The sequence below is a fragment of the Podarcis bocagei genome (assembly GCF_964188305.1).
Source record: "Podarcis bocagei genome assembly, chromosome: 17".
Lineage (NCBI taxonomy): Eukaryota > Metazoa > Chordata > Lepidosauria > Squamata > Lacertidae > Podarcis > Podarcis bocagei.
In genome coordinates this window covers 31,481,653-31,537,890 of record NC_138143.1, presented here as the reverse complement: position 1 = coordinate 31,537,890, position 56,238 = coordinate 31,481,653, and the positions used below count along the sequence as shown (strand labels likewise).

Here is a 56,238-nt window from a genome sequence, read left to right as displayed (position 1 = left end):
TGATGACTTCCCCTGTTGTCTGGAATTGCCCAGGTGTGTGCCTTTATGTTTGTTAAATTGGATTGTTTTTATTTTAACCAAGTTTTTCATCCCTGTTTAGAGACAGAAATCTTGTTTGGGGCAATTAGTTTGAGGAATGAGGGTACAATCTTAGCTAGAAACCAGGTGATTTCAAGGTTTTACTTCCAGGCTTGGAGGAGAATTTATGGCTTAAGTTTGATAAAGACAACTGGAAAACTCAGAGTTGCAGAAAGAAAGAAAGAAAGAAAGAAAGAAAGAAAGAAAGAAAGAAAGAAAGAAAGAAAGAAAGAAAGAACATACAGAATATTGGGGAAAGGGCTGTTTTTTTTAAATGGGAAGATTATTTAGGGGTGTAATGAGAGATAGCCAATCCAATTTGAATTGAGAGGGTTTTATTACATCTGAAGGCAGCCCTGTTTAGGGAAGTTTTTAATATTTAATGCTATATGGGTGGGGTAATAATAATAATAATAATAATAATAATAATAATAATAATAATAATAAAGTCCACCCCAATATTATTTCATCTCATTTACATTTCACAAACTAGGGCTAGGTGTCACCAGCATACTGGTGGCCCCTTCTCACCTATCTTCTAAAGACTGCCCCCAGAGGCTTCATGTAACTGTTAAGTGGCCTTGAGGACTCAGTCATATCGCCCTGCCTATCCACTGCAGGGGTTGAATCACAGTCACCCAATACTATTTTGTGAAACCAACCACATAAGTAGAAGTGAAACTGGCTTAGAGCTTTCCCTTGGAGTCTTTGTGAGCTGAAGAGCTGGAGCTCCAGACAAAGTCTGGTCTTCACAGGATCACAGAACTGGAGAGTTGGAAGGGAACCTGAGGCTCACCTAGTCCAACGCTCCACAAAGCAGGAATATGCAGCTGTCCCATACAGGGACCAAACCTGCAACCTTGGCGTTATCAGCGCCATGCTGTAACCAGCTGAGCTATCCAGGCTTCCTTCTTTTAGACACTGGCAGAGGAAGAGGAGTGTGGGGGGAGCACACCGCCCCTGGCAGTGCGATCCCAGTGGGGTCTGGGCACCACGCCCCCAGGACACATGCCCTGCCCCACCTGCTCTCCACCTCCCAGTGCTGGAGCATGAAGCTCCGCCACTGCTTTTAGAGGCAAGCAATCTCTGCAGTGAATGTATTTCTAGCCCAGACTTTGTCTGCCAGTGGAAGATCCAGAGAAATAGTTCTTTGGGGCTTTGAAATGGAAATACGTTTCCATCCTAAAATAGTTTGCTTTCATATTCTCCTTGCAAAGGCTGCGTTTCAGATTCCATGCATGTCCGAGAAGGGGCAATTCATTTAAAAAGAAGTAAAGATCGCACAGGATTGGGGAGCGCTTTGATCTTTCCAATCAATACTGATTAGCCTGGGGAAACGTTTGAACAAATATTAATTACAAAAAGACCAGGAGCTGCCATGAGCAACCTAAAGTATTAGCAAATTACCCAGCTGATGTCTCCTGCGTACCCAATACGTATAAGTGGCTTCTGAAGAGACCAGATGGGGCGTTTGAGCAAACAGGGAAGCCCGGTTAGCATTGCAAAGTGTTCAGAGCCACTTACATTCCAGCTGCACAAACCATTTTAAATGGGCGACAGTTCATAAATTGCAATAATGTGCAGGTACCTCGTGCCTTCGTTGTAAGGAGGGAGTTCCGGAAGAGGGGTTGAAATGACAAAGGAGTAAACGGGGAAGAGAAGAAAGGGAGAGAAGTGGAGGAGCAAAGACTTGTGGAGAGACAGGCAGTAGTTAGGTGTCTCAGCAGTTGGTTGGAAGAAAGTCTCAAACAGCAACAGAGCAGGATGGCTGCTTAAACAACCGGTGATCTATCACAAGTCACACAGTCTACTGAGATATATGGTGAGCCAGCTGTGGAGCTGCATGACTCTTGCTGCTTGCCTAAGACTGCAAAAGCTGGGGAAAGTTTGTCATGCACCTGGAGGGCTGCAGTACAAGGCCAATGAACTAGAAGCATACAGAACTGCCTTACACCATAAGTCCATCTAGCTCAGGGTTTCCGAAACCTGTGTCTCCAGCTGTTTTGGGACTACAATTCCCATCATCCCTGACCACTGGTCCTGCTAGCTAGGGATGATGGGAGCTATAGTCCCAAAACAGCTGGAGACCCAAGGTTGGGACACCTTAATCTAGTCCAATATTGTCTCCAGACACTCTCAGGCTCTGGGGGTCTTTCACAGGCCTGACACCTTAGATAGTTTTCGCTGGACAGCCTAGGGATTTCACCTTGCAGGAGCTTCACAACTCCCCTGTTTTTTGAAGGGTGTGAAAGCTTCTCCCAGACATGCTTTGTTCTCAGGTTAACAGATCTCAGGAAAACAGAAATAGCACACAGGTTGTGCTACAATTGCTGGCATTTTAGTGGGGGTTTTCTGCAACAAATCACCAGGGCTGTGTAAGCTTCTGCAGCAAGAAATAGTATGTGTGTAGAAATAGTAACTGGGTAAACAGACACACTGTGGTTGGTGAGTCTGTGAGAGAGAATGCTCTTGTCATGATTCATGACCTTGCAGTGTTCGGCAGAAAACTCTGGCACGGATTCAGGCTACTTCCTCTGGGTGGGGTATGGGAGCATCCCGTTGCCTCTCCATGGCCTCTCCTTGGCCGCCACCACTAGCCTCCTCTCTTGGGCAGCTCGTAGTGGCTTCTGGAGAGCAGGCCAGGAGGGGGAGACATTGAGGTCCAGCCCCACATGACATGTCAGCTCTAAAATATGTACCACCCTCGGTAGTGGCGCCTGCCCTGTGGAACGCCCTCCCATCAGATGTCAAGGAAATAAGCAACTATCTTACTTTTAAAAGACATTTGAAGGCAGCCCTGTATTGGGAGATTTTTAATATTTAATGCTGTATTGTGTTTTTAACAGAGTGGCTGGGGAAACTCAACCAGATGGGCGGAGTATAAATAATAAATTTATTTATATATATATATATATATATATATATATATATATATATATATATATAGAGTGCAGGCAGAGGGTAGGGCTGCCCTGGGTGGGAAGAAAGGAGGAGCGGAGCAGAGTGCAAAGGAGTCTTGATATTTTTAAAATATGCTTTGTGCGTCAGTGTCTCATCTTGCTCCTTTCTAAAAATTATTTATTGGTGTGTGTTTTTCTTTTTGTAAATCTACCAAATAATAAAATAAAACTGGGATTAATGGGTTTTCTTGGGATTACTGCAAGAAGAATGATAATCAGACAAAACTAGGAGGTGGGAAGAGGCTCCACCAATAACAGAGTAGCTATTAAAGCTCTAGTTTGGATTTCAAACTATATTAGATTTTGTTAAACTCGAGCAACGTTTGTTATGTGTAGTGGTTTGGAGTTCATCATGCGTAAACTGTCCCCGTTTGGGAGCTTAACTGCCTGGGTTAAACCGTCTTGACTGCACAGCCCATCTCAGCGTGGCTGCCTCAGTCGCTAGCAGAATCTGTCTGTGGGCGTTTCTTAAACCTTTTCCAGCATAAAAGCTGTTTGACACCCAATCGTCTCTGCCTCTCATTGCGTGGGAGTCTTCTGCGCAGGGAGGGCATGGGTAGTGGAGGACCAGTGCTCTCCTCACTGACTTCCAAGGAAGAATCCCGGAGCCCTTCCACCTCCTCTGCCATTTGCTCTCCTGGATCCTTGGTGTTACACTGATTTCCTTCCCCCTCTATCAACCTGCGTCTCCCCCTGTTGCTGGTACCTTCCCCTGCAGAATCGGAGAGCCTCTTCTTCTCCTGTTGCTCTGATGTCAGTTTCCTGACATTATGATACTCTTGTTATCTAATGAACCTCTGCTTGTGCAACAGGGTTTTCCCCTTGTGTCCCTAAAATTGGGGTGTGTGCATGAGGAAACCCCAGAACAGGACATGGGGACGAGGGGAGCTCGTTCCATCTGGCAAGCTGTTACATTTGCTCAGGCGTAATATTTGTAATAGTGTGACAAACATTTCCAAGCAACCATAAAGAAGAAATAACCAGAACAAGCTTCATATTGTGAATGGAAAATTTTCTCATTCCCTTTAATATGATTAAAACCTTCAGCTGGAATAGCGCACTAAATTCAAGCCCAATCACATGCCTCTGAAAAGATATTTATTGACTTATTGTTTATTATGCATTGCCGCCAGAAATTACTATCAGATGCAATATGGCACAATGAGGAAAGGGACATTTGTGGCACACTGTTCACCAAGTCATGTCAAATCGTGAAATATAATGAATATGTTCTTTGATGGACAGTCTCTCATTATCCGATATCTTCGGCAGGATACATTTATCCCCCATGAATTTATAATTTGCTGGTTTTTTGGCTTTGTATCATATAAGAAAGTGGAAGAAGCATTGTTACAAGTCTTATCCCTAGCAGGCAGGAACTGGCATATGGCCCCTGCAGACTTAGTTGAGGACAAAAACAGCACAGAGGACATCATACACCCACTTTTGTACTTTAAATGGCACCCTTTTACATGTGATTTGGGCGGTTCCTGCGTTTAAAAACTCAGGTCTTCTGCCCACATGTGTAATTTGGCCATTAATCATTTATCACAATAGCCGCTCAGTATATGGAACTTGATTGCAGGCTACGGATCTAGGCTTCCAGTGAATTATTGCACAGTGTCTGGAAAAGGGAAAAGGGAGATTCTGGTTGCCCTTCCTAAATGGAACTTCTGCATGTGAAGATTCCTCCCTGTATATACAAGAGAATCTTTATGAAAAAGGATCTCACTGTAAAGAGGCATGAAACTAAATAAAAAGAATCTCACGATAATCTTTCTTAAAATATTTATCACCCAACTCAACCCCTCGTCATTAAGATCTAGAGCCGGAATTAAAAGCTGCTAAGCATTGTTATAAGGCTGTTAAAAGAGTATTTCCCTTTCTGGAATGGGAATTTCCAAATTTTCCAACTAGTAAGGCTGTATCCAACCAAGACCCACTAAAGTTGAGGGGCCTAAGTTACTCGTGTCCATTAATGTCATTGGGTCTCCTCTAAGCAGGATTAATGTTAGATACAATCCATAATGATTATTATTTTTTCAAAAAACAAAAAATCCTCCAACCACCCCTAGCGCAAATTTCAACTCAGTTACACATGTTAGCATCTGCATACAAAAACAATACACAGAAGTCATGATAATTGAGAGGTCTCCCTTTATGGTTCTTTCAATGGCTTACTTGCCACAGTGCTTAATGGCACGTAGCTGTCTCCTCTCACATGTGACCGAGACAGATTGTGCTGCTGCTTCCCATTATTGTCCTTATCAAGTCTTACGAGAGACGTAGGTGGTTCCCGGAGTTCACTCGGCTCCATATTCATGCCAGCAGTTGGTTCGGCAAACACACCATTCGTCACAGGGCCTGGCTGTCTGAAGCCCGAGGGGGTTGGGTATAACCCGCTTGCAACCTCACTCAGACCATCACTTGCTGTTGGAGAAATCTTCTGGATGGCTGCTGCTGTGCCCTCTGGAAATGGTAGGTTGCCCGGATTAGAACCAGCCTGGTTTGCTGGAAGAAGATCTTCTTGACCTTCAGGAAGGGCCTGGCCCAAAGGGAAGAATCCTCCTCCAGGGACTAGAACCCCAACGATCTGCGACTGTGGTGGCTACAAAGGGAGAAGAAAAGCAATAGAACACTTGTCAGGATGTTTGACGACAAACATCAACGTCACAGAGAGCCTCTTTGGACATTAGAGAGAGAGAGAGGAAGGAGGAGGAGGAGGAGGAGGAGGAGGAGGAGGAGGAGGAGGAGGAGGAATGTAGTGCACCTGCTTATCCACAGTGCTTGAGTTGGAACTTCAGCATCTCCCTAAACCCCATGGTGAGATGGGAGAATACCAAATTCTGCTCCAAGAAAGTTGGATTCGGTGATGGGTATACTGTCACGCACATGAACCTTTTTTGTTTTGGCAAGCCTACCCACACATCAATCCTTATTAGTTATTATTAGGCCAGATCCAACTAACAGAAGCCCCTTTACATTGCAGCGGTGGGTGTAAAGGTAAAGGTAAAGGGACCCCTGACCATTAGGTCCAGTCGTGACCGACTGTGGGGTTGCGGTGCTCATCTCGCTTTACTGGCCAAGGGAGCCGGCATACAGCTTCCGGGTCATGTGGCCAGCATGACTAAGCCGCTTCTGGTGAACCAGAGCAGCGCACGGAAACACCATTTACCTTCCTGCCGGAGTGGTACCTATTTATCTACTTGCACTTTGACGTGCTTTTGAACTGCTAGGTTGGCAGGAGCATGGTCCGAGCAACGGGAGCTCACCCCGTCACAGGGATTCAAACCACCGACCTTCTGATCAGAAAGTCCTAGTCTCTGTGGTTTAACCCACAGCGCCACCTGCATCCCTAGTGGTGGGTGTGGTCAGAGCCAAAAGAGGGCGAGGCCAGAGGGTGAGGATGTGACCAGAGGGGGTAGTCACACAAACCCACAATCAGGAAGCTGGCTAGGGTGTGTTGTGCCTAGAGCATCATCAGGTGTGGATAGAGGGGAGGCCAGGGGAGAGTTCCAAGGTGTCCAGTTTTGGCCCTCAGCCCAGAGTTTTCATATACCTTGACTAAAGGCTTCCTCACATTCAAAACAAAAACTAAAATACTCAGGGGTACTGAGTCCTGAAACCAAGACTAAATTCTGACATATCCTCCCCCTCCTTGACACAGGATCTTGGAATGGGTGCTTCGTTGTTCTCCTATGTAGTGGAGGCCACAGAAGTGAGGGGGCTACACTAACAGGGTGAGCTTGAAACAGCTCGGTGGTGATTGCTGACCAACTATTTTGAGAAAAGAATATAAGAAATTATGGAGCGAGCTACTTACCATTTCTTCAGAACTGAGCACTGCACCCTAGAGCCCCAAAAAGGAGAGGGGTGAGGTAAGTAATAGCTAAATTTGCAGAGATTATATATATATATATATATATATATATATATATATATATATATATATATATATGATATCTTTAAGAAGGTACACAACATACTAACACAAGCAGGCTTTGTGGTTGTTGTTTATTTCATTTAGGAGTAGTTTGCCATGAGGCATCCCAAAAGAAATTTACAATATGCTAATAACAGATATGAAACTATTCAGTATATCAAAACAATAGAAATGGTGTGTGGGTGTGGGTGTACACACACACACACACACACACACACACAAAAGTCTAATCAATTTCAATGCCAACTGGGTAATATTGGTAGTAATCGTAGCCTAGTAGTCTTATGAGGCAAATTACTATATGGCAGAGGCAACGTATGAAATGGACTTCCATGTTCACAGCTCGGTCTGTCAACAAACGTAGCCACTATGCAACACCACCAGTTCCTAGCTCTTTAGCACGCATCTACGCCATCTGGCATCTGCCTGTGTGTGATTCTGTGCAGGTTTCATTGGAATTAAAACACCCTGCCAGATCCAGGACAGAGAAGTAAGGTAATCCCCATGCATTCCACTTGTGCGTTTCTTTCGAGAGCAGAACGTGGGAAGGAAGCTGCCTCACATTGAGCCAGACTGTTGAGGTCAGTATTTTGTATCTTTCCCAACCCTACCCAGAGATTCTGTGGGAATGAACATGCAGCCCTCTGCTTGCGAGGAAAATGCTCTGTGACTAAGCTACATCTCCCCTTGCTATGAGAATGAGCATCTCTAATAAGCTAGAGCCATATTCCCTCACGCAATTAACAATAATGTCAGATTCTAGGAGAATGAGGGAGGTGTTCATGGTGAGTTCCAGCTCCTCTTTTTCTAGAAAAACAGCATCGGACGTCCCTATTTTTCCCACAAAATGTTGGAGGGTGGGCAGGGAAAGCGAGGCCATGGCCATCAGCCCCCCCCCCTTTGCTGCCATACCCCCTGCCAGGCCATGGGGGAGCTAAATCATGCAGGGAGCCTATATGTGTAGTACAGGTTCACCAGACCTTCCACCAGCACGTGGAGAGTGGATATGGCAGGGAATGTGAGGTCACTCCTTTCCCTCACCCAACTGCTAACTAGGTGCAATGAGAGAACAGGGCAGTGATGGGGACCCTGTGGCACTTCAGATGTTGTTGGACTACAACTCCCATCAGCACCAGCAAGCATTGTCAATGGTCAGCAGTGATGGGAACTGTAGCTCAGTAATATCTGACAGGCGTCCACCCCTCATTTTTCAGGCAAAAAGAAAAAAAGAAAGGGACAACAATATTTCAAGACCCCAAGAGATTCAGAGTGGATGCCAGATGGACGGGGTATAAATATTATTATTATTATTATTATTATTATTATTATTATTATTATTATTATTATTATTAAAATAGTTTTGTCTAACTTCTTACCTGTGGCCCCATTTGCGCAACTATAATTGGAAGCATCTGTAAGAAAAGTTGTCATAATTGGCACCTCCTTGACAAATTTAAAATACGCACCATATTTTTAAAGTACATTTCCTACACAAGGATCCTGGAAGCTGTAGACCCTTACAAAGCTACAAGTAATCACAGAAGTTATGGGGACATTATTCTCATTTGCATTCCAGTTTCCAGTCTCGAGCTGTGCTGTCTTATCTAGAAGGGTGAGTGTGTGTTTTTTAGTGTTGCACCAGTATCTCTTCACTAGCACCAAAATAAATTCCCAAATGGTGAAGGGTGAATAGTGTAGACACTATTAGCCGCCATCCTTTGCTCACTTTGGAGCAGACTTATATAGACTTGCACCATTAGTATGTTTACAGTGCCATCCTATAAGTGCATGGTCAGAGTTCAGTGGGATTTACTGCCAGGTAATCAGAGCTATGGTTTTCTCAGTAGTGATATATGGAAGTGAGAGCTGGACCATAAAGAAGGCTGATCGCCGAAGAATTTATGCTTTTGAATTATGGTGCTGGAGGAGACTCTTGAGAGTCCCATGGACTGCAAGAAGATCCAACCTCTCCATTCTTAAGGAAATCAGCCCTGAGTGCTCACTGGAAGGACAGATCGTGAAGCTGAGGCTCCAATACTTTGGCCACCTCATGAGAAGAGAAGACTCCCTGGAAAAGACCCTGATGTTGGGAAAGATGGAGGGCACAAGGAAAAGGGGACGACAGAGGATGAGATGGTTGGACAGTGTTCTCGAAGCTACTAACATGAGTTTGACCAAACTGTGGGAGGCAGTGGAAGACAGGAGTGCCTGGCGTGCTCTGGTCCATGGGGTCACGAAGAGTCGGACACGACTAAACGACCAAACAACAAATCAGGTATGAGATTGCATCCTCAAAGTGCTATAAAATACTTACCGATTGGGGTGGCAGCAGCTGTTGTGGCATAGTTGTTCCAACACCCGCTACAGGCAGCGTCTGAGGAAGTGTCAATGCCCCCAACAGGATAGCAAGCTATGTGAAAAGAAATAACGGTTTGAAACTATCAGGGACAAATACAGAAAGAGAATAAATGCTCCATTTGAAATTAATTATGTAAAATCTGATTAAAATTTCTCAGAACCATAAATATTTTAATTCTAAACACAGCAGATGACAGAGACATGAGCTTTGTTGTCATAGCAGAGGCCTTCAGCCCAGGCCAGCTCATGATGGGTAAGCAGGGCAGCCACAATGTTGCCAAGACAATGTTGAGTCAGTTTGAACAATGTCGTTGTTTGCATCATTTGACAGGCAGCGTGCAGACCTTCCAAGTGTCCCTATTTTCCAGGGACAGTCCTGTATTTACAGAAGCCAACCCAGTTTCTGATTTGATCCCAGAATGTCCCACTTTTCCTTAGGACATCCCTATTTTCATCAGCGGAATATGGAGTTATTCATATTTCATCAGCGAAATATGGAGTTATCTAAGCCAAGGAGATATGTAAAAATATAACCTTTAGAAGAGATCTGAAAACAGCCTTGTATAGGGAAGGGTTTCTTCTTCTTCTAGTGTTTAATGTTTTATTATGTTTTTAAACATGTTAGATGCTGCCCAGAGTGGCTGGGGCAACCCAGTCATATGGGCATGGTATAATGAATGAAATTATTATTATGGAATAGGATGTTCCTATTTTCATCGGAGAAATGTTGGAGGGTATGAGTGTGTGGCCTCAACGTGAAGCCCTGAGAATTGGGCATCAGCTTTTTTTACTCACAGCACCAAGCACAGTTTGGAACAGGGAACTACAGCAGACAGAAACCTCTGAGAAAAAGGTGTCAGTTTGAGGAGCAGACCACCATGGGACATTGGAAGCCCTTTTTGTTGTTCTGTTGCACCTGTGCCTCTTCCACTTGCCTGCTAAACGGGGGCACACAGGGCCAAACACCATTTTACTTTATCTGCAGCGTTTTAAAAAGTGTGCTGGATTAGGGCTGTTTCCCCTCAAAATACATTCTCCAGCAGTTCAGTTCAAGAAAGAAAAAAAGAAAAATTCACCACATTTATCAGAAAATTGTTTTCAGAGAAATTTCATTCCAGCTTGAATCTGACCATGAGGTCAGTGGGTGTGCAGAGCCAGCACACTAGTTTCCTGGCAGATGAGTCACTGCCGCTTACTGGGACAGCGGTAGGGGGGTTGTGGGAGAACTGGATTGGCTCATCTGGCCCATTCGCACTGCACCCAGGTCTCTGGCACCTTGCCCCTCCCCTGCCCCTCTATGTAAGTAACAGCACCTGCTGCTACAGGGTTGGGAGATATTGTGTGTGTGTGTGTGTGTGTGTGTGTGTGTGTATTTCTTAGAACCCCAAAGAGCAACAACTTTAACAATTCAAAAAAGAAAAGGAAGTCATTGACAGTGGTTTGAAAGAGAGATGTACCAGAAAATTGGGACACATCGTGCTTATTACATTATATTTTGACTCTTTTAGATAAATAGAAGTTCTGTAATAGGAGCAGCAATAATGGTGTCTCCTTACGTCAGAATACCTTCAGATATAACAAAACTTCCTATAAAGCAAAACCAAAATGATTTCTTCATTTCTTTTTGTTAAAAAAATAATAACCTTGCAGTGATGAAACCAAATATAGAACATGGCATGCTTAGGAAGAAAAATAACTTACAGAATTAAGGTCCAATGGGAGCATCTGGGTCAACGGTAGTACATTATAGCCAGGAAAGTTCTGTAACACAAAAATGACTGAGCTTTTTAAAAGTGATTTATGCAAAAACATTGAAAGTCATAGCATATAACACATTTAATAGGCAGGATATTACTTTGTATTCTAATGTTCAAAGAGTATTCTGGATATCAGGTGATGCAACAGAGCAGTGTTTGCTGCTCTGGGAACTTTTCTTGGCTGAGGAGTAGGAGAAATCATTCAAATCAATAATAGCAGCTCTAGAATATTTGCTTAGCCCTTAAAGATCAAACCATTTGAAATCTCATTTTTAAAACTTACTGTTGAGTGACTTCACAATGAATGTTTCACAACAGTGAAGAACTGATGGCCTGTTTCACATACCACGTTAAGTGAAACCATGGCCTAGCATGGCTGTACTAACATGGGGACTCCTGCTGCTGATATTCTCCTCTACAGTTGTTTTGCTGCTGAGCTGCACTGCGCTGCAAATAAACCATAGCTTGGCTTATCATGTCATCCAGATATGGGCTTGTGGTTTAGCCCTCTACAGACTAACTATGAGCTTTAAGGTTTGTCCTGTGGTTTATGGCTTGTGGAGAGAGTCTGGGAGAGCTACATCATGAGCACAGGTTCAGAAGACATCTTAAGCCAAACCATGGCTTAGCTCAGCACAACAGGAGAATGGAACAAAGTGGCTTAGACCTCAACACACATGTGCTTAGCCATGGTTGGCTGATTGTGATGTGTCAACCAGGCCAATGTATCCTTCAGTTTTATTTAAAAAACACTGGAAAAGGTAAAACAAGGTCCTAGAAGAAGGTAATAGGAGGGGGACCTCCAAATGTTCCATCAGCCCCAGTAAACATAGCCTATGGTCAGGGATGGTGGGAGCTGGAGTTGAACAATATCTGGACTATATGCTGAAATAAAATAATTCCTGGACTACATGGAGAAATAAAATAAAATAACACTCAAATCTCTGTTACAAGTTAGAAAAGCACAATGCATTTATGATCTGCTTTTAAGACGGCACATAATCCTTTAAGAAGCTTCCTTACTTGCATGTTTGGCCCTCCCAGCTCTGATGGGTTTTGTGGGAAATTGGAAGTAACTGGGAAATTTGCAAACGTCCATTCAAGTGGAGCAACCTGCTAAAGGGTGACAAAGAATCACATTGATCAACGTGCATTTAATAAGTATAACCTGGAAAGCTGGTTATGGTGGAACAGATGGACAGTGCAGTCCACTCACAATTCAATAGGACTTGACTCCATTGTGTATAGAATTTTAGCCAGAGTAAATAATATGTATAAGCATAGTTTGAATCAAGGTATTGGGCGTGAGATATGCCAAATTTATCTCCCATATTCTTAGTTGAAATCTGAGCCACAGTCAAGCTGTGGTGAAAAGAGTTTGTATGTAATCCCAAACACATTTCTTCAGAAGTAGGTTCAGTGGAAATAGGTGAGACTAAGGAAATGACTTCAAAACAAGGGTATTTAGCTCTGAAACACGCAAGGACATTTGGGACTCTCGAGGTCCATTAGTCCCAGCTCTGATTCTGAATAGGATTGACCCACCTGTCCTACACTTGCTGCTGCAGGAATGTGAACTAGTTTTGCCACGGACCCAGAATCATCATTATTCTTGTCAGTCCATAGACTGACCCCTTCTTGTGCAGTAAGGAGGGACCTAGCTGGAACCACTAACTTGGGCTTAAGAAAATGTATTTCTAACCACCTCACTTCCTCTCTGCACAGTCAATTTAGTAGCACAAATAACACCAGCAGTAAGAGAGAAATGTCTTCCCATTCAACGCCCAGATCTCTTTGTCTTGAACCACACAGAGCAGATGTATATGCAGCCTTCCATAACAGTAACAGAAGCCTCATCTGTGAAGGCAGTCAGGCACCAGACTCCCTCTAGAATGTGAGCCATTATATCAGATCTGCCTGCTGCAAACTTTTCTCATTTTTGCCCTCAAAGCATAAGGCCTGGGACTTCTAAGCTCCTTGCTTTCAGCCCACCTACAGCATCTTGTTTAATGGACCTAGCCAGACCAGTTCCACTGGGTCATTCCCCCATGAGCCAGAAGGCCTGCAATTTGGAGTCGAGCAGCTGGCATTGATTTCTCTGTCTGCACTTCTAAAATAGCGGTACCCACTACCATGGAAACGCATCACACAACACTGACTTGTGAGATGAATTCTTTCCAGCTTACCTCATTGGGCACCTGGTTTACTGATGGATTCTGATCTGGAACCAGCTTTGCTGGAGGCAATCCAGGCCCCAATCTTGGCCTTTGCTACCATCAAGGAGGGAACACAAATTAAGGATGAAGTATGCAATTTGAACGTTGTTTTTATTTTATTTTATTTTATTTTAAGGATCAGGTTTATGTTTGCTTATTGCTTCAGCTCTAAAAGAGAGATGGCCTCTGTTCGAAATAAAGAAAAGCACTCCCAAAGTGTTGCTACTGCTCCAAGATTTTCTCTTTCTAATGATGAAATTAATTCTATATTGCATTGAGGTTGTACTAGTTAGCCACTATTACCTATTGGAAGATCCAGTATGGATTGCCTTTGGTTGAGTATATGTCTTCCTTCCTCTTTCCTTCCTATCCATTGCTGTTCTGGGCTCGTGTTTCGTTAACTTTGTTATCGGTTAGTTTTGTGGTCTTTTATGATTTTAATATAAATTGCACCTGTTTTTATTGTGATATTTTTGTAACTTGCCCTGGACCATTTGGTGAAGAGCAAGCTATTACTACCTATCATCTACAGTATCTATCATCTATCTATCTATCTATCTATCTATCTATCTATCTATCTCTATCTATCTATCTATCTATCTATCTATCTATCATCTATCATCTATCATCTATCTATCTATCATCTATCTGTCTATCTATCATCTATCGTCTATCATCTATCGTTTATCATCTATCGTCTATCATATTTGGGTGGGAAGTGTATCAGAATGTTTGCAGTTCAGTATCTGTGGATATGTGAAGGACAGCAATGCTGTCAGTTTGGCTGGGGTTAAAACCACACATCAGCTTCTAGGGACAGAAATAGCTTTACTGGGGATGCTGAAGAGTGGGAGGAAGTCTCATAAAGTAGAGAGAGAGGAAGAGGCTCAAATATAAGGATATTGACAGAAGTCTATTTGAGTAGTGGTGTCCCTTTGAGGCAAGAATAGACTCCATTAGTTCTCCTGGATTATAACATGTGCAGACACTCTCCTATTTGTCTCAAAAACCACCTGGGTTTTTGGAAGCATTCCTACTGTGTACTCAGAAACCTTTACATGTTCACAATAAATGCTAGCAAAACTCAGAATATAGACACCCTCCTTCATTACTCCCCTCCTTATTAGTTCTGTACCTCCCTTACTGAGCAGAACCTAGCCTTGGTTGCCATATGCAGCTGAGGATTGTGGGTCTTGTACTCAGTCTCCAGCTGCAAAGATTAGAGGTGTTGTCCAAGTCCAAATCTAAGTTAGGAGAAGCTTAAAGTGAGCTTTGAGCAACTTGAAGTGGGACAGCCTTGTCTGACAAGGAATTGTTGGCATTCCAAGCTCCCTGTTCTCCATTTCTCATCCCACTGCCATTTGATGCTTCTACTGAGCCATCAAATTAGCCTTGAAATTTCAATGATGGTAATATTCAGTGGTAAAGCCAGCACACAGGAATACAGAACTAAACTTATGACCTAATTCTGCAGCAGTTAAAGATTATCTTGAGAAGTCACATTCACAAGAACAATGCAGTTAAAACTTAATTTTTCTTTTCCAACTTGTTGCACCTCAATTACTTTCCTTTTAAGGTACCTGTGTTTGCTGCGGATTGTTCCCCATGGCTTTGTATCTTTGCATCAGTCGTAGTATCTGAGGATTGAATTACAGAACAGTTTCTTGCAAGTGATAAATCTGAATTATTCATCATTGGAGAAGTGATGTAGACTATTCATATACTATGATATATAGTAATTTGCTGACTTTCCCTTGTACTGCGGATGTTTTCCTATACACACATGTGCTTAAGCTTGGGAGGCAGTTTATTTTGACTGAAAACAATTCAAAGTGTCTACAGCGGTAAAACAAAACAGAATGTTTTGATGAAGACTTTTGGGAGATGTTCGGGTTGGCACAAAAGGAAGAAAAGAACAAAAACGGCACAATAACACCCACAGCTTCACCAGCCCTTATAGAACATTTGTCACCAGGGTTGATAGTACATCAGAGAAGCCAAATATTTGCAGGAAACACAAAACTTCTGAACAGAGGTACCAGCTTGCGAGGGCAATTGAGGGGGGCAACATCACAACTGCAAGTACACAGAGTAAAGTTATGCATTCTTTTAACTTTAAATGAGAGTGCCTTGCATTGTTTCTATATGAGGGAAGAGAGAATGAAAGGGCCAGATAACCCAGGTCTGTCTTCCACATACTCTGCAAATAGGAACCACAGTCTAATTCCCACAGAGATCATCTGTTCAGCTTCCTCTACTGAGCATTCACCCTCAAATTCACCCCAAAGTGCACTCTGGCTTAGTGCTGAACAGTGCCAAACCTTGAGAAACAGCCCCTCCTCTGCCTTTTGCTTTGGCCAGAACCAATAGTTGGGGGGGGGAGGCTGAGGCTGAGGAGCTGCCAAGGGAACCCAGCAACTCACAATATGTATATAGGGGGAAGAATCTGCGCCAGTCTCCAGCATCACTGCCATCTTGATAAGCATTTGTCTAGCTAATTATCCAGCTTGTAAAAGCGACAAGGAAATACATAGCTTGGAAAAACGCTTTCCTAACATTACAAAGCATGCACACAAGCACACTGCTTACCTCTCTGCTGTTGCTTGTAGCAAGGATTCTGCCCATTTGGTTCACCTAAGGAGGAAGCAAATGCATTCCAGATGAAGTACACCAAAATGGATTGGCGTTGCACAGCGGTGGAGCAAGCTGATGGGGTGCCTGGGGTAGCGCGCATGCCCTGTGCTCAGAGCAGGGCCAGCCACCCACTGGGCAGAGCGAGCCGGGGCAGGATGCTCCGTGGGGCCTCCAGAGTCTGCCTGCCACCTCCCACTCAGCCGCCCTACAGCTGAGGGGGAGGCAGCGGGCTGACCACTTGGGGCAGCGTGGAGCCTGAGGGTGCCCAAGCCACCACCTCACTCCCAGGAGAGACATGTGGCTCAGGCGTGCTGCAGGCCCCGCAGTGAGTGCTGCCCTGCATTTTGTCACCCCCCTCAGTGGCGACACCCGGGGCAGCCCGCCCCCACCCCCTTCCTCTGCCACTGGTGTTGCGTCTCATTCGCTTTTCCTATAACAATTACCTAGTTCATGTTCCAGCATCATCAGTGGCGTAGCGTGGGGGGCGCAGGGGGGGCCGGCCGCACCGGGCGCAACATCTGGGGGTTAGGGTTAGGGGGCGCAAATCCACGGGTTAGGGGGCGCAAATTACTTGCCTTGCCCCGGATGCTGACAACCCACGCTACGCCACTGAGCATCATTGCAACCTACTAAAATGAAATAATAGTAATGCAGTAGTTCCTGAATGCTTATGTCTGATAGGTCATGTCGCACCAACTGCTTGGGCAGTGCACCGTTTACCGTTTACTGCATCAGGGTAGCAACATCTCCCCAGCATCACAACTTTCGGAAGTCTACAGAAGTTTCAGAAGTCTACAGAAACAGAACACAGAACTTTCTGTGCAATGAGATGGGCAGAGATCAAGCATCAGCAGAGCTTTGTGAGTTGCAGCATTATATTTATGGCATAAATTATCACATAAAATTCACTACTCTGTGTTTGCCAGGTGCATCTGCACTGAGCTGCTGATGAACTTTTTAGTGTTGGATTTACATGTGTAAATATTGTTACTCTAAGGGAATATACATGGAACTGCTTATTCTTTCTTGGGTATTGTTTCCAAGCATTTGAAAATCTCTCCAAGGCCTCTGGTAAAGGTTTCACAACCTCTGCTACCCAGTCCTGCTTTAAACTGGAGACATTCAGGGGTTGAACCTGGCACATAGCAGAATGATCTATCCTTGGAGGACTAGGGTTGCCATATTTCAAACCATGAAAAAGCAGACAAAAAAGTTGTTGAGCTTTTTTTTTAACCAAAACTGCAAACAAAATTAACGTTTCTGACTCTTCTCAGAAACGTTAATTTTGTTTGCAGTTTTGGTAATAAAAAAAAAGGAGTCGGTGGAAGAAGATTGGAAGAAATTTAAAGACTATTTACAGAAATATTGTAAAATTAATGAATGTTAGAACGACGTTGGATAGAAACTAAGGGGTTTTTAGCTGCAATACTATAAGGGAATATGAAAAATGGATTACTAATAGGTAAAGATTTAATGTTATAATATTTTAAGATTAAAGATTAGGATAAACAAAGAGGGGAAGGATTTGCTGAACCAACAAACTGAACTGGAATACAAAAAAGGGAAGCGTGAGGAGGTCCGGGAAACAAGCTAATGAAAAATAAGTAATGGAAAGATTGAGTTGTTTTTAATTATTTTTATTTTGTATTTTTCTTTTTTTTCTATTTTTCTTTTGTAATATAATATTTTGAAAATTTTAATAAATATCTTATAAAAAAACAAAATTAACGTTTCTGAACTATTTTTTATGGGAAATCAGTAAAAACGACACACTGCTGACATCGGTTGCCAGGTGTCTGGATTTTCCCAGACATTTCAACAATTTTTGCCCAGACACTGCTGCTGACCACGGTCTTTCAAATATCTCTGGGAAAGTCTGGACATGCAATCCCAGGTAAGACTCACACAGGACACAGATGCCTCAAAAAGCAAGGTTGAGGGCACTTCTGTGTGCGGGTAGCTCTTTCTCATACATAAAAGTAAGCTTTTAGAATTTCCTTTGAAACCGATGCATGTCCCTAATGTTAATTCAGGATTTACTTATTATTATTATTTTTTAAAAGCCAAATGTGTGTCAGCTATCAGAAGCTTGGGAAACACAGAAATGGCACAATCAATGCACATAGTGCTTTGCAAAATAACATGAGCAATGAAAGGCAAGCAGCTGCCTTTACACAAAGGAAACCTTCCACCTCAGGCAGCTGATTTGGGACACCAGGAAAGGGCAGCAAACTGTTAGTTATTTAAATTGTTGTTGTTGTTATGCCTAGCCTTGAATTAAGCAAGCCGGCAATCTCTCCTCTGCATATAAACCTTTCTAAACCTTCTCATTTTCATTCTCTGAAAATGTACACATATACCCCTTACTGTCTGCTTGGCTCACTTGAGAAATGAAAATGAGTATTTCTCAGTGAGCTAGAGCTCTGAAAATGGGCACACGTAAAGTTCAGTGCACCCCAATTACTACACACACACCACTGAAAGCAGGACGTTTCTATGTCTCACCTTCAAATTGGAGTGTGTGTGTTATAAATTGCAACCCATGTGGTTAAGGTATTTTGCCACACAGAAAGCACACACCTAGTCTGGGACTAGTTAGCAGAAAAAGGCTGAAAAGAAAGACATTGACAGGCCTGCCCCCAGAAACATTATACCGCCGCTGCTGAAAATACTTTCAGAAAGCTAGCATGTAGCATAGGCAAAGCCCATTGCAGTCCCCTGATTACTAGCACAGTGTGAAATTGAGACATTTGTAAGTCTCTCCCTAGGAAATGGGGGGGGGAGGAGATAAGGATACACACCCACCCACCCAAAAAATACTACTTTCAACCAGCTGAAATTTGGTACAGTATGTGCAAATGCTGATTACAAAATAAAGTCTGAAAATGAACATTTTCACACCTAAGCGTCAATATTTGGAGCATGAAGTTGCCTCCTGTTTGGGAAAGCATTGCAGCACAGAGGAAGCCAAGTTACATGTGGAATGGTGAGTTTCACTGCCCCTGCAGGCTTGGATTTAGGGAGAAGCATGTTGAACCATTATCAGCTAGAAGCCCAGAGCTATGCCGTGCATGAAGTGTACCTTGCTGTAGCTTGCTAGGTATGTATGTGTCTTACCAAAACAGCCAAGCTTGAGTAGATTAAAAGCTACTTACTGGTAAAGAGATTGCCAGCCCCAGAAGAGAAAGGAGTAGAATTACAATCTTCATATTTCAAATTGGTACCTGCATGAAAGAATCAGAAATGAGTTTTTTCCCCCCACCGTCTTTCATTATTCACATTGCAAATTTCAACCTTGGCATTACAAGGAATTCTTACCACGTGCTTGTATGGCAATTTCAGAAGAAATAATGGCTTGGTCCTCCTGCTGCTTTGTTGAAGCTCTTTCCCCGGCTGCTGAAGTCTTTTTGGGATGTACCCATCTCCTGCATGGAATTTAAACTCTCTTCCAAGTGGGCAGTGATCAAAGCCGAACCCACACACAGTCATTTGTGTTTCACGCAATGCCCAACATCTTATTAGCAGCAAGTATCATTATGTCACAGAAAGTCTGTGGTTATTGAGGGAAGTCTTTTCTCACTGAGGTGGAACACACATGGAATGAGCTAAACCAAACCAGACCCACTTCTCTGAGGGGTGGAACCCAGCTGCCTCAGAGAGAAGGCAATTAACCACCATCACCCCACCTTCAGATCACATGTGATTATTCCTCAGGAGCCCCCATGTTGTTGTTTGTTGTTGTTTAGTCGTTTAGTCGTGTCCGACTCTTCGTGACCCCCTGGACCAGAGCACGCCAGGCACTTCTGTCTTCCAATGACTCCCGCAGTTTGGTCAAACTCATGCTGGTAGCTTCGACAACACTATCCAACCATCTTGTCCTCTGTCGTCCCCTTCTCCTTGTGCCCTCCATCTTTCCCAACATCAGGGTCTTTTCCAGGGAGTCTTCTCTTCTCATGAGGTGGCCAAAGTATGGGAGCCTCAGCTTCACGATCTGTCCTTCCAGTGAGCACTCAGGGCTGATTTCCTTAAGAATGGATAGGTTTGATCTTCTTGCAGTCCATGGGACTCTCAAGAGTCTCCTCCAGCACCATAATTCAATTCACCATAATTCAATCCTCCAGCACCATAATTCATAATTCAGGAGCACCCATATCCAGGGCCAACTCGCCGGTTCTTCAGACTGATGCCCAACTTACAGAGGGAACATGTACAATCAGAAAGTGCTTCTGCACAAACTTTGCTAGGCTGTGCACACAACAAATATTCAGAACACATTTAAAGCACATCCTGGGCATTGTAGTTAAGGGTGCATCAAATTGTAGCTTTTTGCATCCTGAGAACTGTAGCTTACCTCTCACAGAGCTAAAGTCCCCAGCAGCCTTAATGAACCACAGTTCTCTGGATTCTTGGAGAGGGCAGGAATGTGCTTTACATGCATGGTGTGTGTGCAGCCCTAGCTGGGTGACAGATTACATGTGTTCTGCAAATGTGGTCCCTCTTCTGATTCATTCTCTGAGTCTGCATCCATATAGCCCCATCAAAGCCTCTGTTGTGGCACCTGAAAGCATCACTACATCCCTCCTCACCATGTGCCCATTAGGCTCGCTCCTTTTTTTTTTAATAATATTTTATTAGGTTTTATCAATAGAAAAGTTTAGAAAAATACAAAAACGAAAAAGATACAAAATTACAAAATACAAAAATACAGACATTAAACACAAAGAAAGAAAAAGAAAAGACACATATAAAAGAAAACAAAAATTCCCTCTTTCTTAATTTCTCCTCTTTAGTTAACTTATTTTCCTGACTTCCTCATGTCTCCCATTTTTGTATCCCTTTTAAAAATTGGTTCAGCAAATTCATGTCCTATTAGTTTATCTATTATTAATCCCATCTTACATTTTACATTGTTGCTAGAACCCCTTCAATTCATTTCAATGTCATCAGCATTCAAAAATTTTACAATATTTCTGCAAATAAGTTTTAAATTTCCTCCAATCTTCTTCCACCAACTCTTCTCCCTGGTCTCGGATTCTGCCAGTCATTTCCGCCATCTCCATATAGTCTATTAGTTGCATCTGCCATTCTTCCAAGGTGGGTAGGTCTTGTGTCTTCCAATGCTTTGCGATGAGAATTCTTGCTGCTGCTGTAGCATACATAAAAAAAGTTCTATCCTTCTTTAACACCGATTGGCCAACTATGCCCAGGAGAAAGGCCTCTGGTTTCTTCGGGAAAGTATATTTAAATACCTTTTTCAGTTCATTATATATCATTTCCCAGAAAGCCTTGATCTCCCATTAGGCTCGCTCCTGCCCTTTGTTCTCTTCCTAACATTTGCAGGGAGAGGTCAGGTCCCCCCCCCCCAGTGTATGTATGTGTTTTCCCTGGGGGGATCACAAAGGCAGCTGTGCTATTGGTCCTGGGTGGTGGTGGTTGGGAGATGAATGGGAGAAATGAGGTATAAGCTGTGTGTCTTTGCTTCCTATTTGGTTCAGGAAGGAAGTAGAGGAACAACAGAAGATGCATCGCTGCAGTTACTAAGAAAAGGCTGTGAGTGGGAGGACCAAAGGAATAGGAAGCCCAAGAGATGGGTAGTAGCTGGAGTGGGCTTAACAAAGGCCTCCTTGGAGGGTTTATTTGGGGTGGGCTTTGCCCTTTTCTCTGGATTCTATGACACTACACTCCAAATCTCTGGACAACTTATCCAGAACTTTCATGCAAATATTAAACAGCTTGGGGACAAGGTGGAAGCCTAAGGGGTCTCATAAACCAGGAGTGGGGAACTGGATTTGCCTGGTGGACTGGATGCTAATCTCTCCCCTCCCCATGAGTCCCTTTGACAGCTCAGTGTGGCCATCAGAGATCCAGCAAGAGGATGCAAGCCCCCCTGTCCAATTCCAATTTCAGTCTCAAAACCAGGCTGAGAGCCATAATAGAAATAGATCCAAAAAATTAGTGTCTTCCAGGAGCACCTGAAGTTGGGGTGTCAAGCATCTGATACAGATGGAATGTATAGGCCAGAAGTCATTAAAAATGGTGGGGTCTAAAAAAAAGAAAAATAGTTCCTTCTGTAATAGTCTTGCCATGCTTTTCTTCCAAACCTTTGGCAACTTGCTTTCCTATAAAGAAGCGTTGATTGTCTTGCCCACCCAGCAGAACATGCTACCTCTGGTTACTTTAATCAGCTAGGCAAATGCCCTTACAACTCCGGACATTCATCCTTAGGCTGAACAAACTGAACAGTAACCACAGAAACAGAGGTGCATCCAGATACTCAACCATATATAGGGTCCGGTTCAGATGAAATGCAAAGTGTTTTGCAAATTGGACACAGCCTAACCCCTACATATGTTTGGGTGGAAGTTAATGTCACTAAACTTAGTGGGAAGTGCCCAGAATAATAAATATATTTAGGACTGGGCCTAAAACTCCTATTTTTAGGTCATTCTCTTTTGAAATTCATTGTTTTACACGAGCAAAACATTTTTAAAAATACATACGTTAACTCACCCACTTTTTCTGATCACCTCTTGATTTCATGCTTTCCTCCTTCCCCACCTCTCTCTTAATTACACAAAAAGGAAACAAAAAGAATATTTATAACAAGTTACTTCTTGCACCAAACCTACACCTAATTCTGGAATTGGGTAACCTGACCATCATACCATAATTAATGGTTTAGACAAGGCAAAAATGTCCTCAAGATTATCTGTAGTAGAGATGAACACAGCATCAGCAAAACAGAAATGATGGTTAATTAGATTGTGATAATATAGATGAAAATGACAGATCGACTGGTGGTATATAATTTTACTTCCCCGACTTTTCTCTAGAGTATGAAGAAACTAATGTTTCCCATTTAGGTTAAGAATTACATGTAATAAATGGGCTATTTTCAAAGTGTGCAGTAAGCAAAAATGTGATTCATAATAGACTTAGCATAAGTAGACATAATGAGCAAGAACCAATGCACACATTTGATTCAAAAGGTGCTCCTAATCCCATACTGATCTCCAAAAATAGCTTTGGATTTGTGCTGCCAATTAAGGGCTTCCTGGTTGTCTGGTGACTAGTAATGTAACACCAAACTCACCTTGACTCACAACACTGAAATTGCCAAATATCAAAATCAGTTGGGCTGTTTGATATGCAATAAGTTGCATATCAAAATCAGTTGGGCTGGCAGTGCAACATATTGAAAGGACACAACCCACACTTGCTCTTTATTCCTGGGTGTCTAAGGAGAATGAAATCCCCCTGCAGAACACTCCTAAAGAGAAAAAGGCCTCCTCTTTTCTCAAGATAAAGCAGAGGTAGGTTCCAAAACAGGGAGAGCCTACAGAACCCCCATTCTCTTATTCACATTTGCTGCTCCACATAAAGGAACCATTGATTCAACTCATCCTTTGCACGTCTGTGCTCTAAAAATTTTATCTCTCCGTCCCTCTTCTATAGGGTTTGTTTCTCGTGGGGCTTGGCAACCTGGGAAGGAAGCCCATCTAGGAGGAGGAAAGCTCTGGTCCTAAACCTCTGCTGCCTTGTGGGACATCTTCAGGAGAAGAACAGGCTAAGAAGTAAACCCTACCCCAATCCGGAATGGAGTCCCTGAGATGGTTGGTTGGTGCCTTAAATGTCTCCTTCTAGCAACTTCTGCAGCTGAGCTGGTACCAAATGTATTGGTCTGCTTTCCTTTGGACCACATCTGTGAGGTCGAGGGGGAGGTCTTGTCGCCTGGGCAGCCCAGGACCTCCATACATACTACCCAGGCTTGCACCTCAGAGAGGTCACTTTGGTGCTGTAGTTTGACTTCACCCCTGGAGGCACACTCCATTGTCTCTTCAGACAGATGAGTGCCAACAAAAACAACATTCCTGCTCCAACCCTAACCTCCTAGCTAGGCTGCTTCTATACCTCCATCTCCTAAGCCAGGCCTTTGGCCCTCCAGATTTGCTGAACTACAATGATCATCAGGCCCTGCCAGCGTGGCCAATGGCCAGGGATTATGACAACTGCAGTTCATCAACATCTGGAGGGCCAAAGGTTCCCCCCATACCTGTCCCAAGTGTTTACCTAGGGTTTTAAGGCCTGATTTTAAGGCTAAAGTGGTGCCCCTCCAATGTTTTGGATTACAATTCTCATCATGTTCTACCACCAGTCAAGCTGGCTGGAATGATTGGAGTCGGAGGCCAAAACCTCTGGAGGATACCACATCAACAATCCTGATTCATCCCTGTCCTCTGCACAAGGTGACACCACTATGCCACAGTAAGGATGTGCTGGTCCCGGGGGCGTTACCAGGCGGCGTGGTCCGAGTCCAGTCCGAGGTTGAGGGTGTGGTATGGAGGCTGTCCGTCAAAGCTGAAGCAGGGTCCAAGGCAGGGAGTCAGGTGTGGTCAGGAACTCTGGCAGAAGAGCAGGACAAGGTGCCGGCAGGAACAGGTTACCAACAATGCTGCTCCCAAAACCTGGGACTGGGCTGGCTAGCTTTTATTTGCCCCGAGGCATAGGGCGGTCCCGGTTCACAGGTCACTCGCCTCTCCTGGCCTGGAGGCGAGCACTCCTCCTGCGGGAACTTAGTTCCCTCCGCCTCTCTGCCCTGAGCCTCTGCAGCTCATGAGAGGCTGGAGGGTTACTGGACCCAGAGGCAACCTCACCTTCCCCTGACGGGGCTGATAGTGGAGCACCTGTAGGCAATGGGTCCTCGATCACCTCTGGAGCCAGAGCAGATTCAGCTGGTGTCTGCTCCTGAGGATCCGGCACAGGTGAGGGCCCTTCAGGTTCAAGCCCCTGCCCCAGCTCAGCCGGCCCTGGAGGCAGGGACTCCTGTGCAGGCTGGGATTCCTCAGATTCAGCCTCTGAATCCGATTCCCAGGCCATCACATAGGATTTCAGAACAGTTCTATGATAAAGGGCCACTGGCAGAGAAAGGGGATGCGGTGGAGGTGGGCCGCCCTGGGTGTCATCCCAGGGGGGGATGAAATCGCCGTAACCCCCCCCCCAGGAAGCTCGCCCCCGCTGCTAGCCCCGCACACCTAGCTCCGCCTCTGTAAAGGGCCTGCTTGCACCTGGTGTCAGGGCTATTGCAGGTCAGCAAAGGGATTCAGAGATGAGCAGTAAAGTTGATTCTTTATTCAGGGAAACAGAATACAAACAGAGAAACCTATGGGCAAGACTGGCCCCGGCAAAGCAGTTGCCAGGACTGACGATCTGTGGCTCCCCCTTCCCCCGAAGTCTTCTCCACTGTGCTGCTGTTTTCCCAGCAGTGTTAAACTCCATTGGAGAGCCCCACCCCCCACATTCTCTGCTCTGCTACATGCAAAACTCTCCATGCTCTTGGAGACGAGGAAGGAGGGGAGCTGAATACAGCAGGATCTGTAGGCTCCAGGGAATCTGTTCCAGCCTAAGCCCCCTCAGCCCCAACCTCCTCCTCAGCTGTCTGTCCTATGTCTGCAGTACTTTCTGCTTCTTCCTCTCTCTCACTCAAGCCTGTTGGTTGTTCAGCACCCAACCATTTTGCCTACCCCACTTATCCACTGACCTGTCTTCAGTGTCCCACCACTTGGCTCTGAGCAGGGCTTTTTGTTCAGCTGGACTCAGCTGGAACAGTGTTCTGGCACCTCTCAGCTGGTCCATGGAAGTGTGGGGAGAGACCTGACCAGCCTCAGCAAAGCCTGGCTGTGCCTCCAGCTCATGAGGAGACCCTCCCTGGAGCCTGAAGGGAACATCCTCTACGCGCTCTGGGGAGGGTCTCCTCGTGAGCTGGAGGCACAGTTGAGCTTTCCTGAGGCTCTTCAGCCCCCCAGCCCAGCTAACAGGTGATGCAAGGGGGAGCCACACCTCAGCTAAGCAAACCCCCGTGCTGCTCCGGCTCATGCGAACTGGAGATGTAGGGGGGATATTAAGGTGTTCAGCTGAGGTGTGGAAGCATGTATGTTTTAGATACAAATCTCTGTTGAATTTTGAAATTCGGCTCAAACCCTAGACCTATTTGGGGGGGATCATTTTAATTTAGCCCAGTCAGATGGGCATGGTACAAATAAAATTATTTCTTCAACACTTAATATGTTAAAATATCTCTAAGCTGTGTGCCAAAACAAAAACCAAAAACACCTGGAGAAATAGCAGACAACTTAAATCATTACAGAAATGCACAGTTACATATACAGTGGTACCTTGGTTCTCAAACTCATTCCGTTCTGGAAATCCGTTCTACTTCCAAAACATTGGCAAACCATTGGCTGATTGGTCTCAGAAACAATGCTGACAGCCCAAACAGATGTTTGGCTTCCAAAAAAATATTTGCAAACCAGAACACTTACTTCCGAGTTTGCAGTGTTCAGGAACCGATTTGTTTGGGAGCCAAGCTGTTTGGGTACCAAGGTTGTTGTTGTTGTTTAGTCGTTTAGTCGTGTCCGACTCTTCGTGACCCCATGGACCAGAGCACGCCAGGCACTCCTGTCTTCCACTGCCTCCCGCAGTTTGGTCAAACTCATGCTGGTAGCTTCGAGGACACTATCCAACCATCTCGGCCTCTGTTGTCCCCTTCTCCTTGTGCCCTCAATCTTTCCCAGCATCAGGGTCTTTTCCAGGGAGTCTTCTCTTCTCATGAGGTGGCCAAAGTATTGGAGCCTCAGCTTCAGGATCTGTCCTTCCAGTGCGCACTCAGGACTGATTTCCTTAAGAATGGATAGGTTTGATCTTCTTGCAGTCCATGGGACTCTCAAGAGTCTCCTCCAGCACCATAATTCAAAAGCATCAATTCTTCGGCGATCAGCCTTCTTTATGGTCCAGCTCTCACTTCCATACATCACTACTGGGAAAACCATAGCTTTGACTATATGGGCCTTTGTTGGCAAGGTGATGTCTCTGCTTTTTAAGATGCTGTCTAGGTTTGTCATTGCTTTTCTCCCCAGAAGCAGGCGTCTTTTAATTTCGTGAACCAAGGTACCACTGTATTAATACAAAGTTACATGTATCAGCTCTCTCAGTCTCTGGCTTCTCACCCAGGGTCCAAATAAAATCTCAGCTCACCCACAAAAATCTCACAACAAGAAGAGTTCCTGGAAATTGTAGACATCAGCCTAGTCTCTCACTTGCTTTTATGGGTAGACCCAAAATGGATGGCCCTTCCTCTGGCTGCCCACAGCTCTGTCCCCTTCAGCTGTGCTCTCCACACCCTGTTCCAGGTGCAGCAGGTTTGTTGAGTTTCCCAGGGGGTCCAAAGGATGGGGAAAGGCTCCTTCTCCACTAACAGCTCTTTCTTCCTCCTCTATCCTCTCCTCCTCCTCCTCCAGCTGCTTTGCTAAAAAGGGTTCACAACTGCAGGAGCCTGTACTGAAGCTCCAGCAGAACAAGGCCAGCTGAATCCAGGGTGCCTCAAACACTAGGACTGTATTGTGTGGCACTTGCTTTTGGATGATTCCGACCAAGGCTGGATTTAGGTTTGATGAGGCCCTAAGCTACTGAAGGTAATGAGGCCCTTTATGTAGCCAGCTGTCCTTTGTCAACAACAAATTGCCACTGGTTTTTTGTGTTAAATATCTGCTATATGGTAATTTATGAACCTAATAGGTACCTAAAGGCACTTGCACATAACAAAATATGTATTTTATCAAAGTAATTGTTGAACTGAAATACAATTGAGAAGAAGTGTATTAATAGTGAAATAATTATTAAGCCCTAACTTAAAATGATTTTTTTATTCATAACAAACTTAATAATGCAAACACATTGGCATTTGGCAATAACAAAGGTTCCTTTAGACACACAATTTACAAAGACTCATAATCTAGTCTCTAGAAACTTGCTATAACATGAAATAATAATAGCAAACCAGTGATATTTTAGGGAGGAGACTAGCAGGTCGGGCCCATTACTTACATCATAGGAGCCTACACAACACAAAGAACTGTTGCTGTATGTAGGTTTTATTTTATTTGTTTTTTATCTTATATTTTGGAAATGTACATCCAGGGTTTTTTTTCCCCTTTAAGTTTTTTGGGGGCCCCCAAGAGAGTGGGACCCTAAGCTATAGCTTGTTTAGCTTATACGTAAATCCAGCATTGATTAACCGACTCTGCACTGTCGGTTAAAATAGACTTCCTTTTCTCTGATTCTTGGTGAATGCAAGATACAAGTGCAAGATAAAAACATCACACCTACTTCTAGCACCAAAAACAGCTCAAGGTATTATATTTGCCTTTCTTATATTCATTTAGAAGATTACTACTGATGTTTCCAATCGTTTCCTTACAATTCCTGATCTTAGAAATTGTATTGAACTCAAAACAAATGTCGTTTATTTCTCTTTTATGAAGTTGTTTTTAAAATATAAAATAAAAAAAGATGCTATCCTGCAGTAGCTTGTGTTTTTCCTCCCTCTGGTGTCCATTTTAGGAACTACAGCAATCATGCCATTTACAAAGATCAGGTTGGCTATTGATTTGTTAGCCACAGACAATTGTTTGCTTGGTTCAGCTTCACTTGTTAATGCAACATACCATCCAACCTATTTCACCTGTCACAGTTGATCTCACCATTCTGTTGGTATACAACATGTTATGATTTTAATATGTGGTACAGAGATGTAAAGATTGAAGAAAAATGCTGGGTTTTTTAAGCCAGCACTTTACAAATCAGACACTGTGGTCAAAGTGTTTTGAACCTAAGCACTATTTAAACCTAAGCACTATGTCAGCCAAGGACTATTTTTTAAAAAATAAAATATCAGTGGCATGATATTTAACATGGATTTCCAATTTAATGTAAAAGTACGTATATATATTAAATGGTTACAAAAGTCATAACTAGCTTTCAACCAATAAAAGGTAATAAAGATGATTTACCAAAATACAGAAAGAAAACAAATTTGAAAGAAACTAAGGGATTATTGAGTCTCTGAGGGGAACAGGAAGAAAACAGAAATAAAAGAAAACACAGCTAAGGTTAATATTTATCCTTCTTACTTTTCCATTCAGCAAAAAAACCCCAAAAACCCTAAAAGAACAAAAAAAACCAACTATACCCCAATATGAATGCTAACTCAGTTTGAGATCTCTGTAATTCCTTTTGATTACATGGTGCTTCGTTTCAATTCTGTGCAGCATCTGAGGGCTCAACAAAATGAGAGCGCAGAAGATTCATGATTGGTTCTCTAACAGTTTCTTTAAAAAGAAAATAGAACTGGGAGGGGGATTCAGAACCACTGTTAACCCTTTCGTCTCATGCCATTTACCTGACCTAAATCCCGCCTCCCACCCCACCCAACTGCTATTTGTGCTAAGGCGTAAAGCATACTGGAGCCTGTATAGCGTTTGTATGTTTTGCCTCCCAAAGCACAGAGCAGCTCCAGAGCGCAATTTAGATCAGGATAAAATGGCACTGGGGTGGGGAAATTAAAGCCCCCTTCTCAACACCTAATCTGCATGACACACACTCGGCTGCATTTGCCTTTTTGAAATGCAGGAAATCTAACCATGGACTCCCTCAGCAATTCAATATTGACTAGGTGTGACCAGGGGGTCGCGATCCCCTCTTCCCATGTTCCTGTCTCCTCTACCACTAGTTCCTGTTTCTGAACCCGGTGTTGCATTAGTTCTGTTTATATCCGGAACTCTTCCAGGTGTCACAGGTTTTGCATTACCAGAGGTCACGGAGGGCTTCTTGAAAGGCACATAAACCGCCACAAAATGAGGTGGCAGCCTGGGAATTCCTGAGAACCACCAGTAGTGAAGTCCAAGCGTTGGCCTATACTTGGTCCAATCTCCATTTCTAGGCTGTGAAAACAAAACATGTTCTCATGTACGCTGGTAATTTCATTGCACAATGAAGACAAGTGGAAACATCTGTTTTGATCTGCTAGGGTCTTGGAGAGAGATCAGAGAAGAAGGTCACACCTACAACACACATTTTAAGTGCTCATATCACTTCAACCGTTAACGCTTCCCCACAAAGAATCCCAGGAACTATAGTTTGTTACGGGTGCTGGGAAGCTTAACCCTGTAAGGGAGTCTCCGGACAGCTCTCTGCACTCTTTAGAAACTGCAGTTCCTGAGATTCTCTGCGGGAAGCCGTGGTTTGTTGAAATGGTATTAAGAGTGTTTTGAATGGATGGTTTGGATTTGACTGGAGACCAGATTCTGAACATTCCCTTTCAGAATCATAAGGGCTGTTCAGCCCCACTGAGCCACCACCAAATGAGACCTTCCTCAGTTCTGAATGGACATATCCCCCTACCATCCTGATTTGACCAGGACACCACAGAATTACAGAAACCATCCTGGCTTCTGAATGTATCCTAGAAGGTCCCGGGTTTTTTGCTCTGCACTCTCTCGTGAGACAGCAGGACCAAAAGACATGTGTTTTTGCATGGGGCTGGTGGGTGGACATGCGCCCCACAGCACTGGGAGGAGTGGGGATCTGAGCCGAGGGTAGGAGCAGATCGGCTCCTGAAGAATGGGGTCTCCTTGCGCTGCTGGTCTCTGTCTCCTGCTTTCCGTCGCACTGTTGAACCTATGCCCCCACCAGAGGTGAGTCCTGGCTCATGCTTTGGCCCAGGGGTAAGGGGAGGGCCCCCTCCCCTGCTGCTTTTGCCCCTGTTTGGCAGTGGGGAGGGGTGGTGCAATTGCCTCTGCAAAGTGGATCTGGGGGTCCCACATCCCATTTTCATCATCTCTGATTTGGGAGGGTATGCTGTGAACTGGCTGATCACACATAAAAGACAGTATGCTTTAGTGTCACATGTACCACTCTCTTGAATGGTGCGGCTGCCCTGCATCAACAGGAGGACCGGCCCATCCATTAACCTCAGTGAGGCAGCAGATTGGAGGGGCAGCAGATCCAAGCTCCCATGGAGGAGGATGCTTGCCACCTTCTGCACTTGCCACCCTCTGGCATCACCCGGGAAGAGCAGAACCTGCTTCTATCTGGCCTCCCTTTTTCTCCTCTGCTGTCTTCAGTGTGATGGGGCTTCCTTGGGCCACCTCCAGTTGATTCAGGCAGCAGAGGAGGAGGGCGGTGAGGTAGTAAAAAGAAGGTGGCAGGGAGGGAGGACATGCCGTTTTCTCTTTTGCCTCAGGCGGCAAAATGTCTTGGGCCAGCCCTGATCAGCAGTTTTAAAAATTCCTTCTGCTCTATCAAACGCCTTTTGTGCTTACATTAAGAGGCACTAGGGGGACCATTTTATTTATTTATTGCTGAATATGCCTTGGCAAGGTTCACAGACAACCAGCACAACACAGCAGAGCACAAAGTTTAGGCTGTGACTTCAGTCGATTGGACAGACAGATCAAGCTGTTAGATGGCGGCTGTCGCAAAGTAATTATACTCACTCTGCGCACCGAGCGAGAGGAACCCATGGTGACAAATAAAAAGAGCAGCAACAGGATGGCGGGTCTCATCTGGTACAGATGATTTCTGTTGGGAGAGAAACCAGCTGAGTGACATGAAGCAAGTGCCAGTTGCACGCCAGGGTAGAAAAAAATTGTCTCAGCCACATACCAGGATAATATACAAATTAGCTGGAGCCTTACTCTCATAGCCAGTCTCAAAGTTCAGAGGGTGGGGGACACCAACAAAGTGAGGGGGCAGTTTTCCTTATGTACACATCAATTGCTTTACTTGTCTTCATTAAGGATATTATTCATGAGGATAATAATGTTCATTATTATTAATTAATTAATATATTATATATTATTATATAAATATTATATTATATAAATAATTAATATATTAATAGTAACAATAATATTATTGTTACCTGTGCAGGCCATATATCAGTGGTAGGCCAGATCACAGGGGAGCACAACACCCTCCCATTGCCTTTCCATCTATTTTTTTACCTTTGTTTTCATCCTTCCTCCCATCCTTTCCTTTTTGCTTCCTCAGCTTCCCTTAGCTCCATTCACTTCCTTGTTCCCTTAATTCCCCACCAATTCATTTCTTCTTTTTAGCTTCTTGCTACTCTTCCCCCCGCCTCCTTACTTGCCTTCCCTGCTTTCTTTTCTTCCACCCTTCTCCTCCATCTCTCACTTCTTCCACTTCTTTCCAGACACCATCCCTTCTGTGTTCACACTTCCTTGCCTCCTCCAACCAACACAGTGCTTGCACTTCCTTTCCCACTTCCTCAATAGTTTTAAATTTCTCCTTCAAAGGGACAACCACCTTATGACTGCCTAGTGCTATTACTGATCTTTGTAAACAGCTCTAGAAACCTTTGCATTCATGTTGGGCCGAAAATTCAGCCCATGTGAATTTCATTAGTTTCAGGTTGGGGTAAAAAATGTTCCCCCAATATTGTGTTGAACTTTAGGGGTTGTGAGTGAACGCTAATATTTTTTTACTTACTTTGCGTGAGATGGCAGAAGGATTTGTTTCTTTCTTTTAACAACCTGAAGAATACTTTACTGCAGGATCATGTGGTGACTTGCTGAGTTGGCGTATGGCTATATCGGAAGTGTTAAAAAATTGGTGAATATGGAGACTTTGCAAAAAAAACTAAAAAACTTATTGAAATATGGCAACCCTATGTAGTGTTACTGCCTGGGGTATTCTTGGGAAGAAAAGGTGACTAAAAGGTGGAAAAAAGAAAAGAAAAGGGTAAAGGATGATTAAGTCCAGTCAAAGGCGACTATGGGGTTGTGCCGCTCATCTCACTTTCAGGCCGAGGGAGCTGGCATTTGTCCACAGACAGCTTTCCAGGTCATGTGGCCAGCATCACTAAACCGCTTCTGGCACAAAGGAACACTGTGACAGAAACCAGAGCGCATGGAAACTCCATTTAACTTCCTGTTTATCTACTTGCACTGGCATGCTTTTGAACTGCTAGGCTGGCAGGAGCTGGGACAGAGCAACGGGAGCTCACCACCACAGCATGGATTCAAACCACCGACCTTCTGATTGGCAAGCCCAAGAGGCTCAGTGGTTTAGACCACAGTGCCACCCACATTGGCACTGTGGCTATCCCCATTGTTGCTGGTCTGATAAGAATATAGGAGCCCTAAGCTTCTGTGCGTCTGGTCTCCATAGTCCTCCCCAAACCAGTCACTTCATAGGTGGGTGCTATTTCTTGAAAGGCTGAGTGTTGAAGCAGAACAGAGAAATAGGCCATAGGAACAGAAATTCAGTGTGGCATAGTGGTTAGAGTATTGGCTTTGAAGTGGGGAATCCAGATTACAAATCCTTACTCGGTCACAAAGCTGATTAGGTGACCTTGGACTCATTCAGTCCAACCTATCTCACAGGGTTGTTTTGGAAAATATGGGGAGGACAGGGCTTTTTTTCTTTCAACTGGAACTCACTGGAACTCAGTTCCAGCACCTCTCAGGTGGGCACCATTGACATTATAAGAGAACAATGGAGGAGTTCATGGTGAATCCCAGCATCTCTTTTTCTAGAAAAATAGCACTGGGTGAGGGACATGGAGACTCTTGTATGCTCTGTTGAGCTTCTTGAAGAAAGAGTGGGATGTTTTTAATAATAATAATATTCATAATGGAAAAATATCAAAAATTCAATATGTTACTTGAAAAAAGAAAATTTATGTATTACTATATAAGATAGGCAGAAAGATAGTTCATGAAGAGGGATCAATTCCAGATGCTTCAGTCAATGAATTTCAGACAATGAATTTCACAGGTTCATGTGTTATGAAATAATATATTTGCTCAAAGACATGACCCCAGGAATCACTGAGTTATGGCTAATTTAAGCCCATGGACCCTTCTTCCTGTCTTGTAGTCATTTTAGGCTATTCTTCACTCAAAATTCATCAAGGGCCTGATTAAGCCCAGCTTCCACTTAGAAAATAATCAGTGACAGCAGATTTAGATCTTAAACATCAAGGAAAAATATAAAGCAACTTCAATTAGAAAAACAGATAATTTACCTACCTGTTGACTATTCTTTCCTAATGCAACACTCCTAGAAAAACTGGCTGTGGCACCTTGGACCGGGTGTCCCACGGCAATCCACGCTATTTATACCTGACCCCCTTTATCACCCAGCCTATTGGCTTCTCCAAAGTTGCATTAGTCACGGCAAAGGCAGTATCGCTGTTATCAGTGCACATCTTTCTTTTTTAAAAAAATAAGCCCAAAACCACATGTTTGATTCATGCAAACGTGTTAATGAATAATAATGTTTGTAGGATTGAGATAAGAACTTAAGTCTGCAGGACCTGGAAACAAAAAGGATTTGTTGCCTCATCAAGATGAGCTTTGTGGTTTGGCTGATATGAATTGGAAGGAAAGGAATGACTGGGTTTTGTTCTTAAAGTCAACTATTGTGTGATGATAATCCCTTAATTTGCTTTCGTTGTGCTTCAGTTTAGGAAGCCCCAGAGACTGAAATGAGAGGTGGCCTATATGTTGCTGTGGCTTATGATGACAAATTGCCCTCCCAACACACCCACACTGACCATAACAGAGCACACCGTGTAGTCATGGGTGTCATCTAGTGAGTTTTACCATCCCCACTGGAAGCCACCAGGTCATGGATTTGGAGCAGAAAACTCATGGTGAGTTCTGCTGAAGAATACAACCAGGAAATTTTCAAATCTCACTACGGAATGCCAATCTCCTTGCCATAGCATATATGCCAGTTTCGTGTTATGCCCCTAATCTGGTTAAATATGGGACTGTCATTAGACTGGGACCAATATCCTCCATTTTCCACAACCACCAGTCTTCAATTCACAATAAGGTTGGTGGGACTTACTTTAATGACGAGCATTAAAGTCACCGGCCTTGACATCCTTCAACAGTACCTTCCTCTTTTTGCCCCATCACCCTTGCCTTGTGATGCTTCTTAGGCTGGTTTTTCCTTGTCTCCAAGGCTGATGTCAGAAGTTGGCTTCTTCAGGTAACTCCCAAGGCCCACAACCTCAGCAGGGACCCCGCAGCTACTTCTTTTGCCACTGCTGCCAAGAGGAAAATTTGTGGGTGCTAGGAGCAATGAGAAGCACTAGCAGCTGTTGCCACCTGCTCACCTCCTTGTCCTTTCACCCTAAACAGCAGGGGGAATCAGACTCGATGAAGAGTTAGTATGAACCTAAGTCCTTGGGCTTTCATCTGAGGCCCTCCTCAAGGTAACCCCTCTGAGGGAGATTAAGAGGATGGCAACATGGGACAAGGCCTTTTCAGTTGTGGCTCCCCACTTGCAGCTCCCCAGTGAAGTCCACCAGACACAATCATTGACACCATTATGGCCCCATGTGAAAAACTCTCGCTGCTCCCAGGCATTTGACAAATCGTGCTAAATATTCTGCTGTTTGTAGCTAAGTTTCATCTTCTGATGTTGTTTTTCTGGGTCTGTTTATCCATCATTCAGGAGGAAGAGCAGGATATAAATTTAAGAAATTTAGGTTTGCTGCAATGCATTATTTTTGTTTTTATGTTATGTCTTTGAGTCTCTCTCTCTCTCTCTCTCTCTCTCTCTCTCTCTCTCTCTCTGGTATGTAGCTGTCAGGATGCTCTCAGCAGCTCTCAGCTGGTTGCCCAGGAAAGTATAAAGACAAGGAAAAGTTTCTTTTTAATTTTAATCTTTACGGAGAGTGGCTATAGAACCCAGCCTCTTGGATAATGGCGTTGTCACAAGCGAAAATCCACACACCCCCCATCTCTCCCACTTCCTCATTCGTCACTTTTCTGGGTGCTGCTACGTGCCCTCTCTCTTTGCTCTTTGCTCCCCTACTTTTAAGGCTCTCCGGATTCTGAGAGATGGAGGGTGTGGAATGCTTTCTAACGACACTGTGTCCACCAGCTGCTGCTCCAGTTCTGTCTGCTCCTCCTCTCCTATTATTTCCCAACTTCTCCCCTCATCTGCCTCTGTGCTGTGACCTCCACAAACCACTGTTGTAAATCTATACTGTCTTCCTTTTCCTCCCCCCCCCCCCGGGAGGGTCAGGATGGGGAGGCGGTCTCCACCATTCCTCCTCTGCCCAGTCCCTGACAGTAGCTTAGAGAACCTTTTGTAGTGAGTAACTAATAAGTGAACTACACAAAGAAATAATAGGACAACAACAACAACAACCCAGTTTGCAGCACCGCCTAGACCATGGGTAGGCAAACTAAGGCCTGGGGGCCGGATCTGACCCAATTGCCTTCTAAATCCAGCCCGGATTTTTACATGAGTAGAATGTGTCCTTTTATTTAAAATGCATCTCTGGGTTATTTGTGGGGCATAGGAATTCATTCATTCATTATTTATTTTTTCCAAAATATAATCCGCCCTCCCCCCACAAGGTCTGAGGGACAGTGGACCGGCCCCCTGCTGAAAAGGTTTGCTGACCCCTGGCTTAGACAGTGGAGAAGGTGAACTAAGGGAGGGAATCACAGCTGCCGTGAGCCAACCAACCTCCCCTAACTCAAGGGAGTTGTTTCACAGCCTCACTTCCCTCTCTTGGGGAAGAAGGAGAAGCAGCAAAGAGTGACGTTTAAGAAAGAAGGAGTGTACATCAGCACCAGGTAAAATTGGGGAGTGAAGAGGAGAGTGAAGATCTTCATTCTGATGCTGATCTCCATGCTCCCTGCTCATTTAAGATGCTTATATTGACTCCCTCCCCTTGTTTCTGATGCTAATCTTGACTCTCCCATTTCCAACATTTCTCCTGTGTTGTCTCCAGTGCTTTTTTTCCTTGGGGGACGCAGGGGGATGCATACACCGAAACATTTTGTGACTCTAAGTTTGGCCTCATTGATGGGCAGTATTTCAATATGAATAGTAAAATGAGAGTACCCCTAAACATTTTTTTAAAGAAAACAATCAGTGTAAGCAGATTTATATCTTAAGCATCACTCTATCGACTTCCAAGGCATGTTAATAAATGGAAGCAATTACTTCCGGGCTTTCGGCATTCGGGTTCCAAATTGTTTGGCTTCCGTGTCGCTCGAAAACCGAGGTTCCACTGTATTCCCCAAGAGAAGATCAGCATTTGAAGCAAGGGTTGCAGCATCAGGGTGGTGGGGCGTGAGGGGCCTCAACGGTATATAAAAAGTACGTTTACCAAACTATAATTGGGAGGGTTCAGGGGTGCCAACTTGAATAAAATATTGCGGGTGGGGGAGGTAAGCACTGCCCAACATTATTGATCACATGATGCAGTGCACCCACACCATTTGAATGTCAATACCCATCAACTTGGAGGGCTGGCCCCCTCAAATATTTTATAGGGGGTGCAAAGTCCCCTCAGCGCCTAGGAATTGACTCCTATGGGAGAGTTCTAATTTCTGATTTGCCTCAGGCGCCAAAATGTCTGGGGCCATCCCTGACAGGGAATAGAGAGAAAGGAAGAAACAACCCACAGGAAACTTAAGTAGATGCTGGACTTATTTATTCAAAGGAATATATTTCAAAGCATAATTTTTCCCAAAAATTTAAATCTTGTATCATGCATTATATCAGGTGATTCATGGCAACAGAAGGAAAATGTTTCTTAGAGAGCCCGTCTTGAAGAACGCATCTCAGAGAGACCTGTTAATTGAAAAGAACAAATCGGTAATAATCAAATCCATAAGGGTGGAAAAAGCGCTTTTCAGCTTCAGGTTATTCAGAACACATTCACACACAGACACAAACCAAACAGAGCCTGCTATTTTTATACTGGTTTAGCCAGAGAATCACCACTTGATTTTGTGTAGAAGATCAGTGAAGATCTACATCAGTGAATGAAGATCTACATCAGGAACAGCGGGGGGTAAAGATCTACATTGGGATCTGTTGCCTTTGGGGATCCTGCTACCTGAAGCGGTCACCTCACCTTGCCTCATGGGAAGGCTAGTCTGGTCAGGTATACAACCACCAAAAACTGTTTACAAAATGTTTAGGGTTTTGTCCTAGAAACCATTCATGAAGTCATGAATCCAAGTTCTCCAGTGAAAAAGATGGAAGCTGGGCTTGAACTTTCATTGCAAGCAGTCACTAAATGACTGCTCAAAACAGCCCAGCTCATCTGGTCCCTAGCGGAGCGGCAGAAAACTCAATCCTTTACTACCATTTTAATGGACACTTACCTCAACGGGTAGCGTTGACAGGGAGAAAGACATAATAATACTGTGGTTGTGAGAAATATGGATTCTGTGAGGGGTATCCATAAGGCCCTTGTGCAAAGTATGGATTCCTTGCATAGGAAGGGAAGGGAAAGTATGGATTCCTTGAATAGGAAGGGAAGTAGGCTGGTTGTGGACGGAAGCGTCTCCAAGACCTTCTTTCGTCACTTCCACTTCCACTCTTGCTAGCCTGGGAGGACAGAGGAGACAGAGAAGAACAATGGAGAGTTGGCATAGACATTGGTAAACATAAATGTATTTAACTCTGTGCTTATTCCCATGGTGAATTAAATAAATAAATAAAAAATACTTCACTCTTCCTATGCCATTACTTCATTTGTAGATATAAGGAGCCCTTTATGGCAAGTCAAAGTTCATCATCAATCGTACTGTTTATCCAAAAATGCAACTCTCCTAGCCAAATGCAAGCCAGCATGTGATCAGCCAGTCTACCATTTCTGCTGCCTGCCCAGAACTGCAAAAATGGGCCACAATTTTTTGTTGTTGTGGGCGCCCAGCCTCCACCCCCTGCCACCACTGCCCCCTGCCACCGCAGCCTGCCACCACTACCGCCCAGCCTTCACCCGCCACTGCCACATGCTGCCTGACCTTCGCCTAACCCCCACTTCCCAGCCCTTGCTGCAATTTAACTGCAACTCTCGATGCCTACCTCAAAATGAGCAGTGAGGGCCAGAAGGCAGGCAAGAAGGATCAGAGTCTTCATTCTGCTTGTTTGATCCCTAAGAGCAATGAGCAAAAACAATCTCATACAATCAACACTGAATGCTAGCGTTATTAAAATTGAACTTAGGTATTCACATGTGGACTGTGAGAGAGAGGGAGAATGGGCAGGGGCAAGAATTAAGAAATGATGTAGAATGGAAGTGGACAAAGTGGCTATATTTGACCAGAACATTCTGGGTATGTGGCATCTATCTCACTCCCAAAGTTGTTGTTGTTACTACCTATAATTGGCGGTCCTAGCAATATTTAATAAATCTCTTTCACCAGCTGTAGTTTCACCTGGAGATTTTCCATATGTGTGTGTGTGTGTGTGTGTGTGTGTGTGTGTGTGTGTGTTCTAACATACCATTTTCAACAATAATTAAACATACTTTTACATCTTATTCAGTTTTTTTGACTTTCATCAGTCCTGTCTGAAAATTTTCCAGTCTAATCTCTTGGTGTGCATTTCTTATTTTCCCTATTACATTTCAAACTCATAACCAATATCTCTATCATTTTCTACTTTGTAACACTCCGTATATTTCTCCTTACAAAACTTCTTGTAGTCCTACTAGCGTACGGTAATTTGTTGATTACAGTTGCTCTTCAAATAATTCACCTGGAGATTTTCCAACCATATTACAGTCAACAAGCCTGGGTGGGTACCCTGTGCCATTCAGAAGACCCATACCATAACCTGAGATACTGAATCCAGTATGAAAACGTGGACAGGATCCAAAGTCAAGATTTAATTTGGGTTGTGCTTGTCCACTTTTATTAGAGGGAGGCCATAGTTCAAGGGTAGAGCCCAGGCTTTGCATGCAAGCAATCCTAGGCTCACCTTCTGGCATCTCTGATTTAAAAAAAGAGCACAGGTAAATTAAGAAAGATTCCAGAGAACTTGGAATTTCTGCCTCTCAGGGGAGACAGTGCTTGACTCTGTGAACTTATTCACTATAAGCAGATCTCATGTAGCTGCTTTCATTTGGGCATTAGGAGGATGCTATTGAAAGAAAGAGGAGTAAATGTTCGTTTTTTATTTATTGGTTATAGCTATTTTAATACTGTCCTTCGGTCATATGTTCTTAGTGTGGTTTACAAAAAATAATAATAAAGCACCATGCATTTAATGACCATCACTAACTATGCAAACTGATAAGAGTAGAGAGCACACACATTTTACAGGACATCAGAATTATAGAAATTATAGAAATGGAGCGCAAAGTCACAACAAGTCATTTGATTCTGATGTGAAAGAACAGGAGATGCTACTTCCACTGAACTCAAGGAGCTTAAGGCAGTTTAGATTTTGCAAGCTGGCTCTCATCTTACTTTTCAACCTACCTATTATTCCTGTTTACCATAAAAGTACAGACAAAGACACAAAACACATATCAGTGCAAGTATTATTGCTTACCTTTTTATTGGTCTTCACTTAGCAGCTTGGACTTCTCTCTTGGCTTGATACCTGTGATGTATCTGCAGCAGTTATATATGCTCAGAGGCTTCCTGGGATTAGGTGGGAAATCCCGCCAAACATCTTCTGGGATTAGAACATTTCAGCTTAATCTGTTTCTAAATGTGCATGCAATACCTTTAAAATCATCTGTTTTGAAATATTTTGGAGACTGCAAGGACCATTGTATTCAGTCCCGCCCCCCTCAAAGGAGAGGCTTTTTCACAAGCGCCCAAGATCAGCACTATAAGAGATATTTATCTTAGATATTCCCCAGCACAGCCATTTTCCATGGCAACTTGGTGCTTATTTGGTGCAGCGTGGGGGGCTGGGAAGGCGAAAAAGAATGAAGGGGACATCAGCTTTATGGCTTAAATGTGCACACTGCTAAAAATTTCATGTACCTTGCTTCTCCCTCACTTGCTTCTGGCTCTGTTGCTGAGCAGCCAGGAGTAAAACCATGGCTTGGGCTAGCTTTATGCCTGAAGCTGCATTTGTGGTTTTCTTTCTCTCCAAACAAGCCCTGTTGTTGTTGTTTAGTCGTTTAGTCGTGTCTGACTCTTCGTGACCCCCTGGACCAGAGCATGCCAGGCACTCCTGTCTTCCACTGCCTCCCGCAGTTTGGTCAAACTCATGCTGGTAGCTTCGAGAACACTGTCCAACCATCTCGTCTTCTGTCGTCCCCTTCTCCTTATGCCCTCAATCTTTCCCAACATCAGGGTCTTTTCCAGGGAGTCTTCTCTTCTCATGAGGTGGCCAAAGTATTGGAGTCTCAGCTTCAGGATCTGTCCTTCCAGTGAGCACTCTGGGCTGATTTCCTTCAGAATGGAGAGGTTTGATCTTCTTGCAGTCCGTGGGACTCTCAAGAGTCTCCTCCAGCACCATAATTCAAAAGCATCAATTCTTCGGCGATCAGCCTTCTTTATGGTCCAGCTCTCACTTCCATACCTCACTAATGGGAAAACCATAGCTTTAAGTATATGGACCTTTGTTGGCAAGGTGATGTCTCTAAACAAGCCCTAAGCAGCAACTAAGATTTGTTTTTGACTGACCGATCAAAGTACAGTCGTAGCTTGGTTCTTGAACAGAATGCGTTCCAGGAGTCCGTTTGACTTCCGGAACTGTTCGAAAACCAAGACGCGGCTTCCAGTTGGCTACAGGAGTGTCTTGCAGCCAGTCAGAAGACGTGGAAGCCACGCTGGACATTCAGCTTCCAAAAATCGTCTGAAAACCAGAACACTCACTTCCGGTTTTCGATCATTCAGGAGCTGAAATGTACAAGTTCCAAGGTGTTCAGCAACCAAGATACGACTGTATTTTTGTGAGAAACAAACTACAGGCCTGGATTCAGACATAACTCTTTTTTTCTTTCTTAAATTTAAATTTTGTTTATTTTATGTGCAGACAAACAAACATAACAGATATTATATAACAAATAAAAATGAAAAAAGCAAAAGCAAAGGAAAAACAAAAAAGGAATAACAATATTAACAAAAAGAACCATAACAAAAATAAAAGTGTACTGTACCTGAAAAATACCCTAATGGACAGTATATTTTAACTAAAATTCAAACCCATTTTCTTTGATGATTTCCTTCATCCTCTGCACGGTTCTGTTATCAACCATAATAATCTGCTTCCTTTTATCTTCTTTTTTACTCTCTTTATATTTCCATTTAATTATTTATATTCTAAGCATAAATCAATTTGCAAAAGTTAATTAAAACAAGTGCAAGTAGTAATTTGCAGGCATTGCCTTTTCTGGTATATATTTCTTCCAATCTTCTTGAAATTTTTGTTTGCTGTGACCTCTGGTCGCATCTGTCAATCATGCCCGTTCGACGTAACTACCAGTAAATAGTTTATCTTGCCATTCTTCTTTTGCTGGAATTATTTCTTTTTTCCCCATTTTTCACAATCAGGGTTCTAGCCACCACAGCATACAGAGACATAACTCTAAGCCAAACTATGGCTTCGTTTCTGGCAGCAACAGGACTGGCAGGAGTAGCATGCGGTTTAACTATGGTTTAATGTGAACTGCAATGACAAACCTAGACAGCATCTTAAAAAGTAGAGACATCACCTTGCCAACAAAGGTCTGTATAGTAAAAGCCATGGTTTTCCCAGTAGTGATGTATGGAAGTGAGAGCTGGACCATAAAGAAAGCTGATCGCCAAAGAATTGATGCTTTTGAATTATGGTGCTGGAGGAGACTCTTGAGAGTCCCATGGACTGCAAAGAGATCAGACCTCTCCATTCTTAAGGAAATCAGCCCTGAATGCTCACTGGAAGGACAGATCCTGAAGCTGAGGCTCCAATACTTTCGCCACCTCATGAGAAGAGAAGACTCCCTGGAAAAGACCCTGATGTTGGGAAAGATGGAGGGCACAAGGAGAAGGGGACGACAGAGGCCGTGATGGTTGGATAGTGTTCATGAAGCTACCAGCATGAGTTTGACCAAACTGCGGGAGGCAGTGGAAGACAGGAGTGCCTGGCGTGCTCTGGTCCACGGGGTCACGAAGAGCCGGACATGACTAAACGACTAAACAACAAATGTGAACTGTGAACCAGGCCACTGTCAGATTCAGACAACACCAAAAGTTTTTTTGGGGGGGCTTTGGTGTTTTCTAGGGGCACAAGCTGGACACCACCAAGAAGGCCCCAAGACGTGGTGCTCATTTGGGGGTAGAATATGGCCACATAATTCCAGAGGCATAGCGGGGGGGGGGGGAGTTAGGTGGACTGTGGCTCTGGGCACACAATTTTGAGGTGGTGCAAACCAGGTGCGCCCATGCAGGTGCCAGCTTCCACAGCGTTCCCTGCCCTGCCCATGTGTGTCTCTGGGTCCTGGAGCCTGCAGTCATGGACTGCAATCAAGAGGAAGATGAATGGTGGAGATGGCCTCGCCCTTCTCCTGTAGCTGACAGGGAGGAGGGAAGCCAGTCTGAATTACAACAACAACAATCTTTATTACGGTCCAAAGACCCAACAAATCGTTACAAAGCAATACACAATTCATACAGCCTACCTCCAGGTTAAACAAGCATTTTGTTCAGAATATAGGGATCATTGGTTCTTGCAACCTCCAATAAAAGCTTTGCCACTGCTAATGTTCTAGCATTTGTCCAGTCTTCCATTAGGAACCTGACATAGTGAGCCTCTGATTTTCCCGGGAAAGGTACCAGCAAGGGTAGTATCAGTTCAGCCCTGGCTTGCTCATATTTTGCACAGTGCAACAAAATATGTTTTATGGAATCGATGTCATGAGCACATGAGCAAAGTTTTAATTACAGTGGTACCTCGCAAGACGGATGCCTCGCAAGACGAAAAACGCGCAAGACGAAAGAGTTTTCCATTTTTTGAGTCGTTCCGCAAGACGGATTTCCCTATGGGCTTGCTTCGCAAGACGAAACGTCTTGCGAGTTCTTGCGAGTTTGTTTCCTTTTTCTTAAAGCCGCTAAGCCGCTAATAGCCGTGCTTCAAAAGGCGAAAAAAACGCAAGACGAAGAGACTCGCGGAACGGATTAATTTCATCTTGCGAGGCACCACTGTACAGCCGAGCTGGCATTGTTGGGGAGGATGTTAACAGACAGGATTGTAAGTTGTTATTATATGCAACAACAGCAGCAAGAATATTATTGGCACAAAAATGGAAGCAATAAGAACTACTGACAAAAGAAGAATGGCAGATGAAATTAATGGACTATGCAGAATTAGATAAATTAACAGGAAGGATTCGAAACCTGCGGGACCAGAGATTCTTAGAAGACTGGAGTAAACACTTGAACTATTTGAGAAGCAATTGTAATAAAGAGATTATGCTAGTAGGACTGCAAGAAGTTCTGTAAGGAGGATTATGTGAAATATTGCAAGGAAGACTATGGAGAGAATTATTAGTTAATGATAATTTAAAGTAATAGAGAAACTAAGAAATGCAGAACAAGTGATAAAGAACTGAAAATCTTCAGAGGTTGTTGACGGAAGTCTAAAATATTGTATAAGATAAGAAGTTATGTTAAATGACTGTTGGAAATGATATGTTTAAAAATTAATAAAAATGTATATATAAAAAAAGAAAGAATTACAGCCGAGCTGTGAGGGAGATAATGAGGCAGAGACTGATGAGCTGCCAAGTTACAAAGGGTTAGAAGAAGCACAGAGAGAGATAGCTCTGTCAGGGGACACTTCATTTAACAGCATAGATGATCCGCCTGTTAGGATATAGTTCCATTCCATATTATGTCAAATTTAAATATTTAAATATTTAAATATTTGATAACAAAGGGTAAAATTGGAGACATAATAGCTGAAATGTTTAATTTAAAACAAATTCTGAGAGAAGGTGAAGCATTGCTGAACATGATTTGATAAATGGGAACACAGGAAAGGGAGATGCGAGGGGGTCAAGAAAGAGGGTTATGGAAGTTTGGTTTAATTATGCTGTATGTTTTATGTCTGTATTTTTGTATCGTATTGTTTTTTTTTGTTTGTTTTGTGTGACTTTGTACTTTTTTCTCTTTTATTGTGAAAATTTAATAAAATATCTTTTTTTAAAAAGGATATAGTTCCATTCCACCTTAAAAGGGTACAGGCATGACTTTTGTGTATCACATGCCTGTTTACTCCCATAATAATAAGATAAAATTCAAGCAGGTAAAAACAATTAAAACTCGTATATTTTGTGCGGAGAAATGGCCACTCATGTGTGCATGCTTTAATTCACAAGTTTTGTCTCTACAGTGGTACCTCGGGTTAAGTACTTAATTCGTTCCGGAGGTCCGTTCTTAACCTGAAACTGTTCTTAAACTGAAGCACCACTTTAGCTAGTGGGGCCTCCTGCTGCCGCTGTGCCGCCGGAGCACGATTTCTGTTCTCATCCTGAAGCAAAGTTCTTAACCCGAGGTAATATTTCTGGGTTAGCAGAGTCTGTAACCCGAAGCTTATGTAACCTGAAGCATATGTAACCGGAGGTACCACTGTATGTTGTACTCAGGTGTGCATAACAATAAAAAAGGTGATGTGACCCAGTCCTTAATATATTCTTCAATTTAGTAAATATTGCTTGCCCTTTTGAAAGGACTACATGCATTCAAGGGACACAGGTGGCACTGTGGTCTAAACCACTGAGCCTCTTTGGGTTTGCTGATGAGAAGGCCGGCAGTTCGAAACTGCACGACAGGGTGAGCTCCCGTTGCTCTGCCCCGGCTTCTGCCAACCTAGCAGTTCAAAAGCACACCAGTGCGAGTAGATAAATAGGTACCACTCTGGCGGGAAGGTAAACGGCGCTCTGGTTTTTGTCACGGTGTTCTGTTGTGCCAGAAGCGATTTAGTCATGCTGGCCACATGACCCAGAAGGCTCTCTATGGACAAACACCGGCTCTCTCAGCCTGAAGCGAGATGAGAGCCACAACCCCATAGTCGCCTTTGACTGGACTTAACCGTCCAGGGGGTCATTTACTTTTACCTTTACATGCATCCAGCTGAAATCTCTGTGATGACAGACCTCGTCTCCCACACAATCTGATTTGCTTAGAACATGGTGGTGAATCAATATGGCTTTGAATGCGGTGCCCTTGGTATTATATCCAGCTAAGCCTTCTGCTGGCTGTAGGAAGGTGAGCTAAGAAACAGAAACAAACAAACACACATATACAGGATGACTTTCACCACAAAGGATCAGCAGGTGTTGCCTAAGGATCAGCCTAAAAGCCCCAAAGCCTATCTTGTCAATTGCAGCTTAAGAAATGAAAGATTTCTCCCCACCCTTTGGGCTTCTCCCTTTCCTCACTGCAGCGTATCAGGGCTCACATTCTTTCTGCATCCTCCACTGTTTGCACTAGTCCTATCTGGGCAGCTACACCGCAACTGAGGTGGTTGTCCAGGGGGTGATCTCATGTCATGCATGCAGTGAATGCAAAGTGCTCCTCTTTGTAGCTTGTTTGTGTTGTGATGAATCCAAGACAGTGTAGAATACTCCCTAGGCTTGGCAGGTGGAAAGTCCCATGTTCAGTCACTGGCATCTCCAGATATGGAGAGCTGCTGCCAGTCAGTGCAGACAATACCAATCTAGATGGGACAAGAGTCTGTTTCTGTGTAAGGCGCCTTCCTATGTTCCTTCCTAGGATACCGAGTCAATCTCATCAGCCTCATCACTACAGTATTGGAAGTTTTCCTTCCTTCCTTCCTTCCTTCCTTCCTTCCTTCCTTCCTTCCTTCCTTCCTCTTTCTTTCTTTCTTTCTTTCTTTCTTTCTTTCTTTCTTTCTTTCTTTCTTCTCTCTCTGTCCCTTCCTTCCTTCCTTCCTTCCTTCCTTCCTTCCTTCCTTCCTTCCTTCCTTCCTTCCTTCCTTCCTTCCTTCTGCAATCACCTTTTTTGCAGTGCTTTCTTTATCAGACACAGTCTATTAGAAAGGGACCAGAATTGTATAATTATTTGTTATTGTTGTGTGTTTGTTCTCATAATGGATCTGATTGTACCTTTTTTAAAAATTAAACAGCTAGATCTTGAACATATTTGGCGACAATTAATGAATCAATGGTTTAATGGGAGGTTATGGGAGGATGGAGGCGGTAAGCATCTTATGCCCATTTGCAGATGTCCTACCAGCAGGCAAGGGCTCATGAGAGAGAAGGCACACCTGTCCTCCCCTGCAATGACTTAATTGCTAGCTCTCTGCACTATCAATGTTTTGAAGAAGCATCCCTAACATTTCCGTGAATGGCAAAATAAAGACAAAAAATAACACTTAACCGAGGCAAGTCCCAGAAAATAGAGACAAGCCCTGGTACATAGGGTCAGGTAGGAAACCCTGGTGACAGTGTGCATAACCAGCAAGAGTCTTGCAAAAGCATCAATACAACCTAGTCAGTGTTGAAGCAATTATTTTTCAACATCAACTTCATTGGACTGGTCATGTTGTGCGGATGCCTGATGATCATCTTCCAAAGCAACTACTCTATTCCAAACTTAAAAATGGAAAGCGTAATGCTGGTGGTCAACAAAAGAGGTTTAAAGACTGTCTCAAGGCAAATCTTAAAAAATGTATTATAAACATGGACAACTGGGAAACACTTTGCCTGTGAGTGCTCCAGCCTTTGCCAATGGTGTCATGGGCTTTGAAGACACTAAAACTCAGGACACAAGGGAGAAACGTGCTAAGAGGAAGGCACACTTGGCAAATCCACACCGTGATCAACTCCCACCCAGAAACCAATGTCACACTGTGGAAGGACATGTGGATCCAGAATTGGCCTCCGCAGTCACTTATGGACTCATGGTTAAAACCATGTTTATGGAAGACAATCTTACTCGGCTGCGAGTGATCACAGAAGAAGAAGAAGAAGAAGAAGAAGAAGAAGAAGAAGAAGAAGAAGAAGAAGAAGAAGAAGAAGAAGAAGAAGAAGAAGAAGAAGAACCTGCAATCTTGGTGTTTTCAGCACCAGGCTCTGACCAACTAAGCTACCCACCTGAATGATTTATTTATAGACCACTTTAAAGTTCTCAAAGGGGTTGACAGTTTCCTGACTACTAACCTCGTGAATGTACCCAGATTGCTCCTGTCATGTTAAGAATGACTGGTATTGTTTTGGCAAAGGCAGGGTTGTGTAACCCTGTGGCCAGCGACTTCCACAAGCTAAAGCCTAATATACCACTGACTTCCTTATCTATCCGGATATAACATGTGAGATTGCACTACTTTAGCAACATTTCCCCCGTGGTTGGTAAATGACTCACGGACCATTCTAAATTTCGCATATTTCCCCTTGCCATCTATGTCTGAGGAGCATTAGAGAGAAGGGCAGGGAAGGAAACAATTAGCCTCAAGATTAAGCAACGTCATGTTGACAAGTTGATGGCATGCATGAGTTCATACCGACCTGACTATGCTCGTACACTCTCAGGCAAAGGCTTAACAAACAGAAGATAGATGACCCAGGTCTGTAGTAGGCTGCATTAGCAAGACCACATGCGGTTTCAGGCAAATGTTTTGATCAGTAAAATGGGAAAATATATAAAGCTTTAAGGATGGGTTATATAAACCTATTTCTCACTGTAATCTATAAGCAGTAGTAAACAGCTGGAAGCTCATGGGTCAAGAGCAGCCCATGGGTGAATGCTAGCTTGCCTTATAAAAACTGCTGGATTTCATATTTTCAAAAATGGGGGATCAGTCATGATTCCTTTCTTTGTCCTATCAGCCTCCAGTGCAACTTGGGATCTGCATAACACTTTTTTTGTTGTTTAGTCGTTTAGTCATGTCGTGACCCCATGGACCAGAGCACGCCAGGCACTCCTGTCTTCCACCGCCTCCCGCAGTTTGGTCAAACTCATGCTGGTAGCTTCGAGAACACTGTCCCACCATCTTGTCCTCTGTCGTCCCCTTCTCCTTGTGCCCTCAATCTTTCCCAACATCAGGGTCTTTTCCAGGGAGTCTTCTCTTCTCATGAGGTGGCCAAAGTATTGGAGTCTCAGCTTCAGGATCTGTCCTTCCAGTGAGCACTCAGGACTGATTTCCTTAAGAATGGATAGGTTTGATTGCAGTCCATGGGACTCTCAAGAGTCTCCTCCAGCACCATAATTCAAAAGCATCAATTCTTTGGCGATCAGCCTTCTTTATGGTCCAGCTCTCACTTCCATACATCACTACTGGGAAAACCATAGCTTTAACTATACGGACCTTTGTCAGCAAGGTGATGTCTCTTAGTAGAGCCTAACTAAGGACTTCCATGTTTCCGAGCAGTTTGCTGCTTGCCTCATGCTTTCTAGGCATGGGTCTGAACTGTTTTGCTTTTGTCCCACTGCTTTCCCTTGGAAAACTCACTCTTTAATGCTAAATTGGAACAAATGACAACCTGCGGTAAATCCAATTGTAGTTTGTTCTGATTCAGCACTAAATGACAGGTTTCCTCGGGGGGAAGTGGCAGAGCAAACAGAAATGTGGATGTAGCTTCTTAGAGGACAGTCCTACACACAACTAACTAAAAAGTGTCTCATTGCACATAGTGGGGCTTACAACAAAGTAAGTCAGTATAGGATTGCAGTCCCATTGACCTCTCTGGGGTATATATGTCTAAGAAGACATGCATAGAATGTTAGCATTTTATTTATTTATGTATTGAAATGTTTATAAAACTATACACACTTGTAAAGCAGCTTTTGGGACAAAGTTCACACAAAGTGGCGCACAGCAGTATAAAAATATCTTGACAAGAATATACATAACACTGTTTAAAAATCATCTGATGAAGAGTTCTGCCAAACTTGGCACTTTGATCACTGTCTTGTGATACTTTAGTGGATCATTCTGACCGACAATAACTCTTTGAAGCTCTGTTGCAAGGGTGGAGAGCCTGTGGTCCTCTAAGAAGTTGATGAACTACAGCTCCCATCATCCCTGACCATCAACCATGCTTGCTGGGGCTGATGGGAGCTGAAGTCCAACAGCCACAGGTTCCTCATCCATGCTCTATTTATTGCAGTGGGAGAGTTAAGCGAGTGCTAGAGATTTTGCCTATCCCTTTAAAATAAATACTGCATTACGTTATCCAAAATAAAAATGGGCTTCTGTATCATGGTGAACTCTATTCTCACAAATGTAATATTTTATGTTTTGTATCTATTATGCAAATGATATGTTTGACTATTTGCATGATTGATTCCGCATCTGCCAGTCAAGGAGAGCATCAGGTGTGAAGCACGACATGCATGCTCCATTCTCTGCCGAATCTCTCTTCTTTCATATCAGGTGATCCTGCATTTCCCACACTTCCAGCCTTACCTTTGCAGAAAACTGCAGAGGAAACAAAGCCAAGATGCTGAGTTTTACATTTAACATCCATTTAGAACGCAAACATGTCTACCCAGAAGTAAGCCTCACAGAGTTCAGTGGGACTTTCCCCCAGGTTTTGTTGTTGTTGTTTAGTCGTTTAGTCGTGTCCGACTTTTTGTGATCCCATGGACCAGAGCACGCCAGGCACTCCTGTCTTCCACTGCCTCCCACAGTTTGGTCAAACTCATGCTGGTAGCTTCGTGAACACTATCCAACCATCTCATCCTCTGTCGTCCCCTTCTCCTTATGCCCTCCATCTTTCCCAACCTGAGGGTCTTTTCCAGGGAGTCTTCTCTTCTCATGAGGTGACCAAAGTATTGGAGCCTCAGCTTCACGATCTGTCCTTCCAGTGAGCACTCAGGGCTGATTTCCTTAAGAATGGATAGGTTTGATCTTCTTGCAGTCCATGGGACTCTCAAGAGTCTCCTCCAGCACCATAATTCAAAAGCATCAATTCTTCGGCGATCAGCCTTCTTTATGGTCCAGCTGTCACTTCCATATATCACTACTGGGAAAACCATAGCTTTTACTTTACGGACCTTTGTTGGCAAGGTGATGTCTCTGCTTTTTAAGATGCTGTCTAGGTTTGTCATTGCTTTTCTCCCAAGAAGCAGGCGTCTTTTAATTTTGCGGCTGCTGTCACCATCTGCAGTGATCATGGAGTTTCCCCAGGTAAAGATGTATAACATTGCAGCCTTAAACCCTCACACAGAGCACAGGACACACAGTTCTAAATGTGTCATGGGTTTTCTTTTCCTCCCCAGCAGGGGCGAAACTAGGCTTTATATCACCCAGGTCAAAGACCCAGTTTGACACCCTGCCACTCACATTTGCGGGGACACACACACACACACACAGAGAGAGAGAGAGAGGGAGAGAGAGAGAGAGAGAGAGAGAGAGAGAGAGAGAGAGGCTGGGAGCCTCAACAGTGCTCCTCAGAAGGCTTCACCCAGGTCAGAAAACCCAGCTAGCACCCCTGTAGCTAAGGCACTGCTCCCTAGTAACATGGTTTCCTTCCCTCACCCCCCAAAAAACCTTTTGCCTTCTTAGCTCTCTAATGTTGTGCAACAGAATGTGCTGGGCAAATAAGTGCTCCTACTTGACCCCAGCGTAGCGATAATACATGCACAAACTGAGAACCTTGGAGCAAGCCTTTCCTGAGTAAGCAGAATTGTGTACTAGGCAGCGGCAAAAAGGCATTTCAGAAGCAACTGTACATTGTTCAACAACCTTTGGCTGCAGAAGCCAGATCCTTGTCATCACAAACATCCTAGCCTGACAAGGCCTCCATTGGGAGATGACTTGAGTAGTTAGGAAGGTTGAAATATGTAGTCTTGCCGTCCCTGAATGTTTTTCTTTTCCAGGACGGTAGAAGCCTAGTGAAACCAGTCTCCTTGATATGATACAGTTTTGCAGTCACCCCAGTCTGGATTTTTGAAGCCTCCTGTATTTGGGGGATATTGCATTGTTGATACATGATCCACTGCAGAACACCTCTGTGGACATTTGCCCTGGATTTCCTGCACTTTGTAAGGCGTCCTAGGGTTCAAAGCAGGATGTTTGCAAAGGATGTGGACTTCTCCTTTGCGCCTCCAATATTGTGGGAGGACGGAAGAAGCACAGGGAAGATTGCAAGACGTGCTCCCTGCTACAACCTCTGATGCTGCAGGTTAAAGGGAAGTGCAGGAAGGCTTGCAAAATACTTCCCAGGATAGCTCAGTCAGTAGAGCATAAGACTCTTAATCTCAGTCTCAGGTTCAAGCCCCACGTTGGGCAAAACATCCCTGAATTGCAGGGCGTTAGACTAAATGACCCTCATGGTCCTTTTGAACTCTACTCTTCTATGATTCTAAGAGGGCGCCCTAGAAACCACACACACACACAGAGAGAGAGAGAGAGAGAAAGAAAGAGAGAGAGAGAGAGAGAGAGAGAGAGAGAGAGAGAGAGAGAGAGGGAGGAAGGATCCTTGGGGCACAATCTGAAACCCACTGATGGCAAGCAGAAATGGCCTTTGGTTTGGACTCAGTCTGACCCTTATGTTTCCCTCCCCTTATGGTTTTGATCTATGGGCTTCTTTTAAAATGAGGCTGCATTTTTAAATTGCATTTTAACCTGTATTTTAAATTGGGTTTTTTTCTCCCCTATTATGTAATTTTACTGGTGTTAGCTGCTCTGAGGCCAGCTCTGGTCGGGGAGGGTGGGGTATAAATATTATTATTATTATTATTATTATTATTATTATTATTATTATTATTATTATTATCACAGCAGGAGGCACTCAAGGAGGAAAAGACGATGCATTTGATGGTGTCTCTGATTTACAAAATCAAAGTTGTTCACTGGTGTTGTTGTTTTCTTGAAAAGCATCTTATGCACTAATAGCAAACTCATTCTTGGAGTATAAGTTTGCTCTTAAAGCCAAAATGGTACCATGCCAGAGAAGAGACAGAGCCACAACACTAGCTTCCTCTCAGGTGGGTCACTGTTGCTTACCAGGAGGGGCGGCCCAGGTGGCTGCGAGGTCAGTGCAGTGCAAAGCACCACCAAGTGTGCCAGATTTGCATCCTTCTGGTAAACAACAGCAAGCCAACAGCTTGCTATCTCCATCAAACCTCTTTTGGTACCATCCATGTGAAAGAGGAAGGAATCAGCAGTCTTAGGGGAACCCCAAAGTTAGTAGAAGTACCAAAAAAACAGGGAAAGGTTTTTTTAAAAGGGGGAGGAAAACCTTGATGAGGACTGGTGGCATGGGGTGAATTTTTTGTAGGGGAACAGTTAGGGCCAGAGGTGCCAGCTTGCGAGAGCTATTGGAGGGGTGTGGCTGGCTGATGTCACGCATGTGAGCATTGCACCTCCCTCACTCAGCCAAACAGAAGCTTCCCAGGCTTTGGAAAGGAGTTGCAAGCTTTTAATACTAGAATACTCTAATTTACGCGGAACATTTAAGGAACTCGCCTAGTCCCCCTAGTCCATTGACCGCAAGCCACTGATGCGGAACAGAATCTTGGTGGAAACAGAATGCTGTCTGTCTGTTGGGAGGGAGTAATGGGAAAATGGGAGGAGGGGAATGGAATATCCTGCAGGTGGTGATAGCCAGCTGCCTGGAATCAAGAACAGGAACATTTCCCATTGCAAACTTTTAGTGCACCTCATTTGTGGGTTTTGGTTTTTTAAAAAAGGAATCTTAATGGACAGGTGCTTCTAACAGTTCCACAAAAGACAGAAATCTAACCACTACAACTTTTCCTATCACTCTGTTTCTGTGCTGCAGAAAATATTTACCTGTTGACTTGCTGCAACTCAGCAATCAACAGCTGGAAATCAACAGCTGTGGCTATACTGATCACTGCATCTCTTACTCTTGGGAAGGATTTGCCTGCTGATAACCCATGGAAGAGTCCCTGACCATTCAAACAGAGGCAATTGGGAAAGCTGCCACCAAAATGTAATTTAAAACAGAAATTCACTACTTTCAAGTTTTGATTCCATTATCACATTGCAATGTTTTTGACCCTGTGGCTTTTAGATTGTAAAGCCATACGATGAGCCAAGACGAAAATGTTTTAGATAACTAAGTAAATGCAGAGACATTCAAGGGAACTTCAGAGCTCCTCTTGCCGAGGAGAATTCAGAGGGTAGATAGAGACCTGTTGCTTCCACTAAAACTATTTAGATACTGTCATTCAAATGTATCTGAAATTGTGCAACTTTCATTGGAATGGAAAGCTCCATAACCCATTGTAGCTATTTTAACGGCCGGAAGATGGCAGAAGAGATACAGTCTCTTTCCCAGCCTTTTCATAATGCATTGGCGCTGTCTGGCTCCATTATCCTTAGAGTGTAGGGCACAGTGTACAGACAGCAGTGTTAAAAGGTCTGCTTTTTTCTCCATACTATTGCATGTTGTGTAATACTTGAAGACTGGCATGGCAGCCTCAAAGGCACACTTAACCTCTGAATGGGAATTGCAGTGCAATTGGGAAATTCTGGTGTACCAAATGTGTCACCTTACTTGCCACTTCAGCAGACCCTCCAAGTTTCCCTATTATTATTATTACTATTATTATTAGCCAATGCTTCTTCAACTACATCTTAAAAAAACATTTTTGCAATAGCACTTAAGTAAGAAAGTGGTGTAAAGCTTATGTAATGTAATGTTTCTTTTAAAAATGCCCCACTGTCTGCATTGATCTGTATTGCAGGGGAAGGCAAGTTCCCGAAAATGTTTGGTCCGCTGCCTTACCCCAGAAAGGGCACTGTTACCTCAAGGGTCCTTGCTGAGGGAAGAGCTTCTGACCGTCACTAGCAATTTAGAAGAAGAAGAAGAAGAAGAAGAAGAAGAGGAGGAGGAGGAGGAGTTTGGATTTGATATCCCGCCTTTCACTCCCCTTCAGGAGTCTCAAAGCGGCTAACATTCTCCTTTCCCCTCCCCCCCCCCCAACAACCACTCTGTGAGGTGAGTGGGGCTGAGAGACTTCAAAGAAGTGTGACTGGCCCAAGGTCACCCAGCAGCTGCATGTGGAGGAGCAGAGACGCGAACCCGGTTCCCCAGATTACGAGACTACCGCTCTTTACCACTACACCACACTGGCTCTTTTTTACAGCGGTGAAGTCTATATTTCCTTTACTACAAAGGAGACAAGCTTCATGGGTAGTAATCAGGTCATCATGCTTAAATGAATAAGCTCTTTGGCACTAAATAAATAATGGTGGGTGGGTGGGTGGGTATTTTTTTTTTTTTAAGGCCCTCTTGGAACTTTTCATTCAACATCCCCTCAAGTAAACTGTGTCTCCATCTTCTCCAGCTGCAACAGGTATGTCAAGCCCATTGGTGTGGATGGAACAGAGGCTATATCTGTACCTTTAAAGCAGGAGTTCAGGGATAATTTTTGTCCTGCGTCTTTGCTTCTCGATTTCTATTGTTATTTTATGCACTCTGACTTGCTGTCATTTTTATAGTTTAGAAATTATTTATTGTCATTGTTAAGAGTGGATTTCTGTTTAATTATTATTTGCTGATATTTAATTTTACTGTGTGCTATTATATTGTAATGAGTTACTGAATATTACCTTATTTGATACAGGTTGTTTATTTGAAAGTTATGTTTTTATTATTACGTTTTTGTATTGTATCAGATCTGTTATAAGGTGTTTGATCTTTGTTGTTTCTTCAGCTTGTGTATAATAATATAGAAAAGCATTACACAAATGAAAAGTTTTTTTAAAAAGCAGTGTTAAAAAGGTAAAGGGACCCCTGACCATTAGGTCCAGTCGTGACCGACTCTGGGGTTGCGAGCTCATCTCGTTTTATTGGCCGAGGGAGCCAGTGTACAGCTTCCGGGTCATGTGGCCAGCATGACTAAACTGCTTCTGGCGAACCAGAGCAGCGCATGGAAACGCTGTTTACCTTCCCGCCAGAGTGGTACCTATTTATCTACTTGCATTTTGATGTGCTTTTGAACTGCTAGGTTGGCAGGAGCAGGGACCGAGCAACGGGAGTTCACCCCATCGCAGGGATTCGAACCGCCGACCTTCTGATCGGCAAGTCCTAGGCTCTGTGGTTTAACCCACAGTGCCACCCGCGTCCCTAAAAGCAGTGTTAGGCAGCTTTAAACAGTCATTCGTGGCTTACCTCAAAGAATCCTGGGAACTATAGTTTATTTGTTTGAAGACCCCTCTTTCCCCTATAATTCCTAGACTGGTTTAACAATTAACCCCTCTTTGCGAGGAAACTGTAGCTCTGTAAAGGGGATAATAAACAAACTACAGGGCCCAGGATTCTTTGGGAGGAGCTGTGACTGTTTAAAGTGGTATGGTACTGCCTTAAATGTACAATGCATGTATAGAGATACCCACAGGAAAAAGTCCCACATCTCGAATAGTGAAAAAGGCGAGTTGCAATTCCACTTGTACGTTACAGCAGAAGAGCAACGATTTATTGCTCCCTTCTGGAAGCAGCTACCGACTGCTATCATGCTCTTTCTAATTTGTGGTAGATTTCAAACAAACCTTGAATTTTATCTTTATTTTGCTTAAAACTGCAGCCGAGCACACTCTGGGGACCAGATTATCCTCCCAGTTTTCCAAACAGCCTCTGCTTCGCTGACGTCAAATGGGCTGCTATATTCTATGTGCCAACTGGGTGCATCAAGCTTTTTAGACCCTTTAAGGGAATAAAAATTTGTTCTCCTGATATATATATATATATATATATATATATATATATATATATATATATA

General features: G+C 43.7%; 1 protein-coding gene and 2 long non-coding RNA genes across 5 annotated transcripts; all 3 read right to left on the bottom strand.

The window, feature by feature from the left end:
• Positions 1 to 5,178: 5,178 nt before the first annotated feature.
• On the bottom strand, positions 5,179 to 27,296 carry AMTN (amelotin). 3 transcript variants are annotated; one of them, XM_081176857.1, is made up of 12 exons: positions 27,040 to 27,296; positions 22,447 to 22,510; positions 19,102 to 19,170; positions 15,902 to 15,946; positions 14,893 to 14,949; positions 13,283 to 13,366; positions 12,120 to 12,212; positions 11,041 to 11,100; positions 9,296 to 9,391; positions 8,358 to 8,393; positions 6,862 to 6,888; positions 5,179 to 5,646 (listed from the first exon to the last, which is right to left on the bottom strand). In XM_081176857.1, exons 3-12 carry the CDS (start codon positions 19,153 to 19,155, stop codon positions 5,197 to 5,199), a joined length of 1,002 nt encoding a protein of 333 aa, XP_081032983.1. In that variant the 5' UTR covers positions 19,156 to 19,170; positions 22,447 to 22,510; positions 27,040 to 27,296; the 3' UTR covers positions 5,179 to 5,196. The 3 variants fall into 3 exon arrangements, with proteins under 3 accessions (XP_081032983.1, XP_081032982.1, XP_081032984.1); XM_081176856.1 differs by lacking the exons at positions 22,447 to 22,510; positions 27,040 to 27,296 and adding an exon at positions 19,265 to 19,360; XM_081176858.1 differs by lacking the exons at positions 22,447 to 22,510; positions 27,040 to 27,296 and adding an exon at positions 19,265 to 19,360 and having other exon boundaries at positions 12,120 to 12,209.
• Positions 27,297 to 29,248: 1,952 nt separating this feature from the next.
• Positions 29,249 to 33,883, bottom strand: LOC308577165. The gene is made up of 4 exons (XR_014003480.1): positions 33,835 to 33,883; positions 32,291 to 32,388; positions 31,276 to 31,360; positions 29,249 to 29,721 (listed from the first exon to the last, which is right to left on the bottom strand). It is a non-coding gene; the product is annotated as an uncharacterized lncRNA (long non-coding RNA).
• A 3,374-nt stretch (positions 33,884 to 37,257) lies between these two features.
• Positions 37,258 to 40,685, bottom strand: LOC308577026. Its single transcript, XR_014003356.1, has 4 exons — positions 40,133 to 40,685; positions 38,660 to 38,729; positions 37,954 to 38,179; positions 37,258 to 37,414 (listed from the first exon to the last, which is right to left on the bottom strand). It is a non-coding gene; the product is annotated as an uncharacterized lncRNA (long non-coding RNA).
• Between the last annotated feature and the right edge of the window lie 15,553 nt (positions 40,686 to 56,238).

Bases quoted from the DNA above. Each gene is read 5' to 3' on its own strand.
- AMTN (XM_081176857.1), bottom strand. From the start codon at position 19,155: ATGAAGATTGTAATTCTACTCCTTTCTCTTCTGGGGCTGGCAATCTCT. The intron at 13,367-14,892 runs GTACCTTAAAAG...CCTTGATGGTAG, and splicing joins ACAATCCGCAGCAAACACAG to CAAAGGCCAAGATTGGGGCC. The intron at 5,647-6,861 runs GTAAGTAGCTCG...CTCCCTTTGTAG, and splicing joins TGCTCAGTTCTGAAGAAATG to CCACCACAGTCGCAGATCGT.